Source organism: Rhinatrema bivittatum, chromosome 19, assembly GCF_901001135.1.
Source record: "Rhinatrema bivittatum chromosome 19, aRhiBiv1.1, whole genome shotgun sequence".
NCBI lineage: Eukaryota > Metazoa > Chordata > Amphibia > Gymnophiona > Rhinatrematidae > Rhinatrema > Rhinatrema bivittatum.
This window is the reverse complement of record NC_042633.1, coordinates 20,084,808-20,149,665: the sequence shown is the minus strand read 5'-3', so window position 1 is coordinate 20,149,665 and position 64,858 is coordinate 20,084,808. Positions and strand designations below refer to the sequence as shown.

General features: G+C 51.1%; 2 protein-coding genes across 2 annotated transcripts in view; both read left to right on the top strand.

The window, feature by feature from the left end:
• ISOC2 (isochorismatase domain containing 2) overlaps positions 1-3,692 on the top strand; it is a 7,250-nt gene extending 3,558 nt beyond the window's left edge. The window contains exons 2-5 of the mRNA XM_029585471.1: positions 1,740-1,952; positions 2,343-2,413; positions 2,629-2,746; positions 2,894-3,692. Of these exons, the coding sequence (XP_029441331.1) occupies positions 1,740-1,952; positions 2,343-2,413; positions 2,629-2,746; positions 2,894-2,974 (483 nt within the window). The 3' untranslated portion in view covers positions 2,975-3,692. The remainder of the gene's footprint in view (positions 1-1,739; positions 1,953-2,342; positions 2,414-2,628; positions 2,747-2,893) is intronic.
• An 18,719-nt stretch (positions 3,693-22,411) lies between these two features.
• SHISA7 (shisa family member 7) lies at positions 22,412-50,308 on the top strand. Its single transcript, XM_029585422.1, has 5 exons — positions 22,412-23,250; positions 40,908-41,062; positions 48,031-48,093; positions 48,750-48,908; positions 49,550-50,308. Exons 1-5 carry the CDS (start codon positions 22,688-22,690, stop codon positions 50,170-50,172), a joined length of 1,563 nt encoding a protein of 520 aa, XP_029441282.1. The 5' UTR covers positions 22,412-22,687; the 3' UTR covers positions 50,173-50,308.
• Positions 50,309-64,858: the final 14,550 nt, after the last annotated feature.

Genomic DNA, 64,858 nt, shown 5'->3' with positions numbered 1-64,858 from the left:
ATCAGGGGATGGGTGCAGGGATACAGATCCTGTCACCTCTAGGACTGGAGGGATCAGGGGATGGGTGCAGGGATACAGAGCCTGTCACCTCTAGGACTGGAGGGATCAGGGGATGGGTGCAGGGATACAGAGCCTGTCACCTCTAGGACTGGAGGGATCAGGGGATGGGAGCAGGGATACAGAGCCTGTCACCTCTAGGACTGGAGGGCTCAGGGGACGGGTGCAGGGATACAGAGCCTGTCACCTCTAGGACTGGAGGGCTCAGGGGATGGGAGCAGGGATACAGACCCTGTCACCTCTAGGACTGGAGGGATCAGGGGATGGGAGCAGGGATACAGAGCCTCTCACCTCTAGGACTGGAGGGATCAGGGGATGGGAGCAGGGATACAGAGCCTCTCACCTCTAGGACTGGAGGGCTCAGGGGATGGGGGCAGGGATACAGAGCCTGTCACCTCTAGGACTGGAGGGATCAGGGGATGGGGGCAGGGATACAGAGCCTGTCACCTCTAGGACTGGAGGGATCAGGGGATGGGTGCAGGGATACAGAGCCTGTCACCTCTAGGACTGGAGGGATCAGGGGACGGGGGCAGGGATACAGAGCCTGTCACCTCTAGGACTGGAGGGATCAGGGGATGGGTGCAGGGATACAGAGCCTGTCACCTCTAGGACTGGAGGGATCAGGGGACGGGTGCAGGGATACAGAGCCTGTCACCTCTAGGACTGGAGGGATCAGGGGACGGGTGCAAGGATACAGAGCCTGTCACCTCTACGACTGGAGGGATCAGGGGACGGGTGCAGGGATACAGAGCCTGTCACCTCTAGGACTGGAGGGCTCAGGGGACGGGTGCAGGGATACAGAGCCTGTCACCTCTAGGACTGGAGGGATCAGGGGATGGGGGCAGGGATACAGAGCCTGTCACCTCTAGGACTGGAGGGATCAGGGGATGGGGGCAGGGATACAGAGCCTGTCACCTCTAGGACTGGAGGGATCAGGGATGGGTGCAGGGATACAGAGCCTGTCACCTCTGGGACTGGAGGGATCAGGAGATGGGGGCAGGGATACAGAGCCTGTCGCCTCTGGGACTGGAGGGATCAGGGGAGGGAGCAGGGATACAGAGCCTGTCGCCTCTGGGACTGGAGGGCTCAGGGGATGGGTGCAGGGATACAGAGCCTGTCACCTCTGGGACTGGAGGGCTCAGGAGATGGGAGCAGGGATACAGAGCCTGTCACCTCTAGGACTGGAGGGATCAGGGGATGGGTGCAGGGATACAGAGCCTGTCACCTCTAGGACTGGAGGGCTCAGGGGATGGGGGCAGGGATACAGAGCTGTCACCTCTAGGACTGGAGGGCTCAGGGGACGGGTGCAGGGATACAGAGCCTGTCACCTCTAGGACTGGAGGGCTCAGGGGACGGGAGCAGGGATACAGAGCCTGTCACCTCTAGGACTGGAGGGCTCAGGGGACCGGCGCAGGGATACAGAGCCTGTCACCTCTAGGACTGGAGGGATCAGGGGACGGGTGCAGGGATACAGAGCCTGTCACCTCTAGGACTGGAGGGCTCAGGGGACGGGTGCAGGGATACAGAGCCTGTCACCTCTAGGACTGGGAGGCACAAATTGTTAATGTACCATGTTCCCACCTTTGTGCAAGGATAGCCAACGTGGCTGTGTGTGAGCCCCTTGCAGTGTTTCCTGTGGGATAAGATGCCTTCTGTCTGTCTTTGCGGGGTTCCCTTCACAGGCAGCCCGGGTGCTGGAGATCCCGGTGATTGTGACGGAGCAGTACCCCAAGGGGCTGGGCCCCACCGTGCCGGAGCTGGGGGCCCAGGATCTGAGGAAGTACTCCAAGACCTGCTTCAGCATGCTGACGCCCGAAGTAGAGGAGGCCCTGCGGCTCGTCCCGGATCTGCGCTCTGTGCTGCTGTGTGGCATCGAGACGCAAGCCTGCATCATGGTAGGGACCCTGGTGGAAGGGGGAGCACTGCTGGCTCCTGCTCAGCTTCCTCAGCCTGGCGGGGACTGGATTTGCACTGGGATCCTCCTGCTGGTGATTGGGATCCTTCTAGAACAGTGATGTGCAGTTTGTGCGCTCAGCCTAGTCAGGGGTGAGTGGGGAAAGGCCATGGCAGTATTCATTCTGCATTAAGACCGGGCCTTTAGAATAAGAGAGAACCTGCAGAAGCCCTTGCATGATAGTTCCCTGATAAGAGCCACTGCTGGGGGTGGGGGGGGAGTCCCTTTCTCTCCCTGTGCCTCAGCCCTCATCCCTGGTTGCCTCCCCTTCCCCCAGCCTGCCCAGCAGGGTTTGCTGACCTCGCTTCCTCTGGTGTATTTCCTCCTGCAGAGCACCAGCCTGGATCTGCTGGAAAAGGACCTGGATGTCCACATTGTGGCCGACGCCTGCTCCTCTCGCAGGTAAAAGTGACTAAGAGCCCATCCCCCATCTCCCCAGAGGAAGGTCCCTGGTATCCCGGCTCGGGGCCGGCACCATAAATTGTTTGGGGTTTTTTATTCCCTGGATTGCAGGGCGACGCACAGCCTAGGGTCCTGCTCTCCCCCCCCCCCCCCTCTCTCTCTCTGGCAAGGTCCCTAACAGCTCCCCCTTCTGCTTTCCCTCCCGTCTCCTGCAGTCAGGTGGACAGGCTTGTGGCCCTGGCCCGGATGAAGCAGAGCGGGGCCTATCTCACCACGAGCGAAGGGGTCATCCTCCAGCTGGCCAGGGACGCTGCTCACCCCAAGTTTAAAGAGGTAACTGCTCCCTCAGCCCCCTCCTCCATTTCCAGTTTTCCTCTCTCTCGTATGCTTGGCCACCTCTGTGTTTACACGATGTGAATACCTCCAAGCCTTACCCCCCTCCTCTCACCTGGATTCACCCCCCACCCCCTCCTTTTTAAGCTGCAGAAAATCATCAAGGATCCTGCACCGGACAGTGGCCTGCTGTCGTTCTTCCAGGGCCAGAGCCCCCTTCTCAGCTGACTCCGTGGCGGCCGGGGTCCAAAGGAGCAAGTTGGAGCTGCCAAGGCGGTGCTGGGGGGAGGGGAGGGGAGGGCCAGACCAACCCCCTCCCCCCTGTTGCTGGTTGGAAAATCGCCGGAAGAGAGCCCTGCCCCTGGTAACCCAGCGGCTGGGTTACTTTGCTTGCCTGGAATTTGCCTTTTTCTCTCCGCTTTCCATTTGGGGGGGGGGGGTTAAAGATGGCTGCCACCAGGCCTCTGGCCGAGTGCCCGTTTGTCAAACAGCAGGGGGCTCTGCTGAAGATCCGCTCTGCGTGCTTTGTGTGTGTCAGTGTGGCGCCTGCATGGCGCTGTGATGACGATCAGCACAGCAGCGCCACCCCCCCCCCCCCCTTTCAGGAAGGTGAGAGCGGCCAGGTTGGGGATAGGGGCGGGAGCTTGCAGCAGCCCCTTCTCCACCTCTATCTGCACTGAATAGCAACGAGCTGAAAGGATGGATGCAAACCCGCTGCTCCTGCCAGCGTCACTGCTTTAATCGCCCTCCTTCGTGCTGTGTGATCCAGGGAGGTCTGGCCATCCTCTGAGCTGTCTGCCTGCCTTTTCTCAGAAAGGCCTGATTTGCATAACAATTTGCATAGATTACCCAGAAGGGTTCTGCATCTTGAATTTCTCTTTGAATAAGCCTATATATCTAATCTTGTTTTTAAAGAAATAAAGGCTGTAATCTCTGCAGAAAGGAACTGTGGCTAATCTTTCGGGTTTGAGGCTTTTGTTTTCAAAAATGAATTGCAGTTTTGGTTTTTTTTGGGGGGGGGGGGGCCCTGAGTTCGGGGGATGGGGAGGTTGTTTTCCTGTCTGTGCTTTGTACCCTGCTCCCAGTAAATCCTGGCTGAAACTTCAGTCCGTTTTTCCCAACTGGTGGATTTTAAGGTCCTAAAAATATGAAGAACAATTCCAGAGAGTGCAGGGGCTGGAAATAAGAGAGGGAGACTCCAGCAAAATGCAGAGAGCGCAGGGGCTGAAAATACCAGAGGGAGACTCCAGCAAAATGCAGAGAGCGCAGGGGCTGAAAATACCAGAGGGAGACTCCAGCAAAATGCAGAGAGCGCAGGGGCTGGAAATACCAGAGGAGACTCCAGCAAAATGCAGAGAGCGCAGGGGCTGAAATACCAGAGGGAGACTCCAGCAAAATGCAGAGAGCGCAGGGGCTGGAAATACCAGAGGAGACTCCAGCAAAATGCAGAGAGCGCAGGGGCTGGAAATACCAGAGGAGACTCCAGAAAAATACAGAGCGCGCAGGGGCTGGAAATACCAAAGGGAGACTCCAGCAAAATACAGAGCGCGCAGGGGCTGGAAATACCAGAGGAGACTCCAGCAAAATGCAGAGAGCGCAGGGGCTGGAAATACCAGAGGGAGACTCCAGCAAAATGCAGAGAGCGCAGGGGCTGGAAATACCAGAGGGAGACTCCAGCAAAATGCAGAGAGCGCAGGGGCTGAAAATACCAGAGGAAACTCCAGCAAAATGCAGAGAGCGCAGGGGCTGGAGATACCAGAGGAGACTCCAGCAAAATGCAGAGAGCGCAGGGGCTGGAGATACCAGAGGAGACTCCAGCAAAATGCAGAGAGCGCAGGGGCTGGAGATACCAGAGGAGACTCCAGAAAAATACAGAGAGCGCAGGGGCTGAAAATACCAGAGGGAGACTCCAGCAAAATACAGAGCGCGCAGGGGCTGGAAATACCAGAGGAAACTCCAGCAAAATGCAGAGAGTGCAGGGGCTGGAAATACCAGAGGAAACTCCAGCAAAATGCAGAGAGCGCAGGGGCTGAAAATACCAGAGGAAACTCCAGCAAAATGCAGAGAGTGCAGGGGCTGGAAATACCAGGAATCTTGGTTCCGGTTTGCTAAAGGAATTACTGACATTTTGTGCCTGTCGGGCTCGTGAGTAGGCTGAAGGGGGCCGCTCTGTAGTCGTGCACCAGAACCCCACCACTATCGCCATCCCTCCCTCCTCCCTGCAGCACTCGGCTTTCACTGTTTTGCTGTCCCCCTGACCCCCCTCAAACTCCATCCCATGCCCTCTTATATCCATTACAATGGTCAGAGGAGGTACCTCGTCTTCTTTCCGCTGCTGCCCATCTACCTTGGGTACCATGAGATCACTGGCAAGCTCGCCACCACCACGTCGCCTCTATTACACTTAATAGCTGGGTCTCTGCCAAGGAGCGATGGGCTCCTGCCAACTTCCTCAGAGGGTAAATAAAAATCTGCGAATGTGATGGGTCCAGATGACCTCCTCATTCCCACCCTTACGATAGTGATGTGAAGACCTGGGGGGGGGGCGGCTACCGAAATCTATTAACTCCCTGTGCCTTAGCTCTAATCCCCGGCTCTGTCACGGACTTTGGGGCTGATACAATAAGATGCATTGAGCACCGGTCTTCCTACCGCGAGTGCAGCCGCATTCCCTCTGTGCCCGATGCGGTATCTAAAGGAGGGGCTGTGTCCGTGTTTTCTCCCACTTCTTCAGCCTGATTTTTCTGTTAGCTTGCTGAAGTGTCTTTATATTAAGCACCCCTTGCTATGGGTGTCTAAATTGTGCCGCTACACAAAATGTTTTTTTGTTTATTGAATCAAGCCAATATCCACTTTATTGTTCTCCACCGCGCGCAGTAAATTGAAGTGTCACAAGGATAGTAAGAAGGACCGGATTCTTTTTATTTCTCACGAGCCCTTAAGAACATCACATGCCATACTGGGTCAGACCAAGGATCCATCGAGCCCAGCATCCTGTTTCCAACAGTGGCCAATCCAGGCCATAAGAACCTGGCAAGTACCCAAACACTAAGTCTATCCCATGTTACTGTTGCTAGTAATAGCAGTGGCTATTTTCTAAGTCAATTAATAGCAGGTAATGGACTTCTCCAAGAACTTATCCAATCCTTTTTTAAACCCAGCTGCACTAACTGCACTAACCACATCCTCTGGCAACAAATTCCAGAGCTTAATTGTGCTTTGAGTGAAAAATAATTTTCTCCGATTAGTCTTAAATGTGCTACTTGCTAACTTCATGGAATTCCCCCTAGTCCTTCTATTATTCGAAAGTGAAAATAACCGAGTCACATCTACTCGTTCAAGACCTCTCATGATCTTAAAAACCTCTATCATATCCCACCTCAGCCGTCTCTTCTCCAAGCTGAAAAGTCCTAACCTCCTCAGCCTTTCCTCATAGGGGAGCTGTTCCATTCCCCTTATCATTTTGGTTGCCCTTCTCCATCGCAACTATATCTTTTTTGAGATGCGGCGACCAGAATTGTACACAGTATTCAAGATGCGGTCTCACCATGGAGCGATATAGAGGCATTATGACATTTTCCGTTCTATTATAGTTATAGTTTATTAGATTTTTTTATACCGCCGTATTGGCGTTAGCCTTCACAGCGGTTTACAATATACACATTGGAAATACAGTAAAACAGTTCAATAAAAGATGACAGCTAAAATTAGTTAAAAGCACATAAAAGTATTTTAGCTGTACAAGTAAAGATAAAATTATAGATGGATTAACCATTCCCTTCCTAATAATTCCTAACATTGTTTGCTTTTTTGACTGCTGCAGCACACTGAACCAACAATTTTAAAGTATTATCCACTATGATGCCTAGATCTTTTTCCTGGGTGGTAACTCCTAATATGGAACTTAACCTCGTGTAACTACAGCAAGGGTTATTTTTCCCTATGCGGCAAGGGTTATTTTTCCCTATATGCAACACCTTGCACTTGTCCACATTAAATTTCATCTGCCATTTGGATGCCCAATCTTCCAGTCTTGCAAAGTCCTCCTGTAATGTAACACAGTCTGCTTGTGATTTAACTACTCTGAATAATTTTGTATCATCCGCAAATTCGTCGTATTCCTTTCCAGATCATTTATAAATATATTGAAAAGCACCGGTCCAAGTACAGATCCCTGAGGCACTCCACTGTTTACCCTTTTCTACTGAGAAAATTGTCCATTTAATCCTACTCTCTGTTTCCTGTCTTTTAGCCAGTTTGCAATCCATGAAAGGACATCGCCACCTATCCCATGACTTTTTACTTTTCCTAGAAACCTCTCATGAGGAACTTTGTCAAACGCCTTCTGAAAATCCAAGTATACTACATCTACCGGTTCACCTTTATCCACATGTTTATTAACTCCTTCAAAAAAGTGAAGCAGATTTGTGAGGCAAGACTTGCCCTGGGTAAAGCCATGCTGACTTTGTTCCATTAAACCATGTCTTTCTATATGTTCTGTGATTTCCATGTTTAGAACACTTTCCACTATTTTTCCTGGCACTGAAGTCAGGCTAACCGGTCTGTAGTTTCCCGGATCGCCCCTGGAGCCCTTTTTAAATATTGGGGTTACATTTGCTATCCTCCAGTCTTCAGGTACAATGGATGATTTTAATGATAGGTTACAAATTTTTACTAATAGGTCTGAAATTTCATTTTTTAGTTCCTTCAGAACTCTGGGGTGTATACCATCCGGTCCAGGTGATTTACTACTCTTCAGTTTGTCATTCAGGCCTACCACATCTTCTAGGTTCACCGTGATTTGATTCAGTCCATCTGAATCATTACCAATGAAAACCTTCTCTGGAATGGGTATCTCCCCAACATCCTCTTCAGTAAACACCAGCAACAAAGAGCACAGTGTGGATTGACTTAACGCCACCTCCGGGGCTGGAGTTATATTTGCCGCGTTAAAAAGCGTGCATTGGGCGCCCAGCGATTTTCTGCAGCGGGGGATAATAGTTAATAGCCTCAGCTACATGGAATTTACATGTGATGCGTGCCATCGGCTGCGTTTTTGGGCGCACTGATCTGCTTGCTGCATCAGGTGCTAGTCTAGCTTGTCCGAAACGCGCGTCCAACCGCGTGTAAATCTATGTGCTAGGCTGGGCGCGCTTGATTGCATCGGCCCCTCTGAGTGTTATCCTGGGAGGGTCACTTTATTTCTCTGTGGCCTGGCCATCTCCACTTCTCGAGAGCCATGAAGCAAATCGACCTCGTGCATATTTATGGGGGATATCCTGAAAAGCAGAGCTACTTGTGGCTCCTGAGGGGCGGAGCTGGGCCACCTCCAGAGCAGGGATTGGATACGTCATCCATAAGATTACCAGACAGGTCAACTTCGAGAGTGGAAGCAAGGGCTCGCAGGCCTTGCTCCTCCGTGAAGGGTGCATTTTCTTCCAAACGGCGATTCATCACCGTTTCACTTTTACAAGGTGTTCAAGCGAGGCCCCTGCAGGGTGGCAATGGTGGAGGAAGCTCAAGCTGTGCTCTTTGTTGCCATCAAAGCATTCCTACAGCACTTCAACCCTGTTTGGGTGATTGATCTCCCCCTCTCCTAACTGCCCAATGCCCCAGTCTCTGGGGGACCTCCCCCCCCCCCCCCCGAGGCAAGTCATGGATGGACCAAATAAAGGACAGAGGAAGTGTTCCCCCTGCTGAAGAGGCACAGTGGGAGGGTGAAGGCGGACCTTCTCGTACTCCAGTGCTGGTTGCCTTGGTGCCTGAACGAGGGGGGGGGCATGCGTTAGCCATGTGCTTGTGTGTCCTCCCAACCTGCCTCGAGTGTCTGCTGTAGATAAACACCCACTCCCCCCCCCCCCCCTTCTCCCAGGGAATACCTGGTGGGAAGGAGTCCCTGGAGCCACCACCAGCTTCAAGCAGGCCTCAGGAATTTGGGGGACGGGAGGGTTTGAGGTGGCAAGGAAGCACGAGGCTTCAGGTCATGCTTGCCAGCCACCTCTTGGTGATAATGCAATCAATTTATAGCTGGGGAGACTCAAGCACAGAGGAATAAAGTGACTCCCCAGAGTCAGAGATTAGCCTTGAGGTACAGGGAGATAGAGATTTACCCATGGGATAGAGAGCCTGTCACCTCTAGGACTGGAGGGATCAGGGGATGGGGGCAGGGATACAGAGCCTGTCACCTCTAGGACTGGAGGGCTCAGGGGACGGGTGCAGGGATACAGAGCCTGTCATCTCTAGGACTGGAGGGCTCAGGGGATGGGGGCAGGGATACAGAGCCTGTCACCTCTAGGACTGGAGGGCTCAGGGGATGGTGCAGGGATACAGAGCCTGTCACCTCTAGGACTGGAGGGATCAGGGGATGGGGGCAGGGATACAGAGCCTGTCACCTCTAGGACTGGAGGGATCAGGGGATGGTGCAGGGATACAGAGCCTGTCACCTCTAGGACTGGAGGGATCAGGGGATGGGGGCAGGGATACAGAGCCTGTCACCTCTAGGACTGGAGGGATCAGGGGACAGGGGCAGGGATACAGAGCCTGTCACCTCTAGGACTGGAGGGATCAGGGGATGGGTGCAGGGATACAGAGCCTGTCACCTCTAGGACTGGAGGGATCAGGGGACGGGGGCAGGGATACAGAGCCTGTCACCTCTAGGACTGGAGGGCTCAGGGGACGGGGGCAGGGATACAGAGCCTGTCACCTCTAGGACTGGAGGGATCAGGGGACGGGGGCAGGGATACAGAGCCTGTCACCTCTAGGACTGGAGGGATCAGGGGACGGGGGCAGGGATACAGAGCCTGTCACCTCTAGGACTGGAGGGATCAGGGGATGGGACAGGGATACAGAGCCTGTCACCTCTAGGACTGGGGGGCTCAGGGGATGGGTGCAGGGATACAGAGCCTGTCACCTCTAGGACTGGAGGGGGACGGGGGCAGGGATACAGAGCCTGTCACCTCTAGGACTGGAGGGATCAGGGGATGAGTGCAGGGATACAGAGCCTGTCACCTCTAGGACTGGAGGGCTCGGGGGATGGGCGCAGGGATACAGAGCCTGTCACCTCTAGGACTGGAGGGGACAGGGGCAGGGATACAGAGCCTGTCACCTCTAGGACTGGAGGGGACAGGGGCAGGGATACAGAGCCTGTCACATCTAGGACAGGAGGGATCAGGGGACGGGTGCAGGGATACAGAGCCTTTCCCCTATAGGACTGGAGGGCTCAGGTTTTTTGTTTTTTTATGGGTGGGGGAATCATGTACATTAAAACATAGCCTTCTTCTCTTGGTTGTATCTGCTGTCTACACAATTCTGAAGGTACCCAGAGGTTGAGTGCAACTGGTTGTGGACATAGAGACACGCATTCCAAAACGCAGGCTCCTCTGGATGCAGAAGTCACGGGGTGGGGGGGGGGGGGGGTCGGGAGGTCGCGTTGCCCCAGAGAAGCTGATCGCGTCCTGGCTTTGTCTCGGTGTGTGGCGGGAGAGGGAGCCTCGCGGTGGGAGAGGACTCAGAACTCCAACTTGCGAGGGGATGAAAAGCACGGGCTCGGCATCGGCAGGGTGGCTTGTCCTGGAGGAGGCAGCCACAGATGTGTATGAGCCCTGGCTCGTCTGTCTAGGGACCTGCAGAGCAGCAGCCCCCACACGTGCAAAGCTGCATCCATATATATAGAGAGAGAGAGAGAGAGGTGACAGGCTCTGTATCCCTGCCCCCATGCCCTGAGCCCTCCAGTCCTAGAGGTGACAGGCTCTGTATCCCTGCACCCATCCCCTGATCCCTCCAGTCCTAGAGATGACAGGCTCTGTATCCCTGCACCCGTCCCCTGATCCCTCCAGTCCTAGAGGTGACAGGCTCTGTATCCCTGCACCCATGCCCTGAGCCCTCCAGTCCCAGAGGTGACAGGCTCTGTATCCCTGCACCATCCCCTGCTGCCTCCAGTCCTAGAGGTGATAGGCTCTGTATCCCTGCACCCATGCCCTGAGCCCTCCAGTCCTAGAGGTGACAGGCTCTGTATCCCTGCACCCATCCCCTGATCCCTCCAGTCCTAGAGGTGACAGGCTCTGTATCCCTGCCCCCATCCCCTGATCCCTCCAGTCCTAGAGGTGACAGGCTCTGTATCCCTGCCCCCATCCCCTGATCCCTCCAGTCCTAGAGGTGACAGGCTCTGTATCCCTGCTCCCATCCCCTGAGCCCTCCAGTCCTAGAGGTGACAGGCTCTGTATCCCTGCACCCATCCCCTGAGCCCTCCAGTCCTAGAGGTGACAGGCTCTGTATCCCTGCCCCCATCCCCTGATCCCTCCAGTCCTAGAGGTGACAGGCTCTGTATCCCTGCTCCCATCTCCTGAGCCCTCCAGTCCTAGAGGTGACAGGCTCTGTATCCCTGCTCCCATCCCCTGAGCCCTCCAGTGTATGTATGTATGTATGTGTATATATATATATATATATATATATATATACATATATACATACACACATTTCTTATATACAGCTTTCTAATCCATAGACACTAAGGGACAGGGGGAGACCAGTCCTCCCCTCCACCGCATACCCCTAACCCAGGCCATTCATTAGGGGGGAAATCGTTCCCGCCCCCTTCCCACCAGCTTTTAATGAAAGCTTCCCCAGCGGGGAGGGAAGGAAGGGCCAAGCCCATTGGGTGCCCTACAGCCAATGGGAAGGCCCCGCTGCCGTCCAATGGCAGCCCCCCAGTATAATGTCGACCACAGGCACATCCTCGCCTGGGCTTATATTTTGGTACCAGAAAAAGAGGGCATTTCAGTTTTTAATGTTGCTTTTTTTTTCATTTTTTTTCAATGCAAGCCCTTCATCTTTTTTTTTTTTTTCTGAGGGGGCGTGGAGGGTGGGCTTTTGTAAATGAAAAATTAGACCTATAAAAAGGGGGATTTTAGCTTGTCCTGGCTTTTATTTTTAGTGGGGATTGGGGGGGGGGAAGAAAGAAAAAAAACTGAAGAATAAGTAAACACCCGGTCAGAAACCCCCGAAGGACTGATAGAGAGAGAAACCCAGACCAGGCGAGGGAAGGGAGGAAGTATCCCCCCCCCCCCCCTCCCCAGAGAAATAGCAACAGCCTTCCTCTCCGGGTTTTTACTGTACAGGAACAGGGTTAACAAAGATCGCTTTTTTTGCATGGATGGCAAGTCCCCTTTGATTTTCTACCGCTCGGATGCTGACTTGAGGTAAGAGAGAAGGGAGGTTTCCATCCATTATAGAGTCGTCTCCCTCCTGCCCCTGGATTGAATGCTGTTTGCCTGATGGGAGAAGGGGGGGTTGTCCTGTTATCTGTTGCTCCTCTATGAATGCATTCTTGTAGTCTCCCAGGTACCTAAGGGCTCTGTGTGTGGTGCTGGGGGGAAGAGGCGGGTGTGCTTGCAATTCCTAATGCAGCCCTCCCTGGGGGTAGGAGAGACCCTCTGGCCCCTTGGGTGGGGGCGGGGTGCATGCTTTTGGGAGCCTGTCTTACACTCTTCTTCGGTGCTTGTGGTAGATGGAGGTGACAGGCAGTTAATGCTGTTTTCTCTTGTTGCAATGACTGCTTTGATTGTGTGTGGTGGGGGGAGGTGTGTGATGGATTTGACACTTTGGCTGCCTTTTATGAGTCTGTGTGAGTGCATCTGTGAGTGAATATGTGTATGCATGGGAGTTTGTGCATATAGTACTGCATGTCTGTTTTTATACACGTGTGGATTGTGTATGTCCCTGCATATTGTGTATCTGAGTGTGTGTGCATTGTGCATATCTCTCTCCATGTTGTACATCTGAATGTGTCTCTCTGCATATTGTGTATCTGAGTGTTTCTGCGTATTATGTGTCTCTGCATAGTGCATCTTATTTTGTGTATATGTGTGCATTATGCATGTCTGTGTATTGTATATGTGACTGTGTGTGTGCATGTCTCTGCGTATTGGGTATCTGTGTGTGTGTGCGTCTGTGCATGCCTCTGCGTATTGTGTATCTGTGTGTGTGTGCAGTGTGCATGTCTCTCTGCGTATTGTGTATCTGTGTGAGTGTGCAGATCTCTTATACTGGTGTTGCATACAGAGAGAGGACCAGAGAAAACAAAGGTGGTGGAGGGGGAGATATGGTATTAGCCCTGGATGGGGGAAAGGAAAACCAGGAGGGAAGTGGTGGGGGGGGGGGGGGGGAGAGAGAGACAGCAGGGTCGGGGAGGGGAGCTTTTGCACTTTGTGGTTGCCGTGGAAACAGAAGAGGCTGCCTGGTTGGGTTTGCTATGGGCGCATTGTGAAAAGGAGGGGGAGAGGAGAGAGACAGAGAGGGAGGGGTAAAAGGAGGAGAGGCAAAAGAACAGAAAGGGAAGGAGAAATGGGGTAGACAGGGATGGATAGAGGATGAGGAGACGGATAGAGGGATGGAAAAGGAAATGAGAGGAGGAGAGAAAAGGGACTGCCAAAGGAATGGAGGGTGGATAGGGAGAAAAGATGCAGAGAAGGGGTGACAGCCATGGCAAGAGGGAGGAGAGAGGAATGGATAAAAAGAGGGCGAGAGGGCTGGAGAAAGGTGATCGGGGGACTAAAACTAAAGCTGAGGAGGGACTTTGTGATCCCTCACCCAGAAATCTCTGAGAAAATCTAAGTCCAACAGATCCTCTGTGTCTCTCCCACCTCCCGCCGCCGTCTTCCCCCACCACCACTTCCATCATGTCCCTCCCCTTCTACTTCCTGTTTTCCTCCCTCCCTCACGTGTTGCTCCCCCTTCCTCCTCTTCCTACATCTTTGTCCCAATCTCTCCTCATTCTTCTGTGCGTCTCTCCCCCTCTTAGTTCTTTGGACTTCACCTTTGTACCGTTTTTGGGGGTTTTTTAATAAATGATTCCATATTCAGTTGCTATTGATGTAATTTTTAATATATATTTTTTTAATAATTAATTTTGCATTTTTATTTTCCGGAAGAATTTCTTAATGATCTCCCTTCTTGGGTTATTCCCTTCGCCGGCACTGCCCCCTTGCCCTGTGACTCTCCCAAACATGGCAGCTTTGGACCAGTAATAACTCAGAAATGACTTCATGGAGGGGGTTTAATGAGAGCTGCTGGCTGGGAGGACTTTCTCCATTCTTTTGGGTGCCCTCTAGATGTGGCCGAAGAGGGCCCTTCTAACGTCCTCCCCACCTGCTTCCCGTCTCCCTCTGGAGCTATCCTATTAGCACTGGAAGAAAGTGGGCTGTACCTGCCCCTACAGGAGGCTGCAGCTAAAACTCATCTCTTTTGTTGCCCACAACCTAGAGGAAACACAGTATCCTGGAGATCAGTGTATCTTCAGGGTAATGTGGATGAGAGGATAGGGCTAGTCAGGGCCTGGGATGCTGTGTCTAGGATCATAAGCCTGGGAGGGATGAACTGGTCGGGGGACTGGGTTACTGTGCCTGTAGGGTAATGTGTCTGGGAGAGACAGACTGGTCAGGACCTGGATCGCTGGAACTGTAGGGTAATAGGCCTGGGAGGGACAGACTGGTCGGGGACTGGGTTACTGTGCCTGTAGGGTAATGTGTCTGGGAGAGACAGACTGGTCAGGACCTGGATCGCTGGAACTGTAGGGTAATATGCCTGGGAGGGACAGACTGGTCGGGGACTGGGTTACTGTGCCTGTAGGGTAATGTGTCTGGGAGAGACAGACTGGTCAGGACCTGGATCGCTGGAACTGTAGGGTAATATGCCTGGGAGGGACAGACTGGTCAGGGCCCGGGCCACGTATGTTTAGGGGGGGGGGGGGTGGGCTGGTTAAGGTCTTGGTCACTGTATTTGCAGACGTTAAATGAACACTCAACCCTTCTTCATAGCCCTGGCTGTCTTTCGGCAGGCTGCGTTACAGGGACCCTCAGTCCTTCTGCACAGCCCCTGCTGTCTCATGGCAGATACATCTGTTTTCTCACATGCCTAATATTAATGTTCTCACTCTGGATTCCCACACCCTACCCTTATGGCTGGGGAAAAGAGCTATGGGCTGGGCCAGTGCCCCATACCTTGCTCATTCTTGATACATTAGATCAAATTGTCAAACTAAAGAGTAACAAATTACCAGGACCAGATGGCATCCACTGCAGAGTCCTAAAAGAACTCAATAATGAAATTGCAAGCCCGCTGCTAGCAATCCCTAACCTATCATTTAAAACAGCCACAATACCTGAAGACTGGAAGGTGGCCAATGTAATGCCAGCTTTTAAAAAAAAAAGGACTCCAGGGGTGATCTGTGAAACTATAAAAAAAAAAATATACCAGTGAGCCCGAAGTCAGTGCAAGGCAACATGGTAGAAACTATTTTTAAACAAATTACTGGCCTCATAGACAGACCAGGCTTAAGGAGAAGGAGTCAACCTGGTTTTAGCAAGGGGCAGCCTTGCCTTACCAATCTTTTGAAGGTGTAGATAACCGTAGAGAAAGGTGAGCCAGTTGATAATGGTGCAGTTGGATTTTCAGAAGGCATTTGATTAAGTCCCCCCTGAGAGACTCCTCAGGAAATGACAAAGTCATGGGATTGGAGGCAGCGTCCTGGTGTGCACTGGTAGCTGCGAAAAGACAGGAATCAGGGTAGGACTAAGTGGTCAGCTCTCCAAATGGGAGAAAGGTCGTTAGTGGAGGACCACAGGGGAGCGATCCTGGGACCTGTGCTGTTTGACAGATTCACAAACGATCTGGAAAAGGGAGCAAGGAGTGAAGTGATGACACCAAATGATTCCAAGTTGTTACAGCAGCAGTGGCTTGTGAGGTACTGCGGAAGGTCCCTGGGAGACGGGGCAGCTGAACGGCAGATGCAATTTAATGTGGAGAAGTGCAAAGCGATGCACGCGGGGAAAAAGAATCCCAGCTACAGGTGCACGGCGCTGGGTTCTGCACTGGGAGTCACCGCCCAGGAAAAGGACCTCGGAGTCCTTGTGGACAATATGTTGAGCTCCTCGGCTCAGTGCGCAGCAGAGGCCAAAAAAAAAGCAAATAGGAGTGAGCTGGAAAAGGAATGGAGAACACAACTGAAAACACCACGGGGGCTCTGTGGTGCGACCGCACCTCGAGCACTGTGTGCAGGTCTGGCCGCCCCCCCCATCTCAAGGAAGAGAGAGCGGACCTAGAAAAGGTGCAGAGGAGGGAGCCCAGAATGAGAGAGGGGACGGACGGAACAGTTCCCTTATGGGGAGAGGCTCCGCAGGCGATTGTACCAGACCGGGGTTTCCCATCCAGCTGTGCCACAGGAAAGACACCACTGCCTGATGCTCGGAGGCAGGCCAGCAGCCCGAAACAGCAGCAGAGGCTCTGAAAGCAGGCCTGCCCCTTCCTAGCTGCGGCAGGAGCCCCCAAAGGCCACATGCTTTGTGCAAAGCACACACTGCACCTAGCAGCTCCTTTGCGTCCTATCCCCAGGCGGAGCGAGGCGCACTGAGCCCTGGACTTTACTCCTGGCGCTGGGAGTAGCCAAGGTTAACTAACTGAGCCGGCTGCCCGCACGCTAACCTCTCCCTTATCCCTGCAGGAGCGCTGGGCCATGGTGACGGGTTCATGTGTCTGCACCCGCTCTTTCTGTCTGTTTTAACATTTGGCAGAGGAACTGGTGGGGCTTTTGGCGGTTTGTCTTAACTAATTCTTCTTTTGGCGTAGGAGGCCTCCCCATGTACTGCCTGCTCCGCTGAGGCCGGTGGGCAACGGCGGTACCTTGGGTTCGCAAGGCTTGGGAAGCGCTAAAGTTTTATAAAATCACGAGCAGGGGTGGAAATAAAGGACCGTCACTTACCCTTTCAAATAATACCCCAAACTGGGCTGCTGCACGAAACTAAAGCAGACCCTAGAAAGGGCTTTTCCCCTCCCCTGCACTGTCAAGCTGTGCAATCTGTCGCCGGGGAGGGGGGGGGGGGTGACCCGCGTGGCGGCGTTTTAAAAGAGGTTTCTGGACACGTCCATAAACGCCGCGGGGCCGACGGCGCTAAGACGCCCGCTGCAAACGGACGCCAGTAGCGAGCGCCTGTTTCCCTGGCGGGCAGGCAGCCACATCCCCCTGGGCGCCCGATACAGTATTTAACTGAGGGGCAGGGTAAAAAGGGGCGCACTAACGGAGACTTGAGCGTCAAGCAGCGCTGAATGGTTTTCTTGCAGCGGGCACGTAATACGACCGTCCGTTTTCATCTCCCTTCTGTTTTTGGTATAATTCGCTTCAGGCGCCCCTTGCTATGGATTGTGTGTTCTTATGAAAAGTGGGTTGTTTTTTTTTATGAAGTGAAAATATACAATAATTTTTCTCCTCCAAAAGCAGTAAATTGAAGTGTCACTCAATACTAAGGAGGAGATCAAACATATTGCAGCACAAAGAACCTTTTTTTTTAATTTTTTATATGAGCCCTTGACCGTGAGTTGTCTTTTACTCCCCCTCCGGGGTTGGAGTTAAATTTGCCACATTAAAATGTATGCGTTGGGCGCCCTGCACTTTACTGCATGGGCGGGGGGTAACAGCTACTGCCCTCATCTACATGCAATTGACATCTGATGGGCGCTATCGGGTTCGTGTTTGTTAGGACGTGCGTTTTGGATGCTCTAAGCTCCTTACTGCAGCCGGCGCTGGCGTAGCGCGTCCAACTGCGTGTAAACCCATGCACTAGGCTGAGCACTTTATTGCATTGGCCCCTGTATCAGCCAGGTGGACTGGGAAATCCACTGAGTATTCTCTGCTTATGAGCAAGAAGGAGTGGCTCTATTCTTCGGGATCCTGCCCGGGTTTTTGTGACCTGGATTGGCCACCGTCAGAGACAGGATGCTGGGCTTGGTCTGACCCAGCCTGGCACTTCTTATATTCATCCCAGGCTCTCAAGGACATGCAGGAGAATATTCCCCTGCATGATGGGTAGGATCCGATCTATGGGACCCTACCCCTATAGACTCCACGATCTTCAGTGGTAGAGAATGTTCATACGACCATAGAAAATCCAGCATGTTCCGCCAAGCTTTCTATTAATACTAGCATTCAGTCCAGCTATGGTATGGTGTTAATACTTCTCAGGCAGTTACTGCAGGGATCAGGCCATAGGGTCCAGCTGTTACATCAGGCTGAGCCCTGCCAGGCAGTCTCTGGAAATATACATAAAAGCTGAAAGTGCTAGAGGAAGGCTCCAGGCAGTGTGTGAGGTTTAGGAGTGTCCCAGGGAGTGTTCAATGCATTGTGTGAGGGATGGCAAGGTCTCATTGTGGGGGGTGTCACAGGGAGCGGCTGGAGGCTGCGTGTGAGGGATGGCGAGGTCTCGTGGGGGTGTCACGGAGCAGCTGGAGGCTGCGTGTGAGGGATGGTGAGGTCTCATTGTGGGGGGTGTCACAGGGAGCGGCTGGAGGCTGCATGTGAGGGATGGCGAGGTCTCAGTGTGGGGTGTCACGGGAGCAGGCTAGGAGGCTGCGTGTGAGGGATGGTGAGGTCTCATTGTGGGGGTGTCACAGGGAGCGGCTGGAGGCTGCATGTGAGGGATGGCGAGGTCTCATTGTGGGGGTGTCACAGGGAGCGGCTGGAGGCTGCGTGTGAGGGGTGGGGAGGTCTCATTGTGGGGGTGTCACAGGGAGCGGCTGGAGGCTGTGTGTGAGGGGTGGCGAGGTCTCATTGTGGGGGTGTCACAGGGAGCGGCTGGAGGCTGCGTGTGAGGGTGGTGAGGTCTCATTGTGGGGGTGTCACAGGGAGCGGCTGGAGGCTGCGTGTGAGGGATGGTGAGGTCTCATTGTGGGGGTGTCACAGGGAGCGGCTGGAGGCTGCGTGTGAGGGGTGGGGAGGTCTCATTGTGGGGGTGTCACAGGGAGCGGCTGGAGGCTGCGTGTGAGGGGATGGCGAGGTCTCATTGTGGGGGTGTCACAGGGAGCGGCTGGAGGCTGTGTGTGAGGGGATGGCGAGGTCTCATTGTGGGGGTGTCACAGGGAGCGGCTGGAGGCTGCGTGTGAGGGGTGGGGAGGTCTCATTGTGGGGGTGTCACAGGGAGCGGCTGGAGGCTGCGTGTGAGGGATGGCGAGGTCTCATTGTGGGGGTGTCACAGGGAGCGGCTGGAGGCTGCGTGTGAGGGGATGACGAGGTCTCATTGTGGGGGTGTCACAGGGAGCGGCTGGAGGCTGCGTGTGAGGGGTGGGGAGGTCTCATTGTGGGGGTGTCACAGGGAGCGGCTGGAGGCCGTGTGTGAGATGTCGAAAGGTCTCATTGTGGGGGTGTCACAGGGAGCGGCTGGAGGCTGTGTGTGAGGGATGGTGAGGTCTCATTGTGGGGGTGTCACAGGGAGCGGCTGCAGGCTGCGTGTGAGGGATCACGAGGTCTCATTGTGGGGGTGTCACAGGGAGCGGCTGGAGGCTGCGTGTGAGGGGTGGGGAGGTCTCATTGTGGGGGTGTCACAGGGAGCGGCTGGAGGCTGTGTGTGAGGGATGGTGAGGTCTCATTGTGGGGGTGTCACAGGGAGCGGCTGGAGGCTGCGTGTGAGGGGTGGGGAGGTCTCATTGTGGGGGTGTCACAGGGAGCGGCTGGAGGCTGCGTGTGAGGGGTGGGGAGGTCTCATTGTGGGGGTGTCACAGGGAGCGGCTGGAGGCCGTGTGTGAGGGATGGTGAGGTCTCATTGTGGGGGTGTCACAGGGAGCGGCTGGAGGCTGCGTGTGAGGGGTGGGGAGGTCTCATTGTGGGGGTGTCACAGGGAGCGGCTGCAGGCTGCGTGTGAGGGGTCACGAGGTCTCATTGTGGGGGTGTCACAGGGAGCGGCTGGCAGGCTGCGTGTGAGGGATTGGTGAGGTCTCATTGTGGGGGTGTCACAGGGAGCGGCTGCAGGCTGCGTGTGAGGGATCACGAGGTCTCATTGTGTCGGTGTCACAGGGAGCGGCTGGAGGCCGTGTGTGAGATGTCGAAAGATCTCATTGTGGGGGTGTCACAGGGAGCGGCTGGAGGCTGCGTGTGAGGGGTGGGGAGGTCTCATTGTGGGGGTGTCACAGGGAGCGGCTGGAGGCTGTGTGTGAGGGATGGTGAGGTCTCATTGTGGGGGTGTCACAGGGAGCGGCTGCAGGCTGCGTGTGAGGGATCACGAGGTCTCATTGTGGGGGTGTCACAGGGAGCGGCTGGAGGCTGCGTGTGAGGGGTGGGGAGGTCTCATTGTGGGGGTGTCACAGGGAGCGGCTGGAGGCCGTGTGTGAGGGATGGTGAGGTCTCATTGTGGGGGTGTCACAGGGAGCGGCTGGAGGCCGTGTGTGAGGGATGGTGAGGTCTCATTGTGGGGGTGTCACAGGGAGCGGCTGGAGCCCATGTGTGAGAGGTGGGGAGGTCTCATTGTGGGGGTGTCACAGGGAGCGGCTGGAGGCTGTGTGTGAGGGATGGTGAGGTCTCATTGTGGGGGTGTCACAGGGAGCGGCTGGAGGCTGTGCTGAGGGATGGTGATGTCTCATTGTGGGGGTGTCACAGGGAGCGGCTGGAGGCCGTGTGTGAGAGGTGGGGAGGTCTCATTGTGGGGGTGTCACAGGGAGCGGCTGGAGGCTGTGTGTGAGGGATGGCGAGGTCTCATTGTGGGGGGTGTCACAGGGAGCGGCTGGAGGCTGTGCTGAGGGATGGTGAGGTCTCATTGTGGGGGTGTCACAGGGAGCGGCTGGAGGCTGTGCTGAGGGATGGTGAGGTCTCATTGTGGGGGTGTCACAGGGAGCGGCTGGAGGCTGTGTGTGAGGGATGGTGAGGTCTCACTGTGGGGGTGTCACAGGGAGCGGCTGGAGACTGCGTGTGAGGGATGGCAAGGTCTCATTGTGGGGGTGTTACAGGGAGTGGCTGGAGGCTGCGTGTGAGGGGTGGGGAGGTCTCATTGTGGGGGTGTCACAGGGAGTGGCTGGCGGCTGTGTGTGATGATGAGGTCTCATTGTGGGGGTGTCACAGGGAGTGGCTGGAGGCTGCGTGTGAGGGGTGGGGATGTCTCATTGTGGGGGTGTCACAGGGAGTGGCTGGCGGCTGTGTGTGATGATGAGGTCTCATTGTGGGGGTGTCACAGGGAGTGGCTGGCGGCTGTGTGTGATGATGAGGTCTCATTGTGGGGGTGTCACAGGGAGTGGCTGGCAGCTGTGTGTGATGATGAAGTCTCATTGTGGGGGTGTCACAGGGAGTGGCTGGAGGCTGTGTGTGTGTGATGATGAGGTCTCATTGTGGGGGTGTCACAGGGAGTGGCTGGCGGCTGTGTGTGATGATGAGGTCTCATTGTGGGGATGTCACAGGGAGTGGCTGGCGGCTGTGTGTGAGGGATCACGAGGTCTCATTGTGGGGGTGTCACAGGGAGTGGCTGGCGGCTGTGTGTGATGATGAAGTCTCATTGTGGGGGTGTCACAGGGAGTGGCTGGAGGCTGTGTGTGTGTGATGATGAAGTCTCATTGTGGGGGTGTCACAGGGAGTGGCTGGCGGCTGTGTGTGATGATGAGGTCTCATTGTGGGGATGTCACAGGGAGTGGCTGGCGGCTGTGTGTGAGGGATCACGAGGTCTCATTGTGGGGGTGGTCACAGGGAGTGGCTGGCGGCTGTGTGTGATGATGAAGTCTCATTGTGGGGGTGTCACAGGGAGTGGCTGGAGGCTGTGTGTGTGTGATGATGAAGTCTCATTGTGGGGGTGTCACAGGGAGTGGCTGGAGGCTGCGTGTGAGGGGTGGGGAGGTCTCATTGTGGGGGTGTCACAGGGAGTGGCTGGCGGCTGTGTGTGATGATGAGGTCTCATTGTGGGGATGTCACAGGGAGTGGCTGGCGGCTGTGTGTGAGGGATCACGAGGTCTCATTGTGGGGGTGTCACAGGGAGTGGCTGGCGGCTGTGTGTGATGATGAGGTCTCATTGTGGGGGTGTCACAGGGAGTGGCTGGCGGCTGTGTGTGATGATGAGGTCTCACTGTGGGGGTGTCACAGGGAGTGGCTGGCGGCTGTGTGTGATGATGAGGTCTCACTGTGGGGGTGTCACAGGGAGCGGCTGGAGGCTGTGTGTGTGTGATGATGAGGTCTCACTGTGGGGGTGTCACAGGGAGCGGCTGGAGGCTGTGTGTGATGATGAGGTCTCATTGTGGGGGTGTCACAGGGAGTGGCTGGAGGCTGCGTGTGAGGGGTGGGGAGGTCTCATTGTGGGGGTGTCACAGGGAGTGGCTGGCGGCTGTGTGTGATGATGAGGTCTCACTGTGGGGGTGTCACAGGGAGTGGCTGGCGGCTGTGTGTGATGATGAGGTCTCACTGTGGGGGTGTCACAGGGAGTGGCTGGCGGCTGTGTGTGATGATGAGGTCTCACTGTGGGGGTGTCACAGGGAGTGGCTGGCGGCTGTGTGTGATGATGAGGTCTCACTGTGGGGGTGTCACAGGGAGCGGCTGGAGGCTGCGTGTGAGGGGTGGGGAGGTCTCACTGTGGGGGTGTCACAGGGAGCGGCTGGAGGCTGTGTGTGTGTGATGATGAGGTCTCATTGTGGGGGTGTCACAGGGAGTGGCTGGCGGCTGTCTGTGATGATGAGGTCTCATTGTGGGGGTGTCACAGGGAGTGGCTGGAGGCTGCGTGTGAGGTTTAGGAGGGTCTCATGGGGGGGGGGGGGGGGTGAGAGCTGGAGCCTGTGTGTGTTATTTTTGGGGAATGTCACCACAGTATCAATGAATTTTGCTCATCAAAATGTCAAGGTATCTTTCTTACCATTTCTCCTCTGTTTCTCTCTAGGTTTTGTTTGATGAAAGGCATTTTGTTTCGGGTTTTTAATAGCAACACAACCTGTACTTAACGGATTTTCCCCGAAGAAAAATGTTTTAAGGGTTTTTTAAAAATATAATTTGCCAAGACAAGTGAGGACAGTCACCACTGTGACGGATACAATAGAAAGATTTTCTTTTTTCCTGTATTTTCATTACTAGTTGCTATAATGGAAGAATAAACATATTTGTTACTTTTTTGTCCCTTTGGCTCAAAAGTTAAGAAGAGTGCCAGGGGGCATTTGATACAGATGTGTGCTGGCATCTTGGCGCTGGTACCTGCCACCATGTGCCAGATGGCGACACTGCTCTTCTGCACCCTTCTGGACATCCTGGCTGCCAATAAGATGCCGAGCGGTGCCCGGCCAACCAACCAGAGTTGGCCGATGCCCACGCTGCTGGCGCATGTGAAGAGGCTGTCGGCGCCGCGCAACGCCACGGCGGCAGATGTGTGCTACGGCTACTTCGACGTGATGGGCCACTATGACACCACGTTCAACTGCTCCACGGGCACCTACCGCTTCTGCTGCGGCACCTGCTTCTACCGCTTTTGCTGCGAGGATCGGCACGAGCGGCTGGACCAGAAGAGCTGCACGAACTATGAAACGCCTGTCTGGGTGGACCAGCCCCAGACCAGCACCACTGTAGCCAATGGAAAGGTCAAGGAGTACAACCCATTGAAGGACCAGACCAACAGCACCGTCTACGTGATCTGCGGGGTCATCAGCTTCACCCTAGCTGTGGGCATTGGGGCCAAGATTGCCTTCAACCGAGCATCTAACCAGCCCGAGGCGCGGGAGATCAATGTGCCCAGGTGAGACATCTGCCATCCTCCTGAGGGGCTATCGCTATGGCCACCTCCGGAGATTTCAGTGGTGTCACTCTCTCTCTCTTAAATCCCGTAACTGCCCTCACTGTAGCTCTTCCAAGGCTGAAGAAGTTGTTTCCCCGCTCTCCAGAGTTTTGTTGTACTCTGCTTTCTGCTGAGGTCTCTGGTAGTTTTGGCTCCTGAGAAGTCAGCTGCTGTAACCTGAGTTTCCAGCAAAACCAGCAGATCTCCAGCAAAAAAAAAAAAAAAAACTAGAAAAGTGTAGAAGATATCGGCACGTACCTTGGCCCACCCTGTCCGTCCCATCGGTGGCTGCCCACTGTATTGTCACAGGTCTTAGGTCATCTGTGCTCTTCTCCCTGCCCCAAGGTCCCCTGTTCTATTCATCCCATGCAGGTTTGAGATCTTTCACGGTTTTGGTTCCCATAACCTTAGCTGGACATCTGGTCCAGGTGTCCGCACCCTCTCTCAGTGAAAAAGTATTCGCTCATGTTGCCTCTGCTTCATATGACATCTGGTTGTTGTCTTTGAGCTTCTATGGAAAATGGTTCCTTATTGTACCCTACTAGATATCTGAATGTTTGGATCACAGCTCCCCTTGTAGAGAGGCCTATCGTTATCTTCCTCAGTATGGCTTGGGGGGGTAATGTCTACAAACGGGTTAGTTTTGCAATACCATGGCAGGAATTGAACCTCTCTCGTAAAGGCTGGATATATTGGGTACAATCTCAATCTCTCAGATTTACTGCTAGTTCCCTTCTTGCATTGGGCCATGGGAAGTTCCTTTTAATAAGGCTTATGGTGCTCAATTCGACTGCAATATTTCTGGATCTTTCTGCCACTCTTTTTCTGAACTCTGATTGCATCTCTGAGTTCCCTCTCCCCATACGTTGTACAGAATAGTCACTTGAGACTGGCTCTTCTATGGGCAATGCCGTTCGTGCATTTTTCCCCTTGTATCACTGTTGTCCACTTCTCTCTCTCTCTCTCTCTCTCTCTCTCTCTCTGTGCGACCAACAGTGCAGGGTCCTGCGCTATTCTGGTTAGCCCTGCTTTGAATTGTCTTCCCCTTATCAATGGTCTCCCGAATTCCCCCTAGGTGAAGTCTCAGCAGAGCCCTGTAGAGAAGGCAATATCACTTCCCTCTTTCTTCTATTAACACCTCTCTCTATGCCCCCCAACTGCTCTGTCATGCTGTCTGGCTACGGTGAGGTTATCTGAGATGATGACCCCCAGGTCTCTCAGGGGTCATCTTGACAGGCATGAGCCTCATTTGGAAGCCAGGGTAGGCTGGGAATGATCTCAGTCTCTTGCATTTACTGCTTATGCCCTTCTTGGTACTTGCATTGCACCAAAGACAGCCCTCCTTCTGGACGTCATAGAGTTTAGTCCGTATAGGCATCATATCAACGGGAGCTTGGAAATTCTTTTTCATCAGGCCGTTGGGACATAATATGACTGGGACCGCTTCAGTCTCTTTCTGCCACATTTTCTTAGTCTCCGAATGCCTCTCTTGATACTTAAAGATCTTTGCTTTCTCTCCAAGATCCACAGAACATTCGCTCTGTACTGACACTTCAATCAGCAATGCAGTTTTTGTGGTTTTTCTCCTTTACAACAATGTCCAGTTTTCTAGAACCGAGCTGCCTCGTGGTTGGCATGGGATTCCCAGGTGATCCCAGCTTCTTTGTTCTCCTCTATTCCGTTAGGGTTTGGTTCACTGATGTGACTAAGCCATGCCACCTTATAGTCAAGTTGCTTACCTGAAACAGGTGTTCTCCATAAACAGCAGGACAAACAGCCAAACAAGATGGGTGACATCGTCTGACGGTGCCAATTTGAGTCCTCTTTCTCTCATGGCTCAGAAACATCAACTTCTGCTTTTCAGCCTGGGCGGTCCTTCGCACGCTAGCGTGCCCGCGCGCCAGTCTCCTCCGTCTTTTTTTCCAAGTTACGGAAACTTCCCAGGCAGCAGGGAGGGCTTGTGTGGCTGTTTGTTTTTGCTGACCATGGAGGACACCTGTTACAGGTGAGCAACTTCACTTTCTCCATGGGCAAGCCCAATAAAACAGCCCCACAAGATGGGACTCCCTAGCCGAGGGTTGCTTTGACTTTCGTTACGTTTCCTGCAACCTGTCTGTTGTTTTGCAAGAAGTTTTGTTTTGGCCAATTAAAAATGTTTTCAAGGTTCTGCTTGTCCAAATACAGTCTTTGTGTGGATCCTGATCCAAACAACAATGCTTTGTACAAGTATGCATTGTTGACCATGTGGCTGCCTTACAAATATCCTGGATTGTTGCCATCGATGCAGCCATTGCTCACCCCTGATATGCTTTTGTTGATTGTGGTATGTCCAAACCAGTAGCTGCATAGCAATGTGAAATGAACTGGGTCAGCCATCTCGATAACATTTGTTTTCTGACAGCTATGCCTTTTTTTTTTTTTTAGCTGTGTCATAGGATATGAAAATAGTTGAGTTGATTTTCCGAGTGGTTGTGTTCTGTCCAAATAGAACAAAAGGATGCTCCTGCAATCTAGGGCATGCCAGGCCTGCTCAGCCGGTGTTGCATGTGGCTTTGGAGTACTATGTCTTGCTTTGGGTGGGATTCTGATACCTTTGGCAAGAACTGGGGGTGATTCTGGGTAGTATTCTGTTCTTGAATATCTGTGTATGGTATTTAGGTCACCAGTGTTATTACTATTAAGAATAATGTTTTCCATGTCAGAAATTTCATTTCTGTTCTACCTCTGGCTCATATGGGGACGTCATTAGCTCTGTTTAAAATGATATTGAAGTCCCATTGTGGTGGTGATTCTTTTTGTGAGGGATTCAGGTTGTATAGACCTTTTTATGAAGCTGGCTTCTATTGGTTGCTGTGACATTGGGTTGCGATAAGCTGCTGTTGCACCTAAACGTACTCTGATGGAATTCGACTCCAGTCCACGAGTTGGTACCGGAGTATTTTCTCAATTGGACATGTAAACAGTTACTCTTCATGATGTTTACACCAGTTATTACGTCTCTTCCACCTAAAGTTGTATGATTTTCTTGTGGCGTCTTCTCTGGATACTAATAGAATTTCATTCACTCTTGTTGGCAATTGTAACTGATGGAGTGATTTATGTTGCTCTCAATATCCATGCTGTTAACGCTAGAGACTGAATGTTGGGGTGAAGAACTGCTCCCTCGAATTGTGTTAACAGGCCCAGAACTGCTGGTAATCTCATTGATGTATCCACTGCTAGCCTGTGGAGCCAAGAGAACCAACTTTGCCCAGACCAGTGTGGGACTCTTAGGATCATTGTTCCCGGGCCCTTTCAGAATTGTGGTATTGGCGGAAATGCATAGAAAATGCCACCTTTCCATGGAATCAGGAAAGAATCCTTTGCCATTGTTTCTTGTGATGGTCTTGTGGAACAATACCGTGGTAGTTTGCAATTGAATGGCGATGTCTGTTACTGGGGTTCCCCCAAGTCTTGAAAAGGTTCTGCAATATATGATTGTCAAGAGACCGCTTGTGTGGTTGTAGCTGATGGCGTAATCTGTCGGCTATTATGTTGTTTTCCCCCTGGTAGGTAAATTGCTAAAATCTGCATTTTCCTTTTGTTGCCCAATTCAATATATGTAGTTATCGACTCCCTGCAAAGTTGGTAGGATCCTGCTTGTTTATATAGAACATGGCTACCTGATTGTCTGTGTCTTTAAAGCATTTAATCTCTCTGAGTTCTAGCAGATTGATAGGAACTGTGACTTCTTCTTGCAACCATTGTCCCTGTGTACACGTTTGGTTGAGAAGTGCTCCCCAGCCACGATGGGATGCATCCCTTGCTGTTATAGTCTCTATTGCCGGTGGGGGAAAACTCTGACAATGGAGAAGGTTGGTCTTCTTTGTCCACCATGCGAGTGAATCTTTTACTTCCTTGTTCAGCTGCATTTTGCAACATTGTGGTGGAATAATCTGATTCCACCAGCTTTCTAGGTGCCATTGTTCTTGATGCATTTTCAGTCATGCTGTTGGTGTCACGCTCTTCTTATTGGGAAGTTTGCCTTTGCCTTGAGCATACCTAGTCTTGTTCCTGTGAATTCAAGCTGTTGTTTTGGGTTCAATGTTGATTTTTCTAAAAAGATTATGAATCCTAGATAATGCATTGTTCTTATTAGCAAACTGAATCTTCCTAGGATAAGTATGGAACCGCTAGTATATTCTGCGTTCTGAGGCGACCCTACTATGGCTGCTAGACATTTCGTAAATACTCTGAGTGCTGCAGGAAGTGCTAAAGTACTTGAATGTAATTTGCTTTCCAAAAAGTGGACTATAAATCAAATAAAAAAAAATAAAAGGTAACACTTGGTATTGGTAATGCTGGTCCTGGAGGGTGAATTGTAGGTATTTGTGGTGAGTTTTGTCAATTGGGATATGTGTCTAGGTAGGAGTGGTAGTATTGTACGTACTGAGTTCATCTTGAACTTTTTTCTTTTTTTAGAAAGATGTGTAAATCTCTAAGCTCTAGTATTGGGCGAAGGTTGCCTGTCGTCTTCGGAATAAAGAAATATCTTTGAGTAGAATTCTGTTCCTCTTTGTGCTTGAGGAACAGGTGGTATTGCTTCCATTCGTAGTAGCAATTGCAACTCCTTCTGTAGTATAGTGAGTTGTTTTATTGAGTGTTGTTGGTAAACTGGGGGGGTGTTCTGGTAGCCAATTTTCAAAGTTTGGGAAGTATCATCTTCAAAACCCATTTGTCTGTTATTTATTTGACTCCAGTGATTATTGAAACCCAGAAGTCTTCCCCCTACTTCTGGCTCTGGGAATGGGTTTTGGTATCCGTGGAGGTTGTTGATTCTGCCTCCGAGTTCTGCTCCAATTTTGTTGCCTAGCCTGTGGTTGTTGCTCTTGGGTACTGCAACTGGCATTGCTGCTGTACGATGATTAGGCATTATCTGTAAGAATAGTAGGAATTACATCTTTGTGCTTGAGTCCTGGGTCAAAGGCTGTATTTCGGTTCTTTATTGCCTCTACTGGCTCTCTCACCTTTATCTCCAAATAAATTCTCACCAGTACATGGAATAGCTGCTATTTTTTCATGGACATCATCTCTAAAGCCGGAAGCTCTTGGCCAAGCTTACCTTCTTGCTGCTGTAGCTGTGGTGCATACCCTTGTGGCGGTATCAAAGACGTTGTAAATGGATCGTGTCATATGTTTTGCCCAGTCCTTAGTGTCCCTCCATGATTTCATTGAAGGATTGTTCTTCATCTGACAACTTATTTGAACGCTCTTGTATTTCTTCAAGATTATTGTATAGATATTATATCATTTGTATTTGGCGTGCCTCAGTTCTTGCTTGAGAGTAGCTCCCTGGTATACTTTCTTCCCCACTGTATTGATGAGCTTTGGGTCTTTTCCAGGAGAAGACTTTCAATAGGTTTTTGGCTTTTTTTTCATTGCAGACTCTACAATTAAGGAGTCGTGAAGGATTTGTTCTCTCTCATGCCCTGGGCATTTCTGAATCCTATATTTAATATCAATGTGTTTTGCTAAGGTGGTCCAGTAAAGGGGGTCTTTCAGATTTTTCTTTGAACTTTCATCAATGTGTCATGCATCGGAAGTGCTCTATACTGTTTTGGTGGTTGGATGAATTGTAGGACTCCTTGTAAGTCACTGGTTTCTTCAGCATCCTCTTCTAGGCTCAATGTTAGTGATTCAAACATTTTGGTAGGAAATTGGGATGTGTTGTGTCTTCTGGTGGGGTTAAGCCCCTGGATTGCTCAGATATATAATCCAATGGTAGATCTGGTGATGCAGCATTTTGTTTCTATTAAGTGAGACATCTGGACTCTGTGACTCATCTGATATGGTCTCTATGAACGCAATTGTGTCCGACTTTAGTTTCTTCTATGCATGCTCTTTTTTTCAAAGAATGAAGGTGGAAGCCTTGCTTGGAGATACTCTGTCAACCTTTCTAGTACTGGTTTTGTGAAAGACTTCTCTGTTTTAGGCATGTGTTTACCAGTGATCATCAAACAGTATGGTTTGATATTGCAAATAGATTACGGAGAAGTCACACAAAGACCCGAGTTTTGAACTTCAAAAATATGAACTTTGTTGAAATGGGGAAGTACCTGGAGGTGGAATTAGAAGACTGGGAGAATATGAGAGAGGTGGAACAACAGTGGGCCAAACTAAAAGGAGCAATTACAAAGGCAACTAATCTGTATGTTAGAAAAGTAAACAAAAGCAAGAAAAATAAGAAACTTATCTGGTTCTCAAAGGTGGCTGAAAAAATAAAAACAAAAAGAACAGTGTTCAAGAAATATAAAGGATCCCAAAAAGAGGAACACAAGGAAGAATATCTGGTGAAACTGAGGGAGATGAAGAAAGTAATCAAGAAAGCAAAGAGTCAAGCAGAAGAAAGGATTGTCAAAGAGGTAAAGAGAAGAGACAAAACATTTTTCAGATATATCAGAGAAAGGTCCGAAGTGGTATAGTAAATTGAAAGGTGGAAAGGATCAATGTGTGGAGAGAGGCGAAGAAATGGCAGAAATATTAAACAAATACTTCAGTTCAGTGTTCACTAAAGAAGACCCTGGAGAAGGACTGACGCTAGTTAACAAGAAACTGGAGGGGAGTGGAGTAGATGTAACTCCATTTACAGTAGAAAATGTATGGGAAGAGCTGGGGAAACTGAAAGTGGACAAGGCCATGGGGCCTGAGGAGGTTCATCCCAGGATACTGAGGGAGCTCAGAGATGTGCTGGTGGGTCCACTGTGTGACCTGTTCAATAGATCCCTGGAAATGGGCCGAGTCATTGGAGAAGAGCGGTGGAGGTCCCGCTTCACAAGAGTGGGAGCAGAGAGGAGGCTGGAAACTACAGGCCAGTTAGCCATCTAGAGTCAGGAGGATTCCTGGACCTGAGGCAGCATGGATTCATCAGGGGAAGGTCCTATCTGACAAATCTGATTGATTTTTTTTTGATTGGGTGACTAAAGAATTACTTGGATTTCAACAAAGCTTTTGATACGGTCCCGCACAGGAGGCTTATGAATAAAATGAGAAGCTTGGGAATGAGCGCCAAAGTGGCGGCGTGGTTTACAAACTGGTTGACGGATAGGAGACAGCGTGTGATGGTGAATGGAACCTACTCTGAAGAGAGAGCGGTGTTAAGTGGAGTGCCACAGGGATCAGTGTTGGGACCGGTTCTGTTCAACATCTTCGTGAGTGGCATTATAGAAGGTAAAGTTTGTCTTTTTGCGGATGATACTAAGATCTGCAACAGAGTGGACACACCGGAAGGAGTAGAGAGAATGAGACGGGATTTAAGGAAGCTGGAAGAGTGGTCGAAGATATGGCAGCTGGGATTTAGTGTCAAGAAGTGCAGAGTCCTGCATCTGGGGTGTGGTAATCCGAAAAAGCTGTACGTAATGGGGGCGGGGGGGGGGGGGGGGTGAAGGGCTGTTGTGCACAGAGCAAGAGAGGGACTTCGAGATGATAGTGTCTAGCGGTCTGAAGTCGGCGAAGCAATGTGACAAGGCGATCGCTAAAGCCAAAAGAATGCTGGGCTGCATAGGGAGAGGAATAACCACTAAGAAAAAGGAGGTGATAATGCCCTTGTACAGGTCCTTGGTGAGACCTCACCTGCAGTACTGTGTTCAGTTCTGGAGACCGTATCTCAAAAGGGACAGAGATAGGATGGAGGCGGTCCAGAGAAGGGTGACAAAAATAGTGGGGGGCTCCATCAAATGACTTGTGAGGAGAAGTTGAAGGACCTGAATATGTAGACCCTGGAGGAGAGGAGGTGCAGGGGAGATAGGATACAGACCTTTAGATACTTAAAAGGTTTTCATGATGCACATTTGACAAACCTTCTCCACTGGAAATAAATCAGTAGAACTAGGGGTCACGAAATGAAACTCCAGGGAGGATGACTCAGAACTAACGTCAGGAAATGTTTCTTCACGGAGAGGGTGGTGGATGCCTGGAATGCTCTTCCAGAGATGGTGGTGAAGACAAAAACTGTGAAAGATTTCAAAGGGGCATGGGATAAACACTGTGGATTCCTAAAAGCTAGAGGATGAAAAAGAGCACATGGGGGGTAACATGGTTACTACCCTTGATCAACAAGCCTTCATACTGCTGATGCAACTCACTATTGCTCTCTGCTTTAATGGCAGGGGGATAAAGGAAAACGGGAATTTAATTTCGGACAGCAACCAACAAGGACACAAATTCTATGGTTTGAGAAAACAAATAAGCATGGTGGTAACTTGTTGATGCAGCTGTTACTATCCTTAACCAATAAGCCTTATACTTGTGATGTAACTCAACATTGCTCTCTGCTTCAAACGGCAAGAGTTAACGGGAAATTGGACTCAGACAGAAACCAACAAGGGCCATGACTTTAACGGTTTGAGAAACCAAGTATGGGGGTAACTTGTATTATGGGAGAGACCTGTGTGGCACAGCTGGTGCTACCATAAACTTGCTGAGCAGACTGGATGGACCATTTAGTCTTTTTCTGCCGTCATTTCTATGTTTTTTGGCTCTATATGACTATAAGACGGTAGCCCATATCTTTTGCACGAAGGCATGACATTCCTGAATAGGTTGTTGCAATAGGTTTGGAAATTTGATGACTCTATTTGAGGTTTAAACAGTGGAGATGGAGCCATATCACTTGTTGATTCCGTATGTTTCCTTTTCCCTTGTATGTCTTCTTCCTTTGCAATGACATCTGAAGCTGAACTGGGCGCTGAGGAGCTTAATGCACAGCATGTCAGAAAGTCTGTGTTGAGCTAGCGATGAGTCTCTGCGCTGATGCTTCAGCGATGAACATTTGTCTTGCTATTTTTTCTGCATTGGTAATTCTCCGCGCTGATGCTTCGGTGCCAACTGTTCACCGCTGTGTCTTCTCAGCACTGATTCCAATAAAATCAATTTTTTTTTGTTTTTTCTTTGACTTACTCTGATCAGATGAGCTTGGTTGTTCATATTTCAGGCAGCGTTCTGCATATAACAATGCCCTTGGGCATATCCTTCCATAGGGACCATAGTACGGTACATCGTGGTCCTGTCCTATGTATTTAAGATAGAGTGAATGAATGCAAAACCAAAATAGACATCTCATGTCCAAATGTTTACATTTTTTTGAATGGACTTTCCCCCTTTCATTCCGAAGAGGTTTTACTGGTCAGGTATGACATGATGCCTCTGAGAGAGAGGTTGTTCTGACCGTTCACTGCATGGATGAAATTAAACTGAGGAGACTCCCACATGGGAACGCTATTTATTTATTTATTTATTTTTAATTTTTATATACTGAGGTTCTTGTAGGGACTACAAATCACTCCGGTTTACATAAAACGAAGAACTGCTCAACAGAGAGCGGAGCTTTACATGGAACTTAGTGTGAGAACGCTAGTGTGAGAAGTCCCACACATGCTCAGAAGCAAACACTGAGGTTTCTGAGCTATGAGAGAAAAATGGCCCAACTCAGCGCCATCGGATAATGTCACCAATCTTGTGTGGCTGGTCCATGGAGAATGTATCTTTCTAGCCTTCTGACATTTGCACATTATGTCCAGCTATGAGATAGGTAACTTTTTCCAGTTCTGTTGTACAGAATCTACATTGGTTCCTTTTACCATTTTTTTTCCATGCTGGCGGTGAGCCATCATGTTTATAATCCACTATTCTGTGCTGCAATTATCCATCTCTCATCTCTAGGTTTAAGTTCACCTCTCCTTAGCCTTGGCTGTGTCAAATTTCCATCTATGTAGGGTGTTGAAGTAACTCTTTGTCCTTCCCCACTATATTTATGCTTCTGCCAGGTATCTCTCCTTGTTTGCTGGTCCAATTCTTTAAAGATTTTTTTCTCTTGTCACAAGGGTGACATCATCAGATGGAGCCCCAACACAGAAAACTTATGTCAAAGTTTCTAGAACTTTGACTTGGCACACGGAGCATGCCCAGCATGCCTTATACCATGCGTCCATGCGAAGTCCCTCTTCAGTCTTATAACATAGAATTATGTATCAATCAAGAAACAGGAGAAACCCAACTCCGCGGGGTGGCAGGAGGGTTTCGTGAGCAAAAACATCCTGCTGTCCTAGGAGAACACCTGTTCTTGTCCTCGGTAAGCAACTCTGCTTTCTCCGAGGACAAGCAGGATGGTAGTCCTCACACATGGGTGAATGCCTAGCTACAGACTGCTCCCCAACAAAAGAGGAGCAGCCTGAACCCAAACAGTGGGCCCTAGGTGGGAGAGAGTTGGTTCTACACCTCAAACAGATTCAGAAGGACAGATTGCCCAAGCCTACTGTTGCATCGGCCATCCCTATCCAAGCAATAGTGAGATGTGAATGTATGGTCAGAACTCCACGTCGCAGCCTTGCAGATCTCCTCCACGGGAACTGCTTGCAAGTGGCCACTAACGCTGCCATGGCCCTGACAGAATAAGCCTTGACATGACCCCCAAGATGCAGACCCGCCTGGGCATAACAGAAGGAGGTGCAATCTGCTAGCCAATTCATTAGTCTCTGTTTGCCCAACCTATTCCTATCAAAAGAAACAAAAAGTTGGGTGGACTGTCTAAGGGCTTCTGTCCACCCCAGATAGATGGCTAAAGCTCACTTGCAGTCCAAACTGTGCAGGGCTCGTTTGCCTTGATGCACATGGGGCCTGGGAAAGAAAGTTGGCAGGACGATGGACTGGTTATGATGGAAACCCATCACCACCTTAGACAGGAACTTAGGGTGCATACACAAGACCACCCTGTCACGATAAAACCCAGTGTGAGGTGGATAAGTCACTAAGGTCTGGAGCTCGCTGACCCTTCACGCTGAGGTGATCACCAGCAAAAATATGACCTTCCAGGTCAGGTAATTCAGGTCACAGGAGCTCAGCGGCTCAAAAGGAGCTTTCAACAGCTGAGCTAGCACCACGGTGAGGTCCCAAGACACAGCAGGAGGCCTTGTGCCCTTGGGCAAGTCACTTTACCCTCCATTGCCTCAGGTACAAAAAAACTCAGATTGTAAGCCCTCTGGGGATAGAGAAATACCTACAGTACCTGAATGTAAACCAGTGTGATATCTCAATTGAGATCAAATGTCGGTATATAAAATAATCTTAGGGGAGGCTTCAATTGAAGAAGGCCCAGCATGAAATGTACAATTACAGGCTGTACAGAGATGGGAGTACCATCTACACCGTGTACACCGTGGTGCTACGCGCCAATTGCACTGAGATGAACTCTAACGGAGTTGGTTTTTAAGCCTGCCTCTGATAAGGTAATCAAGCAGTTTTTATGCGGGGCAGAAGAACAGGTCTAGGGTCTTCTGCTCACACCACACGGAAAACCTCCTCCACTTCATATATGACTTTCTAGTTGAGGCTTTCTAGAAGCCATTAGGATCTGAGACACATTCTCTGAGAGACTGAGTGGTTGAAGAATTAACCTCTCAACATCCAGGCTGTGAGCAACAGGGCCTGGAGATTAGGATATCGCAACCTGTCTCAATCTTGCATGATGAGATCTGGGGACATCCCCAGACCGATTGGTCTCTGGATGGGCAACTCCCGTAGGAGTAGAAACTAAACCTATCTCGGCCAAAAAGGGGCTATAAGGATCACAGACCCCTTGTCCTCATGAAACTTCAAGAGAGTTTTTTTGCCACTAAGAGAATCAAAGGATATGTGTACAAAAGACTCTTGCCCCAATGTTGGGCCAGGGCGTCCGCAGCTGGCTTGCCATCTTTCCTGTATCGAGGAACCTTTCTGTTGCAGGGGGATGTGAAGAGATCCACATCCGGGCTCCCCCAGAGGTGGAATATCTGATTGACCACCCCCTGGTGCAGGGACCACTCATGGAGTCTGAAGGCATGACTCAGTCTGTCCGCTAACAAGTTCTCTATCCCGGCCAGGTATATGGCCCTGAACAGGGCCCATGACCATATCTGAACCGCTTCCTGACACAGAAGGTACGAACTTATACTTCCCTGCTTGTTGACATACCACATAGCCACTTGGTTGTCTGTTTGGATCTTGACTACTTTGTTGAACAGCCGACCTCTGAAATTCCATAGCGCATACCTGATCGCCCGGAGCTCCAGGAAGTTGATTTGACAACTGCTTTCCTGGGCAGACTAGAGACCCTGGGTGCTGAGCCCATCTACATGAGCTCCCCATCACAGGGTGGACGCATCCTTAGTTAGAACAATTTGGTTAGGAGGACTTCGGAATGAGATATCCCGTTCCAGATTTGAAAGTACCTCCCATCAGGACAAAGAGTCCCGGAGGGGCAAGGTGATTTGGATGTGATCCTGGAAGTTCTGTGTGGCCTGGTGCCACTATGACCTCAAGGTCCATTGGGACCTGCTCATGTGTAATCGTGCCAAGGAAGTGAATGAACAGTTGTGGTCATATGGCCTAACAACCTCAACATGTGCCTGGCTGACACCTGCTGAATCTCTGCCGCAGTGGACGAAGCAGGAAGGCCTTGACCTGAGCCGTGTCTAGCAGGGCTCCAATGAAGTCCAACTGAAGTAATGGGCTGAGATGGGATTTCGGGTAGTTGATGACGAACCCTAGTGACTCCAACACCCAGATGGTCAAGTGCATGGACCTGACAGCCCCTGCCTATTCCTACTGCAAAGACCCTCAATGCAGTTTTGAAAACATCGTAGGTAGCACGGACCTCGTGTTTCCCGCACTCCAGATCCTTGTGCACCAGTGACAAGAGGGTGTCTTGCTGCTGCTGAGGCAACTGCTCGGCCACCTCCTGCACCTGCTTCCAGATGTCCCACGAGTACTGGCTCTTGTAGAGCTGTTAGGAAGCTATGTGGGCAATGAGCATGGCCCCATGAAAAACCTTCTTCCCAAGAGCATCCATCACTCTGTGATCCTTCCCCAGGGAGCTGAGGAATGGGTCCGAGACCACTTGGCTCTCTGGAGAGTGGATTTGGCTACCACCAATTGGTGGGGAAGCTCTTGCTTATTGAATCTGGGAACCTTCTGGATGAGGTAAACCCTGTTTTCCTTCTTGTTTAAGGGAGGCACTGTGAGGAACTGTTCTCACATCCTCAGCAGTAACTCCTTAAGCATAGCGTGCACAGGGACCACCACAATCTCCTTAGGAGGCTCCACGAAATGGAGGATTTCAAGCATCTTGTGCCTGGCAGCAACTGAAACGGGATGGCTTCCACCATCGTCCGCACAAAACCTACAAAGATCAAGTCCTCAGGCGGAGACTTCCCTCGCTCCTCTGGAGGAGAAGGGTATGAGGAGAGACCCTCAGAGCCATTAGTAGAGGACTCCATGGTGTCATCCCCCCAGGGGTCATAGAGGCTTTCATACTTACTGAATGCAACAGGGGATAGGGCCCTGGATGCTCGGCCTTCGTCCAGAGGCACCGGTGGAGATGGACCGGGGGTGGGGGCTGCAGGCCTTGGTGTCTGTCAGCCTTGGTGGAGCTTCCTCGGAGGAGGAACCGGCCATGACCACCATGTTGGCAGGGGGAGGCTGCAGTACCCCAATAGGCACCAACGCCAGCCTGGGAACCCACACCAGTTGGGTTGATAACACACCAATGAATGCATGGAGCTTCTCCAACAGCGGCTCCAGAACGGATGGTGCCGGCTCTGGTGCTGTCGGTGCTGTGGGACTGATGCCCCGCCACAACCATTTGACCGCCAGTTGGATCCAGCGCTCAAGCCCCTTCCTCAGACACTGCCAATGCCGACACCAACTGGGACGAAGGAGGAGTGGCCACGTTCTCTTCAGAACCAAAGAGGATCAGTGACTTACACCAGAACCAGTGGAGAACATTGCAGACCCCTGGCACTGATGGACGATTGGCACTCCTTGCCATGGGCTCACTTTGGGGGCATCACAGCATGAGCTGGTGCATCCCCATGCCTGGCATCGTACATCAGTGGAGACCGATGCCTATGCTTCTTCGGCTTCCCTTGATGCTCGGCATAGTCTTTCCTTAGTGCTGAGCCAAAGACGAGAAACCCGATGTCCTCGGCCTGGAGGAGCCTGATGATAGCCGATCTCCAGCACTCCTAACCACCGACAGAATCGACGGTCCTGCTGATGTTGATGGCTTGGTGTCCATCGGTGCAGCTCCATGGTCTTTCGGTGCCAATGCCACCAATGCCAATGGCTCAGTCTTCTTCGACCCATAGAGACACTCCATCTAGTCGAGATGAAGACAATATCCTTTGGGGGACATCAAGGCATATTTGCAGCAATCCTGGACATCATGAGATGCCCCCAAGCAGAGGACACATTCATGGAGGTCCATGATGGACATGGTCCTCGGGCACCAAGGGCATCACTTAAACCTGGACCTGACCTTGACGAGCCGAAATAAAAGGGAAGAAATATCAAACTCTATGGCGATGGGCCTCGATGGCCAGCAGGCACTGAAGCACCACCACCACGGGGAATCGACTGCAAAAGGAAACTTACCAGGAAGCACGAAGAAAAACGCGAGAAAATTGAAACGTTTTCCAAAAAAAGCTTAAAAAGCCAAAGGGAGCTCGCTCACACTGCGATGCTGTAGCTCCATGGAAAAAGAGACTGGAGAAGGACCCCACATGGACGCATGGTACAGGGCATCCTGGGCATGCTCAGTGTGCCAAGTCAAAGTTCTAGAAACTTTGCCATTAGTTTTCCATATCGGGGCTCCATCTGATGTCTCCCATGTGTGAGGACTACCCATCCTGCTTGTCCTCGGAGAATCTTGCTTTTGCATCCAATTTTTTTAAGATCTTTATCGGGCCAGTCTACCATTCCAAAGCAGACTGAGAGTGCAGGGAGTGCAAGCTGATTAATAGCGTCTATCTTATTCCGTGCTGATAAAAGCACTTTTCAGTATCAGCTTCGGTCTCCTGTAGTACTCTGTACTGATCTTTCCTCTCAGTACTTTATGCTTACTTTTTCTACCTTTTGTATACAACCTTCCTGCTCCAGTTCCTTTCTTTCTTGTTTGGTAACTGTTATGGCTTTTGGTCCTTGGATTTCTGCTCCTTTCCTCACCATCCACTAAACAATTCTGTATTATTTTGCATCAGTTCCCAAATCCTGGATTATGTTTTCATAGTAACAAAACAGATGACAGCAGGAAAGAAGCCCATCCAGTCCGCCTTGTCGTTCTAGTTCACACTCGCTGAGGATATGTCCCAGTTGCTAGCCACAGAAGTCTGACCGCTTGTGGGACTGCGTTTACCTTTTTTAAGGTCCTCTTTCATCTTATCTTCCTCCTCATCCACCCATCGGCCCATTTTCCTCTCTGGCCCTTCCTCGGTGTTGATTACGTTGGAGAGGACAGGGCCTAGCACTGGCCACTCTCCTTTCACTAGAGGAGATTGAAGCCCCACTGACTCCCGCTCTCTGAGTCCTCTCGCTCAACCAACGTGTCACCTAGTTATTTTTTTTTCTTCTATCCCCCCAGACTTGCTCGCTTCTCACCCAGTCTTCTCTGTGGCACACTGTCAAAGGCTCTGCTGAAATCCAGATGGGCCACATCTACTGCACCCCCCCGTGATGTACTGCTCTGGTCTTGTCATCCGATTTGCTTGGCAAGCTCTTCCCCCCCCTTGTGAAACCAGGCTGCCTGTGATCCCATAACCCCCTGGCTTCGAGGTGCTGCACGTATCTGTCCTTCTGTAGTCTTTTCACCACCTTGCCCACCACCGATGTTAAACTTATGGGCCTGTAGTTTTCTTCCTGCTTCTAGCTCCCTTCTGCTTGTCTCCTGGCGCCGCTCCTGTTTCCAGCTGACATGGCAAACGTAGCTATGAGGAAAGACAGTCCTGGGATATACTCCATCAAGTCCCAGATCGAACTTACTTTATTTTATTTATCCCCCGTAGGTTGATTATGCCTTCCCTGGTAAAATGGCATCCCCAGCCCCTTACGGTCTTGCCTTTAGTTTATCACCCAGCAAAAGCGTTTTGCTTTCTTCTAATCCTCCCCTTTGGGTCTTCCTCTTGTTATTTTCATACCTAAATAAAGTTTTATCCCCTGCCTTTGCTGATGGGGCAATCAGGGCTGGCGCATCCCAATTGGGAAAACTAGGCAATCGCCTAGGGCACCGGTCATTAGGGGGCAACAAAAAAGTAGCCATATGGGGCCGCAAGGCGAGCCCATCCCACTCGCGGCCGGGGAGGAGCGGAGACTCCGCGAGCCGAGCCCATCCCGCTCGCGGCCGGGGAGGAGCGGAGACTCCGCGAGGCGAGCCCATCCCGCTCGCGGCCGGGGAGGAGCGGAGACTCCGCGAGCCGAGCCCATCCCGCTCGCGGCCGGGAGGAGCGGAGACTCCGCGAGCCGAGCCCATCCCGCTCGCGGCCGGGGAGGAGCGGAGACTCCGCGAGGCGAGCCCATCCCACTCGCGGCCGGGGAGGAGCGGAGACTCCGCGAGCCGAGCCCATCCCACTCGCGGCCGGGGAGGAGCGGAGACTCCGCGAGCCGAGCCCATCCCACTCGCGGCCGGGGAGGAGCGGAGACTCCGCGAGGCGAGGCGAGCCCATCCCACGCGCGGCCGGGGAGGAGCGGAGACTCCGCGAGCCGAGCCCATCCCACGCGCGGCCGGGGAGGAGCGGAGACTCCGCGAGCCGAGCCCATCCCACGCGCGGCCGGGGAGGAGCGGAGACTCCGCGAGCCGAGCCCATCCCACGCGCGGCCGGGGAGGAGCGGAGACTCGGCAGGCCGCGAGCGGGCGCCTCTGTTTGTGAGTGTGTGTACGAGAGAGCAATGGTGTTAGTGAGAGAGAGAGGGCGGGAGCCTGTGTGAATGGGACAAGGAACCTAAGTGTGTGTGAGAGAGGGGGGCTTGACTGAGTGAATGAGGTCGGGGCCATAGCCGGGGCCTGGACCGCGGGGGGGCACAAGGCAGAAGGTTTGCCTAGGGCGCCTAATACGCTTGCACCAGCCCTGGGGGCAATATACTCCTTGGTTTGAGCCTTTGCTGGTCTAACCGCCCTTCCTGTCTCCCTTTCTTTCTCCTGGCAATCGTGTATTTTCTGAATGCTGGTTTTCTTTGCTTTTATCTTGTGTTTTCCTCTTTCTTTGCTAGGGCTGGGCGAGATGAGTTGTAGAGCTGATATGTAAAGCGTTTTGCCCCTTGTTTTCTTTTTTTTTTTTTTAATTATTGTTTCCTTTGTGCCTGGGCTCTTCTCCTAATTACAGCCCAGTCCCTATAGAGCGGGGAGACCCCAGTCTGTTTCCGTGTCTTAATGCTCCCACCTCCGCCACTTACTGCAGAGCAGCCATAGGAGAGGAAGCTCAGCCTGTGTTCCGGGTAATAGTTAAAGATTTCCTCCGGGTGATGCTGGGTGATATGTGCTTTTGTGTCTGCTCTGCAACTCCCGGTTACAAATCCCCTTTCACACACACAGACTTCCTATAAAATGCAAATGTTTCCAAGTTTCGTGTTGTATTGTAGATGTACGTTATATGACGTTACTTCACTGGAGGCAGCAGATTATAAATGTCTTAAATACATAAATCCAAAGCTTTGTTAGGGGGACCAGAATAATAGTCCAACAACAGCCGAAGCGTTGCCTGCCATTGCCGCCCTGCAGTACCCAAGTAATCTTTAGCGTTGCTGCAGGAGAGACTAATTATGGTCCTTATTGCCAGCAGAGCTCTGGTGGATATTCTCCGACACCAGACCGTCACGGTGAACCGTTCAGAACGTAACAACAGCACCTCCATCAGTGCCGGTCCTCCGGACAACGGGTCAGCCCGGCCACCTAAGAACCTCTACAACCCGATCAAGCCCTTAAAGAGCAACCATGGTGAGTGTCCGCCTGGAGCCCATGTGTTATAAAGAAAGCTGGGGGCAGGTCTTCTGCAGGGGGAACTGCGCACTTACCCTAAGATTAAGCACAAGGGGTAGGGAGGGTTAAGTGACTTGTTAAAGGTTATATGATGAGCAGAGGATGGGGAGGGCTGGAACTGGAGATGCCCTGAGGGAAAGGGCAGGTCAGCTGTATGCTCTGCCTTTGTGGTTTGTAGGTATGCATGTAGGTTTCTTTCCGCCTCTGTGGTTGTGGGTATGTATCTTTCGGTGCTGGCCTGGGGGAGACCCACACATCTGTAATCTGCCGGGGGGGAGGGGGGGGGGTGCTGAGGAGCTCCACAGCTGGCAGGATTGGAAGGCAGAAAGTAAACCCGGGCTAGGCCTCGCGCCAGCCCCAGGGAGCGCACAGCACTGCTTTTCGCCGAGAGAGGCCCTAGCCCAGACGTCCCTGCCCCCACGGTTACCAGAAAAAGAAACCGAGCTGCTTTCAGAGAGGGCCTGGGAATCGAGTTTCTGGGAAAGGGGGAAGTGTGGCAAGGCTAGATCAGGGATGGGGGCGCATCCCTGTTTTACCGTGGCAGCAGCCTTGTAATTTCGGAGATGATGATTATGCTGTGCAGACTCACATAAGACACAGTCCCTGCTCCCTGGAGCTTACAAAAGACCAGAAAAACTGAGAAGAGACACAGACAAAAAAAAAAAAGCAAGCGAGGCTTGTAAGGTGAAACGCATGACTTAGATGGGCGTTAGACTGAATTGAGGAAGGGCTGGGTTGTCCTTGGTCCGTCAGCCCTTACCAGCGATGCTATTAATTCCTGAGCACTTCACCCTCCGCTGACAGCTGCAGTCTGTTCAGGGGTCCGTCCCCCCCCCCCCCCCAAGTCTCCAGAAGATCAGTGGGGTGGGGGGTGCTCAGAGGGTCCCTTCAGGCGCACAGGGCTGAGAGATCAGTTCTGGAAGACCCCCCTTCAGCCTGGCGAGAGAAGCGGAGGGTAAAGAGCGGGTTCCAATCAAACAGACAAGTTTGTGGCCTGAGAGAGATCCCAGTCCCTGGGAATCTTTTTTCCCACTGAACCACATTAGAAGGGAGAAGGATTTGGGAGAAATTGTCAGGGCATCAGCAGCAGCAGAGTGACAAGGGAATGCATGGCAGTGCCATTTAATGAGAGAGCGACTTTAAAGAGCAAGACAAATCCAGGGCCGGCGCAACCCACTGTGCAAGCCGTGCACTTGCACAGGGCGGCGGCCTGGAAGGGGGGGGGGGGGCAGTGGCCTTAGGGCCAGGACTGAGTCGAGCCAGCTGCTGGTGCCGCAAGGAAGCGCGGGAGCTGCAGGTCGCAGGGCGGCGACGAGGAGGGAGTTGCAGGGCCCCCGCCGCGCAGCGAAGAGTTTGCAGAGCTGCAAGGTTAAGATGAGGAGCTGCAGCACCATACGTTAGGCGGCCAGAAGGGAAAAAAAACAAGCCACCGGGCAGCTCCCAACCTGCCCCCGCGGAAGAAGTGGAGGGCCAGGGCCGCTGGGAGAGGCCTTGGTGCATGGATGAGCAGGAGGAAACCTCTGTGTGTGTCTGAGCACGTATTGTGTGTGTGTGTGTGTGTGGAGGGGGGGGGTCTGAGCATGTGCGTGTGAGAGGAGACATGTGTGAGGGAAGGAGACGTGTGTGCGTGTGAGAGGAGACGTGTGCGCGTGTGAGAGGAGACGTGTGCGCGTGAGAGGGGGCACTGAAACAGATGCAAGCTCTAGGGATGATGGAAGAAGAGGTCTAAATAGTAGTAAGTTCTTTTTGGAGCAGTAAATTCTTCAGTTTATATCAGGAAAGGTTGAGGTATTGAAGCATGGGGTGTTCTCTTCGTGTGTGGGTTTGTGAGTGAAAAAGAGCGGGACCTTGTATGTGTATGTAAGAGGGAACGTGTGCGTGTGTGAGGGAGAGAGCGTATGTATGTGTACGTATAGATATATATTTATGAGGGAGGAGAAAATATTTCTGCATCTCTCTCTTACTAATCCACGACAATCTCAGAGTGACTAGAAATCAAAGGTTCCCAGGAATGGAGAGTGGGAATTATTTTACCCTTATTAGTTTTCATTTTTGGATGCTGTTTGTGTCTGCTGTTTTTGAAATATTTTACTGGTGTTTGAGAAATTTAAAACAAATTGTTTAGGAGTTTTGATTAGTGGCTGTTTTGAAATATTCCTTTTATTAGTATGTCTGTACTATTATGATTAATGTATTTATTATATTTCTTTGTTTCAATGTTTAATGTCTGAGGATTGGGGGGTTTCTGTTTTTCCATTGTTGCACTGAACAGAGTCTGGCTTGTTGCGGCTTCCTATTCAGTTTTTGCCTGCATGTTTCTATTTCTATTTTATGGCTTCTTTTTCCTGTATTTGGTGAGGGTCTGCCTGTGTTCTGCATGGGTGACCGAGGAGGGGAGATTCTGCTAGTGTGTAGGAATCTATAGCAGCTTGGTTTCTTCTATTTTCCTAATAGGAGGTGTATTGGTGTTTTAGGGCCTGGTGTAGGGTTGGTACTTTTTTAAGTGCTGGCAGTTAGTGCTGTTTTGGTGCGGGAGGTTATATTATATTATATTGTAATAGTAAATTTACTCATTGCTTTCTGAGGGTCAAACCCATACCTAATTACAGTAGCCCTAATGCCATACGGCTACAAATGACTTTTTTTGTAGGATTTTCTGGTTGGCGTGCATGCACTTATGATATTTTTTTTTTTTTTTACCTCAGAAGACTGCCCTTTGAATATTCTTTTTCATGCAAAATCTATTATAAATGCATAATGTTTAACCGTGTGCGTGGAGAGAGCTGGAGCCTGGGGGGCAAGGGTATAAGATTTGCCTAGGGCACCTACTACTCTTGTACCAGCAATGGGTTCTGGGGGAGGGGGTGAAGACCCGGAGGGTAGAAGGGTGACCGTTTTTAAAGGTTAGGTTGCTGGAAGGAGCTGGGCTTTTTTTGGCAGGTCCGAGTCAAAGAATGCATGAAGTGCGGTGGGGGGATGGGGAGGCAGCACAAGAATTGTTCCCGCAGGGCAACAAAAAAGCTAGCACCGGCCTTGGACAAAAGCACAACTACCTCCAGAAAACTGACTCTTTTTAATTATGAGAGGTGAAATTTGAACCTGCAGCCCCCAGCTAGGAGCCTCTCTCTAGATGATGATCTCTTTTTTCCTCGCAGGCTTTTGAGCCCAGAAAAAGTGAAATATTACGTTCCGAACAGTCCTTGCTGTGAAAGCCTCATGGCCCAAGGGTTGGGAACTGGGCGAGTAACACCGAAGCTGTGGGTTCAAATCCCCCCCCCCCCCAGCCACCAATGGCCTGCATTCCACCCTCGTAGCACTGCCTTAAGAGAAGGTAGCTTTAGTGACATTTTGGCCATTTTTCATAGTAAAAAGTAGTGAGACCCCCAGCTGGTGGTGTCCCTACCTACAGTTGTTAAGATTTCACCAAATATACTCAGCATGCAGGTCTCTCTAACCTCCAACCAAACCAATTAGCTGTGCAGGCCCCCCCAGACAGGGAGCTCACTGTAAAGAGAGGCTAGGAAGCCGCAGTCCTCCTCGTACAGACTAAGGTCACCTCTCACCGAGCCACCTCTGAAGGATCTGAGCCCAGGGCACGCTCGCATCCCACTGTGCCACCACTCGCTTTCCACACCCCCGTTTCCTGGACAGGATTTGAACCCAGAACCTCCTATATTATATTTTATTACATTTAAGCCCGCTAGCCACCCCCCCCTTTTTACCTTTTTCTCTGCTGTAAAGCAAGCAGGGACCTTGGTAGGGAAGCTGCAGCCCCAGGACAGAGCAGGCCTGGGTTTCGCTGCAGCACGGCTCTCCCTTTGTATTCTCACAGAACATGCTAAGCTCACTGCCTATCCCCCTTCTCAAAACCGGGACATCGGCTTTGACTTTTGATGGCCAGGCAGCTACAGGCACTGCATTGGGAGGGAGGAGGATTAAAGGGTCTCTTTATTTGAAGAAGGCATTCACCCAAGGTGGGATACAACCTATTAGCGTGCAACACATGGTTAAAGAGCCAGAGGTGGATCAATACTTTTCTGAAGGATAAGGTGAACAGGAAGGAGCAAATGTGAAGCAGGTAACAGCGGCAGCTTCAGCCTGCTTTCCAGGGTGGAGAGGTAGCAGCATTCAGCTGTTATGAGACCATGCCGGCTCTGTGCCCAGCACTCTCTCAGGCGCCTGTACGCCTTGGGCACTGCGGTATAGATCTGCACATTCAATCAGAGACTGGGGAAACGCAGCCTGCAGGAGTAGCGACTGCTGAAGAGTGGAAAATAGCTCCGGGGGTTGTGTCAGTCTGGCATGGCCAGATTATAACCGCAAGAGGCCATGGCAGGCGAGGAAGCACATGCCAGGCCCCTACAACACTCAACAAATTTGGCCCTGCGTACTGCAAGAAGCATCAGTGTTATTGCTGCAGTGTGTGCTCCTTTTGTAAATCGGTCCTTAACACTAACATGAACTGATGACTCCCCCCCCCCGAGTGCACTTTGCACTAATCCTGCAAATTAATTTTTTCTACCTTGCACCCTGCACTAACACTGACTGATGACTCCCCCCTCACGATGCACCCTGCACCAACGCTGGCTGATGACGCCCTCCACGATGCACCCCTACAGTGCAGTCTGCACTAACGCTGGCCGCTGACTCCCCCCACAGGGCACTCTCCACTAATGCTGACTGCTGATTCCCCCTGCGGCGCACCCTGCACTAACGCTGACTGATGACTCCCCCCTCACGATGCACCCTGCACCAACGCTGGCTGATGACGCCCTCCACGATGCACCCCTACAGTGCAGTCTGCACTAACGCTGGCCGCTGACTCCCCCCACAGAGCACTCTGCACTAATGCTGACTGCTGATTCCCCCTGCGGCGCACCCTGCACTAACGCTGACTGACGGCCCCCCCGCCCCCACGATGCACCCCTATGGTGCACTCTGCACTAACACTGGCTGCTGACTCCCCCCACGGGCACCCTGCACTAACACTGACTGACGGCTCCCCCCCATGGTGCACCCTGCACTAACGCTGGCTGATGACTCTCCCCACGGGGCACCCTGCACTAACGCTGGCTGCTGACTCCCCTCACGATGCACCCTGCACTAACGCTGGCTGATGACTCCCCTCACGGGGCACCCTGCACTAACGCTGGCTGATGACTCCCCTCACGATGCACCCTGCACTAACGCTGACTGACGGCTCCCCCCCCACGATGCACCCCCATGGTGCACTCTGCACTAACGCTGACTGATGACTCCCCCCCACGATGCACCCTGCACTAACACTGACTGACGGCTCCCCCCCATGGTGCACCCTGCACTAACGCTGGCTGATGACTCTCCCCACGGGGCACCCTGCACTAACGCTGGCTGACGCCCCCCCCCCCCCCCCCAATGCACCCCTATGGTGCACTCTGCACTTAACGCTGGCTGCTGACTCCCCCCACGGGGCACCCTGCACTAACGCTGGCTGCTGACTCCCCTCACGATGCACCCTGCACTAACGCTGACTGACGGCTCCCCCCCCCACGATGCACCCCCATGGTGCACTCTGCACTAACGCTGACTGATGACTCCCCCCCACGATGCACCCTGCACTAACGCTGACTGACAGCTCCCCCCCACGATGCACCCCCATGGTGCACCCTGCACTAATGCTGGCTGCTGACTCCCTCCTGCGGCGCACCCTGCATGGATACATGTATTATTCCTAGCCCTAGTCATAGAGCCGTATAATGTAGTTGCCATGACAATCGGGCCTGCCTCCTCATCTTGTGCTACAAAGATGCCTTTTCACAGGCAGCTCTTGGGTAAATGGGTTTTTTTTTTTTTTTAGGATGTAGCAGCATTCAAACCTAAACTGATTTATCCAGGGGGAAAGATTGCAACTGCTCCCCCCCCCCCCCCGAAAGAACTATTTAAACGAATAGGAGCTGGGCAGTCTGCTTTTTCCTAAGCAAGGGGAGATGAAGAAGCCCCATCAAAAGATTCCCAGTGGGGGGGAGAGAGGGGCCAAAATGAAATAAGGAACTTGGGGCTCATTTACCCTGCAATCTGCCCAAGAAGCCAGTTACCACCAAAAGCCATCCAGCACTTCCCTTCTGCCTGGGAAAATGTTCAGCGCCAGGAAAGCAAGGGATGCAACTGGGGGACGAGATTAAGGGGGGGTGGCGGGCTTGCCAGCGAGAGGAAAACTTAAGTTAGCAAAAGCATGGCCTGAAAAGCTCTGTGGTAAATGCAGCATGAGATTTTGCTAACCCCTTCTTATTTGTACAGGTTTTTTACCCAGCAATGTAGATCATTTCTAAGGCATGAGTTCTAGACTGACAGGGCCCCCATTGTGTCTTCAGTCTCGCTTGGGCCTGGCAGCGCTCTCGGGTTGCTAAATCACATGGGAACCTGGGTTCTAGACTGCCTGCAGCATCGGTTTCAGACTGGTAATGGAGAACCCGGGTTCTAGACTGCCTGCAGCATCGGTTTCAACTGTTAATGGAGAACCTGGGTTCTAGACTGCCTGCGGCATCGGTTTCAGACTGGTAATGGAGAACCCGGGAACCTGGGTTCTAGACTGCCTGCGGCATCGGTTTCAGACTGGTAATGGAGAACCCGGGAACCTGGGTTCTAGACTGCCTGCGGCATCGGTTTCAGACTGGTAATGGAGAACCCAGGAACCTGGGTTCTAGACTGCCTGCGGCATCGGTTTCAGACTGGTAATGGAGAACCCGGGAACCTGGGTTCTGGCCCAGCAGTGGTCTCCTATATAGCAGGAGACCGCTTCCTGACGGACAGGCTCTCCTGTTTCTGGGAGAACAGGATCAGTTTGCATACTGCCTCGAAGATCGCATTCATTGGTTTTTATTCAAGGAAAGCAGGGCTAATGTTTAGGTAACCCAAGTTAAATCCTTCCTTGTGTCCTTCTCTTTCAGATAACATGCACCACAATTTCATCCATCTGACTGTCAACAGCCCAAAACACTCAGCCACTTTAGGTAAGTTGCAGAAGGGGGGGGTCATCAAAAGGGGCAAACCTTAGCCCCTGCACCCAGCCTCTACTGCCCTTCTGAGTGCCAAAAAGCCCGACAGCATTTCAAACCTGCCGAGAGGGGCAAGGATGGAGGCCGTACCCCGTCCTCCCGCCGCCAGGGCCTGACCCGCATTTCAAGGGAAGTGGGGAATTCTTCCCGCCCCCATCCCATTCCTGCTTTCCCTTGCTTTAATGCAGGGCTGGGCCAACTCCAGTCCTGGAGGGCTGCAAGCAGGCCAGGTTTTCCGGAGCTGCACCATGAGCACCCATGAGCGAGATTCGCATCCAGTGGAGGCAGCGCATGCAGATCTTTCTCAGGCGTGCTCGTCGTGGAGCTCTGGAAAACCTGGCCTGCTTGCGGCCTGGAGTCGGGCCCAGCCCTGATCTAATGCATCCTCAGAAGTGAATGGAACCAGGGGGGGGAGGAAAAGAGAGAGGGAGTTGTGGAAGAGAAAAAAAATCATTCAAAAAAGGGGGCAGGGTGGCCCAAACTGCAATGCTCATGTATTTTCTCTTGTCTTCGCTCCTGTTCTTTTTCTCTCTTCCCTTCCCTCCCCTATTCCATACCTCTCCATTCCCGGATTCTGTGTGCTCTTCTCCCCTCTCGCCGCCTCCCTCCAGACTGCCGCATGAACAACCAAGCCCACTTTCCCAGCTCTTCCATGAAGTACAACACGCTGTCCTTCTCGCGCTCCTTCCACAACCTCTCCCACCTGCCTCCGTCCTACGAGTCCACCATGAAGTCAGACATCAGCAAATACTGCTCGCTCAAGAGACTCGGTAAGCTCTGCGAATGGTCGGGGCTGGTGCTCTCTGGGGCTCCTCGACCAAACATCCTGGGCCTGGGTTCTAGTACTGCTGGCCTTCAAAGTACTTACTCACTCACACACACATCCTCTACAGTTAGCCCTCCTCCTCCTCTCTCACATTATGCAGTAGCACTGAGGTGCACACAGCATCGATGAGCTTCATCCTGTCCCTCTTCTCACATTGTGCAGCATTGCTAAGGCGCACACAGTATTAATGATCCTCAGCCTCTCACAATACACCCTCCCCCTCCTGCTCACACCATCAGGGTTCCTCCCCCTCCAACTCCACCCTCTCTACGAACTGGAGGGAGGCCTTCATACAACGCTTAGTTAGCTTATGGGAAGCATTGCTGCAGACACTGTGGAGGCAAAACAGGTTCAGAAAAGACTTTAAACAGATTGATGGAGGGGACATCACTCACAGGCTAGGAAGCATCCTGAGTCAGGGACATTCGCTGTACCCCTAGCACTGTGACTGCTGTAAACGAGGGGGTGCAGCAGGAGACAGATACCACTACACCTGACCTGAGCAGAGACTGGGTGACCTGCGCTTGATCTGCCATGGCATTTCCTGTATGTGCTTACCCTTTTTCTCTCCTCCCCCCAAAGCAGAAAAGGACATGGATGATTTCTACGTGAAGCGGAAGCACCTGGCAGAGCTCACCCGGGGGACCCTGCCCCTTCACGTCATGAAGATGACCTATGACCGAGAGGGCTACCTGGAGCAGTCGCAGACCCCTCGCCGGGTGATGTCCCAGGAGCACATCCTCTCAGATAATTACTATCACCACCACAACAACCAACCCCCCGTCCGCTATGACTATACCATCCTGAGGGAACAGCGGCCAATGTCCCATGAGCGACTGCTGTCCCGTGAAGTTCTCCACTCCCAGGAGCACCTGCTCTCGCCGGAGAGGCTGCAGCACCAGAGCCCTACCCCGTTCCACGACACCCGTCTTGGCCACCAGAAGGCCCTTTCCCACAGCAACGTCTGCTCCGGCAGCACCACCATGCTGGACTGCCAGCACACGCTGAAGATGAACTCCCACACCACCGCTGCCAGCTCGCCCAAGGCCACCTGGGACGTGGGCAGCAGCGGCACGACCAGCCGGCGGCAGGCCTTTGCGACCAAACGGCAAAACACCATAGAGCAGCTGCAATTCATCCCCGGTCACCACCCCAGCCACAACCAGCAGCATCTTCGCACGGGGAGCAAGAACGAAGTAACCGTCTGAGCCCGGCGCGTTCCCCTCTCAGTTGGTTCTTTGTTTACATCATTTCTGGTAACAGGAGAGGCCGTTCCTCCCACTTTCCCTATACCCTTTTATCCTGTTCCCTGAGAAACAAAATAATCATATGGGTTAATTCGTGTTCATATATATATTTTTTTTTTTTAGTTCAAATATTCATTTTAGCGGTCCAACTTCCTTCCTCGGCTGGCCATTTTGGGCCGGTGCTTCCCAGTGCTGAGTGATAATGTCCTAAGATGATGCATGGGTGGCAGGTAGTATAGAAAGATACAATTTGTAAAAAGGTAGAACAAGGGAAGATTCAAAGAGGAGAAAGGGAAGGGACTTCCTGAAGAGCTGGTGTGACCAAAAGGCCATGGATAACAAATGTAGTGTTACCATAGTAACAGTACTGATACCCATGGTAAAGGCAGACTTAACCACATTATTTCTCGCTCGCTGTATATATACATATGTATGCATACAAATACCATTTTTAATTAATTTTTTTTTTTTAAATAACATCTCAGTTCCAGTTAGGGGAACCGAGATGTCACCGATTTTGTTGAATTTTCCTAGACAGGGATTAGGTAGAGAACAGGGTGGTATTTTGGGGTGGAGGGAAAGGTGTTTAAAGTTTTGTTTGTCTTTCTGGCCGACACACAAAATACCCAGAGCCATGAAATAAGTGCACCCATGCGATCAAAACAATGAAAGATGGAATGAGTTTAAAGAAGCAGGAAGTGAGGTCAGCACAGCTTCTCCTTAAGCCCCACCCTTTCCTGAGGGCAAGCAAAATGGCAGGCAAAGGCCTGTGCTGAGCCTTCCTGGGTGGTAGGATAGCATTTCTAGTAGTTATAGTTTTATGCCTACTGGCTTCCTTTTTTACACACATCTCATGATCTTTGTATATAGATTTTTTAAAAATATGTATTTGCACCTACATCCCAGAATACTTGTCTGTGATGCAGAGGGGAGATCTTTTTTTTTTTTTGGGGGGGGGGGGGGAAGGAATCATTTATTCCAGTTTGAAGCCCCCTCATGATCATGGCAGCATTTGAAGGAGAAGAGTGAGGTTCCTAAGCAATAAACTAAGGGCCATTAGCAATGGACCTCATGCCCGGGGACCAGAGTTGAAACTTTCCTTGACATCCGTTATACGCTATTAGCACGATGGCAGAGAACTCTTATGGCCACAGTGCTGTGCATGGACCATTCATGGAAATACAAGGCACTAGGCCACCAAGGAAGAGCTTGAGATGTTCAACGATTGTGCATTAAATCACAACACACACACACAAGTTAAGATGACTATGCTTAAACATGGATCAACCACCTGGCAGCACTGGGGCGGGGGAAATGGGGAGTGGAAGGAAAAGAACGTTCAATAGAGTGGCCTCAAGGCAGAATACCTGCTCGAAATCGAGGTGTCAAACTTCATCAGGCCAAGGATGGCACCGAGGAACTTGTTCACAAGGGAGGTCTCAGGTTGTAAGGGGAAAAATAGTGTGCCTGTGACTCAGGGAGAGAGGGGTGAGTGTTTGGGAGGTTCTCTGAGAGTTTTTAGGTTGCAAGGGAAGACTAGGGTATGCTCCCCTCCATCAAGCTGGCTTTTCTTGGGGCTAATAGGGGAGGGGGAGAAGAGTTGTAGTAATGAAACCATTCCTCTCCTCCAATCTAAAAAACAAAAAACCATGCGCTGTATATTTTTTTGGCTTATGTTCTACCATGATGAATGGCATTGTGGCTTGCTTAACTGAATGTCAGTGGACAGTGGTGGTGGGGCAGGAGGATAGGCCAGGTCAAACTTTTATTGTTCTGGTGGGATGAGGCTTAGAGGTCATGTTGTATTGAGCTGCCCACAAGTGGTCCTAGATGTGACCTAAGGAATGGATAATAGAACGTTCTACTGCTTTCCTTGGTTGGGGGTCATCAGACCAGATTTTCTTACCACATCATTTGGTTGGTCTCTTCTGCTTTCCCATAACTAAATGAGCTAACACATTGCTTTCACCTTTTTACCAGTTTGAGGACGGCTATTCTAGGCCGTTCCCATCCCACTGCATTCAGGGATTTGCACGCCTTACATTGTACAACTGAGCATTAACCAACTCTCCCCTTGAGGAGGCGTGATCAATATTTGATCAAACCTGTTTCCATTTCCAAAATCCCACAATTCCAGGGCAGTATCGGTCCATTTGCTCTTAGTAAGGGCTTGCGGTGGTCACATATTATAATGGAGCTCCACAAGGGCATTCATCTTATTCTTTTGACATCACCACATTTAAGAGTTTAACATCAAAAGGCAGGACTGGAACGAGGGGCAGAAGGGCCTGGTATTTTGTACCGTGAGCAGTTGCCAATTGTGCCTGTTCTTAAATCTGGCCCTCCCCCTTTCTGATAAGGAGACCACATTCCACACTGTTTCTTTGACTGATAAGAGGTTCCCAGGGAGCTTCATTTGGATACTGCTGATCAGAGATGGTAACGTTTGACTCAAACTTCAGCAGGTTTCCAATGCCTGCCTGGTCAGGTGCAACACCAGTGATTTGTGGGAGGGAGGAGACATCATTATAGAAATAAGAGGGCCTGCAGCATGCAAAGCAGTGACGGCAGCTGCTTGGACACTAGGAAAAAAAAATAGACAAGAAACCCCCAAAATGCACAAGATAAAATCAAAGCAAGGACTCCTCAAAGTCTCACATGAAAAACTGAACCACAAGGGAAAAAAAAAAACATTTTGTTTTCCTTTTAACTCAAATGAGTATAGAGTGGACTTATCATAGGTAAGAAAAAGAGGGGGTCTCAGTGCATGTGGCAGTAATGAGTGCCTCTTGTTTGCTAGCCTGGAACTCAAGGGCTTAGCATTTCTTAGCAGACAGACAGGTGGATCCAATACCAGTGGGTTATGCACCTGTACCAGCAGATGGAGACTGAGCAAAGCTGACATCACAGTAAATATACCCCTGCCCTGACATCAGCCCACCCATATTCTCCGTCTCCAGCAGGTGGTGGAGGATGATTTCCCTACTGAGGATTGCTTAAAAAAATGTTCTCCTGTGATGACACATTATGGTCCCTCCCTCAGTTGAGAATTGCTGAGGTGATATCTTCAGATGAGTGCCTTGATCCGGGAGCTGGATTTATAGCCGATGTGGACTTAGCTGTAAAAAAAACCAGCTGAAAGGCAAGCAGGTGCAGGAAGCTGAACATGGCAGTGAAGATCTTGACCTCTTCCCCCCCCCCAGCCGGAGAATGACCTTGTACTCAGCCAGGACAGGCTAAGCTCAGGTAAGAGAGTAATTAAAAAAAAAAAAAGCGAGAAGGGGAATTCAGTAGGGATTCCTCTTCCCCCCTGCTCGGTGTGCCGATCTGACGTTTGGTCCCACCTCTAGAGGAGCTTAGAAGATGTGGGCAGCTTGGCAGGCTGAGCAGCCCGTTGGCTAGGCCCCGCTCTCAGGCCTGTCTTGTTTGCCGCAATCTAGGCCGTGGTGGCGTCTTCTCCTTTGCATAAGGCTTCCTTCGTTAGTTGGGTTGGTTCGTGCGCAGACGTACGCACGCATGCCCTTATTTACGCGCATTATCTGAAATGTCCTGGTGGGAGCTCACTCAGGCACAGTGTTAATTGCCTAACTTTTGGATACCTAAATGTTAGACACGGCTCGGCACGCTCTTATCAGACCCCTGTTAGGGTATATTGACAGACAAATGGCACCCATAGCAAAGAAGCCTAAGTACCTCCCCTTGTATGATTGCTTGGTCATATTCGGGCAGCCCAGCCTGGCGTTCCCTCTAACCTGTGTCAGTGCTGGATGGAGGCGCAGGCAGATTTGGCCTCTGTCGGATTTTACTAAGCCCGGTTCTTCCCAGCCTGATGCGGGAATGGAAAAAGGAGCTGCCAGAAGGGTCGGAGCTCCCCTAACTGGTTCATCAGCGGGGGAAGGTCCGATGCCCCCTCGTTTGGGTGTGGATCCCTCTGCCTTTTCGTGGGTAGAATTTTTTTTCAAGGACTGCAGTCTTTTTTTTTTCTTCAGGCGCAGTCCTCTCCCCAGCCCGTCTTATCAGGTCAGGATTGCAGGCTGCGGATTCACATAGGCCTGGAGCTGTGGGTAAGCGTCGGCGTATGGACCCAGATAATGAAGCCAATCCTTGCTCCCCGGAGGATGGGGAAACTCCTCTGGGATTGGAGCAGTTTAGAGCCACGTTGCGGTTCTTTCATAGAGATGAGTTATCGGCTCTGATTTCCCAGACACTGAAGATGCTGGGAGTACCAGGGGCTGAAGCCATGTCTGAGCCAAAGAAAGCTCCCATTTTGGTTTCTTTGCATAAATCCTCGTGTTTCTTCCCAACTATGGAGGCCATTCAAGAACTGAGCTTGAATGGAGTGCCCCAGAAGCTAATTTTGAAGGGGGATGAGCCTTAGTAGGACTGTACCATCTGGATCCAGCTGCGAGAGAACAATTATGCCTTCCAAAAGTGGATGCGCTTGTGTGTGCCATCACCAAGAGGACAACTATTCACACAGAGGGAAGAGCGGCCGCGAGGGATGCACAGGATAGGCGAATTGAGGCCATCCTTAAGCAGGCATTTGAAGCAGTGGCGATGACCTTGCAGCTCGCTGCTTGTTGTTCCCTGGTGGCTCGCTCTCATTTGCTTCTCTCTCAGGAGGTCGATGAATCTGGAGTGAATCCCAGGGCAGTGATGGATGCGGGCCACACCTCAGCCAGAGGGGTGGCTTCAGTAATAGCAACCAGGCGTCAATTATGGCTGAGAAAGCGGTCAGCCAATCCAGCCTCGCAGTCTAACCTTACAAACTTGCCCTTTAAAGGCTCGCTCTTGTTTGGAAAGGAGCTGGAGAAAATGACTAATAAGTGGGGTGAGTCCCAGGATCCTCAGTTACCAGAGGATAAGAAACAGATGCCACGCCCTTTCAGCACGAGAGGTCGTACTAGGGGCTTCAAATGTTTTCGACCCTACAGAAGAGTGGCCTTTCAGATTTGGGTAGGTCTCGCTCCTTTCATACCAGGCAGCCCAGACGGGGCACAAGCTCGGGTAAGTGGGGCACCCCGAGCCTCTCAATGAAGGTGTGCCGACCCACCCCCTCCCTCCCTGCGGCTCCAGTGCCCACATTTCAGGAAAATATGGGCCAATATTCCATTTATTTTGTTGTGCCCAAGGAGGGGGGGCTCTTTTCACCCCGTCCTAGATCTCAAAGGGGTCCACCGTCATTTGCGAGTAACTTGTTTCCGCATGGAAACCTTGCGCTCAGTGATAATGGCAGTACAGTTGGGGGAGGTTTCTGATGGCTCTGGACGTGTCCGAGGCGGACCCTGCAGCTTTCCCATCTGGCTAGAGCATCAGTGATTTCTGCAATTCATGGTTTGGGAGCATCATTATCAGTTTCGAGCACTGCCTTTTGCCCACCGCACCCAGAGCTTTTTCCAACGTTATGGTCCATGGTGGCAACAGAGCTGAGAGAGGATGGGATTCTGGTGCACTCGTACTTAGACAACTGGCTGATTTGGGCCAAGAGTCTGGCAGAGAACCTTCAGGGTCTCACCCAAGGTCAGCGCCTTGTTGCAGGAGCTAAGTTGGGTGGTGAACCTGGCCAAGAGCAATCTTCAGTCATCACAGTCACTGGAGATTCTCGGTGTTCGGTTCAACATGAAGCAGAGGAGGGTGTGCCTGCGGAAGGGCCGTATTCAGAAGCTGATGGCGCAGGTGCGTCTACTGACAAACCGAATACATCCACAAGTGTGGTCTTAGCTACAGGATATTTTATTTATTTATATTCCGCTTTTCGGCACTTCAAAGCGGATTACATGCAGGGTCTGTAGGTATTTCCCTAGCGCCAGAGGGCTTACAATATAATTTTGTATATAAGGCAATGGAGGGTAAAGTGATTTGCCCAAGGTTTCCCTGGTTTGTAGCCCATTGCTCTAACCACTAGGTTACTCCTCCACTCGGATTGATGGCAGTGACACTGGAGGCGGTGCCATGGGCAAGAGCGCACGTGTGCTCTTCGGCGCACTCTGTTGTCTCGGAGCCAACAGTCTCAGGACTATTCAGTTCGGCTCCAATTTCTGATGGAGATACGCATCCACCTGCAATGGTGGCTGCATGCAAACCAGCTAAGAAAGGGGGGTTTCCCTAAGATCACCGGTCTGGCTCGTACTCATGCCAGATGCAAGCCTCCAGGGTTAGGGAGCTCACTGGCAGGAGCTAACAGCGCAAGGGCACCGGAGTAGCAATTGGCTGGAAGCCTGTGCCATGCGGTTGGCATGCTTGCAATCCAGTGACCAATTGCAGGGTCGAGCGGTCCAGATAATGTCAGACAATGCGACAGTGGCGTACATCAATCGACAGGGAGGAACCAAGAGCCAGCAAGTGTCGCAGGAAATAGCCCAACTTACGGAATGGGTGGAAGTGCATCTTCAGGAGATCTCAGCCTCATACATTGCAGGAAAAGACAATATAAGAGCAGACTCTCTCAGCAGACGAGTCTGGATCCAGGAGAATGGGAATGGTCAAACGAGGCATTCCAGCTTGTAGTGGATCACTGGGTCCTTCCATTTCTGGACCTGATGGTGACTTCTCGCTTCTTCAGTCTCAGGAGAGATCAAAAGTCCTTGGGCATCGCTGCCCTCGTGCAGGAGTGATCGGAGGGCAAGCTACTGTATTGCCTTTCCCCTGTGGCCCATGATTTAGAGGCTTGAGAGTCACACAGGGCTGGTGCTTCTGATGGCACCAAATTGATCCAGAATACCATGGTCTGCAGATTTGCGAAGGCTCCTGGTGGACTCTCCCCTCCGGTTTCCGTCTCACAGGGATCTGCTACGACAGGGGCCTGTTCTTCACGAAGATCTGACTCGATTTTGGCTTATGGTATGGCCCTTGAGAAGGCTCGCTTGCTGAAGTGTGGATATTCTACTGCATGATTGCCACCTTGCTATGAGCCTATTTCCTTAGCCTACGTGTGGGTTTGGCGAGTGAGCCTTGGTGTAAAGATCAAGGGGGTTCTTCCTGCTCATTTTGGAATTTTTGCAGGATGGATTGAGTAAAGGGTTGGCCCTTAATTCATTAAAGCTACATGTGGCAGCTCTTTCCTGTTTCTGAGGTCAGGTGAATGGTGGGCCCTTGTTGGCTCATCCAGATCTGGCCCATTTCTTAAAAGGAGCGAAGCATCGTTGTCCTCCCTAGTGCCTTTGTGGAATTTTAATCTAGTTTTGGATTTTTGGCGGGGCCCCACTTTTCAGCCGATGCGTAGCCTTTCCTCGAGGTTATTGACCTTGAAAACTGTGTTTCTTGTAGCCACTTCTTCTGCGTGTAGAGTATCAGAACTGCAAGCCTTGTCTTACAAGGAGCCGTTTCTGTGGGTGACTCTGGGTGGGGGCGATACAGCTGTGGACTATTCCTTTTTTGCCAAAAGTGGTCTCAGATTTTCACTTGAATCAGTCAATTTCCCTGCTGCCTCTGGATACTAGGCCGCTGGATTAAGGAGGTAGTCACAGCTACATATGTGGATGTTGTCTTCCATTGCCTTTTGCCAAGCTGCTCCTCCTTACACACCTTTTCCAGGCATTACTGCCTGAATGTGCAGGCCCGGGAGGACACAACCATTGCACGTGTGCTGTTGATCAGACCATGGACAGCCTCCTGCCCTGTTCGGGAGTAGCATTGGTACATCCCACTGGTTTGGGATCCACCTGTTTGTATGCTAAGAAAAGGAGAAATTACTACTCACCTAATAATTTCCTTTTCTTTAATAAGAACAGGTGCATCCACCTTTCCTACCCTTGGCTGCTGGATGGTTGTACTATTGTCCTCCCGTGTGGCCATGTATTCCAGGGATTACTGATAATTGTCACTCCAGGCCCTAGACTAGTGTTATTACACTCTGTCTGAGCTCCGTGTTTTCTTGTTGGCTGAGTGCTGGAATGATTATCTGTTATTAATCAAGTTTTGTTAGTTTGACATCAGTTGGCTTTTGCAGAGAATACAGTGCAGGGGTATATATATACAATTGTTAGCTTTGCTCTATCGCCATCTGCTGGTAGATGTGCATAACCCACTGGTTTTGGATCCACCTGTCCTATTAAAGGAAAGGAAATTACCGGGTAAGCAGTAACTTCTTCTTGTATTCTAAGTGGTTGCCATATGCCCATGTGCAGTGGGATGGGAACTAAAGAGTGACTTTCTTCAGTGGATAACATGAACTGGGGCAAACTGCTAGCCAGGGAGCTATATGGCACTTATAATGCAGCTTCAGAAGACAACTATCAAGTTAGTTTCCCTGTAATTATGGCAGCTTGTAAGCAGGGTCGCAGACCCAGCTATCTTCTAAATTCTTCGATAGGCCCAGCACTGAGCTGCTGGTGGAGCAAATGATTCGCTAGTAGGCTCTAGGCTGCATCGCCTAAGACCTCAGATGGTTTCTATTGGTGGGGTCCAAGCACCTCTCTTTAGGAAAGGCGGAGGGCCAGAACTGGCCCCAGCCTAGCCCCAAGGACCTGCTGCCATCAACCAACGTGCTCCCAGCTCTCATGGGGCTTCAACTGATAAACATACTCCATGCAACAGAGTCAGCACCTGGCCCAAGGCCAACAAGCCTCTGGATCCTGTAGTTCCAACTCCCTCTATGCAAGGGAGCAGAATAAGGATTCACTCAGTTTGTCCAAATAATCTTGAGCACACTGGTGGCTTCAGTGGGAAGGTGGGGGCCAAGAGAAGAACCAAAGTTGGATCAGCCCTGCATTCTTAAGTGCCCATGCATGCAGTAGGATTAAACCAGAAGTGGATCAGTTGGCAACCCCTAGTGTCCATCCTACTGACCAAAAGTGTATTTCAATTCCCTAAATGCTTTTCTGTAAGACCAAGGGCAGCGTCCCGAGGAGTCCCTTTGCGACAGCACAGAACATTCCGGAAGTGATGATGATTAGTGAATCACCATTTTGTTGTAATGGCCCCCGTTTTTTTGGTCCTAACTAAGGACTTGGGTCAGCCTGAGCACAGTTGACTTCTTCAAAACGCAAAGAAGGCTTTGGTGAGGGATGTGTTTTGGTTTGTTTTTTTGAGCCGGGTAGAATGGCAGGAAGCTGAGGCATACTAAGCTAACTCAGCTTTTAGCTGTATGGGGACATCCTTCCTCACATGGTCACTGTCTCTGGCCAGAAGTGAGAGAAGTTTTGCCCAGTCTCAGCCTTAAACACAAAAAAAAAAAAGCCAAACCAAACACTGAGCTTGCTGCGCTGGCCATACTGCTCTGAAGCACGAGAGTCACCTCATCTCTTCAGTCGAGCCCAGGCAGTCTCTGCTTTTTCAGAGGGGATAGGGTGTTCTTTTTAATAGGCCACATGGATCCTGTTTTTCTTTTCTAGGTCACACATTTTGCTGCTTTTCTTTTCAAATTCGTTAGGTCTTCCATGCTGCTCAGAACTCAGCAGCTTCTGGCATCGGTCAAAACATAAGAGTTTTTCCCCCAGTCCCTGCCCCCCCTCTCCCCCAAATTATATTCAACATATCAAATTTACCACTCCCAGAGCTCCTGCAATGTGGGGTAGGGAGCAAGGTGGAAACAGTTTAATTGAACGCTGGTGTGGTTTGTGCCTCCCGGGACTCTGCCAACACAAGGCGCACCCCGTATAAGAAGCAAAAGCCATTTCCCCCCCCCCCCCTTCTTCTTAGCCACTTCTCGCCTTTACAAGCTAAACTCTCCACCCGGAGCCTTATCTGCTGCGATTTTGTGCCATGCATGAAAAATGAGGAGAAAAGCCCGTTCCCCCTCCAAGTACGGTGGGAAGGGGCTCAACATTGCACCCAGGTCAAACCAAAAGGGGGCCAAAGCAGGCCTGGTTTTGTCCCGTGGTGTGCACAGAGGTGTCGTTCTAATTTCCCCTCAACTAAAACCCCCCCAGTCACTACATCTTCCCGCATGCAACGGGAAGGTGGGGGGGACCATGAGAAACCAGGAATGGATTGGCCTCCGCTGGCAACCCTAACCCTCAAAGGTTCCCGGGTCCCTTGGGCAATTCTAGCCTGTTCTGGTGGCCATAACCAAATTTTAAATAAATAAAAAGAATCCTCAGGGTTTGATCCAGTTGGGGCAGCGGACGGCTCCAAGTCCTCAAGAAGCGGCTGAGCAGGTCCTGGTGTTAATCTCCAGTCTCCGCTTGGGCCTCTAAGTCCTGGAGCGACAACGGGCAGAGGATCAGCCTGGTCCCTCACAGCCCAGAGCCATGTTGGTCTCCCCCCCTTCCCCTAACCCCTCTATAAACGATGGCTTCTCCTCCCCCCCCCCCCCAAAACCTAGCCAGTAGTGCACCCTGCCATCCCGTGCAGAGCAAAAAAAACCTTGCACCAGCCATCAAACAGCATTGCAGCACACAGAGAGCCTACTTCTGGGACATTTGAGGGAGGGGGGGGAGATAAAGGAGTGCTGTTTTTTGTGTGTGTAAATAAAGCTTGCTTTCATTTAAAAATAAAGTAAAAAAAAAAAATTTCTAAATGTAATTTCAGGGGACCCAGGCTGCAGAGGGGCCAGGGTCCCGATTAACTTTAAGGGCTAATCGATACTTATTATTGTGGTGGCGGGGATGGGGATGCAGTGAATGGGTGGGAGTCTGTTTTGAAGTGGGGTGGGGCTTTCCATGCAAGAATTTTTAGAGCTTGCTTTATTTTATTTATGGGGTTGTTTGGTTGGTTTTTGTTTTGTTTTTTTTTGGGGGGGGGGGGGAGGGGTGGAGCTGTTTTTGTGATATTTTTGCAGGCTTTGAAAATACTTTGAATATGTGATTTGAAAACATTTAAGGGAAAAACATGCTTAGGGGTAGATATATAGATAGATAAGTTTATTTTGGGGAGGGGGTGTTTCATTTTCAGGGGTGGTTTGTTGGTTTTTTGGTTTTTTTTTTAATAAAAGCATTGATGTGGGATAGGGAGTTACTTTTCAAAAGAATACAGTTACAAACATTAAGACAAAAAAAAAAACAAAACTCAGACTGCCCAGCTGTTAAATAAATCCTCCCTTCAGCCCTCGCCCAGTTCCACCTCTTACCACCCCTGTCTCCTTCCCCACCCTCCAACCTCCCACCGCAGGCGCCGACGAGCAACCGAGCGTGTTTTCCCCCACCCTTCCTCCAGCAAAGGCCGTGGAAGCCAAGCGCCACACCACTGGAGCCGAGGCGGTGGGAAATAAGGCACGGAAGACCTGGAGGACTAGCGCCATATGGGGCTGGATTTGTTGCCTGGAGAAAAGAAGGTGGACCGAGAGGAGGAGGGACTTGTGTTCCGGGGGTGGGGAAGGAAGGGTAGAGTCTGTATTGCCTTTGTACACTGTTGGCTTGTTCTTAACTATGCAGCTGTTATGTGAAGGGGGTAGGGCTGGATGGGGACTTGGGTCCGTTGCATGTGACACTGCTGGGCATGGCCCCCCCCTTTCAGAGAGGGGAGAGATGAACCTTCTAGTGGGCCTCACCCTTAAAACAGGTCACGTTTCCTCCTCCCCCAGCATAGCATCGTCCGCTGGGGGCCTACGTGCTTCTTCCCACTGATTTTGGGATGGCGGCCTGCAGCACCGGAAGCAGGGATTAGAACCCAGGTGGCCTCACATTCCTAGTCCCAGACTAACTACCAGGACCAAACTTCCTTTCCTCAACCAAAAAGGCTCAATTCAAAGAAAAGTTGGGGGTTTTCCCCCCTTGGGTATCAAATTGACCCCTCCTCCCCATTTCCTGCCCACTCAACCCTAGTCCATACTTTTCTTCAGAAACTGGACCTACATTTCCCAAAGCTGCAAGGGTGGGAAAAACTGGCTTGGCTTAACTGCTCCCTCATGACATCTGATTGCCTTATTTTCCCCATTAATCTTACCCTCCAAATTTCCCCAAAACACGTCTGACCCATTTCTTCATTAAATCAAAGAGCCAACATGGACCAGTGGGGAGACACCCAAGGTGGGACTGTGTGGGGGGGGCAGGGTAGCTTCGCTGTAAGATCCGAGCTTGGGGGAACAAGGCTGTGGAGACTACTGCTTGCAGAGGAGAACTGTAAAGGAAGGCCACAGAAAGGATAAATCCCACTCCTGCCACCAACTCTAGTGTGCCACCTCAGCAAGCCATTGCGGTTTGACTTTTTCCTCTCCTCCACTTAGAATATAAACTCCATGCAGCAGGGAATGCGTCGCCTTCCATCCCCATGTACGTTAATGGCTCTTAGCAAAGCATGAGAATGTTAAAATCAAGGGGGCATTGGAATGAAAGGGTAGGCTTGTAAGGCAGTTTCATAGCAGAAATGGCTTTATACACAGCCAGACCAGGTTGCAGCAGTACAGATTTGGACGTGGGGGCCAGTTTTCTTGGATGCCTTCCCTGCTGCAGTTCAAGGAAGCCACACCGCACCAGAACATCTATATAAAGTGTATTAAGCCTTGGGTCATGACTCTTGCTCTTATGCAGTACAAGGGCAATCAGATGACTTCATAACAATGAACAGGGCCAACCCCTACTGTAGTTTCCTGTTTTCTTTCTTTTTTTAAATCTCATCTCAAAGAATTGTGGGATTGGAGGGGTTCCTGCACCTTCTGTTTACAGAACACAGTGCGGGAAAGGCCACAAACTCCCAGAAGGCCTTGAGGTGAAACATGAACGGCAGGAGGTGTTAGTGGGAGCCATCGCAGCAGCCCTACCCAGGAAAGCAGCAATTGTAAGACTCTTGTGAACTAATTAAAAGTAAGGTTGATCCTTGGCTACTGCTGAACCCTGCAGGAAAGTCAATATTTGGCTACACCTGCACCAATAGGGGGGGGGGGGCAGTTGAGTAAACATCCAGTCTGTCTTCCCAAAAGCCTGAATGTCTCAATTAAAAACAAAAAAAGCCACACACACAATGCTTCTGAGAATTAAAGCCATTTTCCTGAGAGCAACTTCCAAAAAGAACTCGCGTCTTTTTTTTTGTACCTCATCCTCTTAACTGTACTGAATTGCATAAATCGCCTCTGGATGTACGATCAAATCAGTGTTTCAGCAATATCACATAACTGCTACACACGGAAACAGGATGGCAGGAAAAAAAAGTATAGAGCCTATGTAGTCTGCTCAGCCCTATAATCCCTACCACTCCCTTCCGAGATCCCGTGCTTCTCCCATTTGTGCCTGAAATCAGATACTGTCCTGGGTCCCCACCCCCTTCAGCTACAGATCCTCCTTTCTATTGAAAAAGACTCGCCTCCTGCACAGTCATACCTTGCAGGTAAACATCTCCATTATTTCTCTAGAGTTTCTCCCCATATGCTTTACAATGAAGACCAGGGATCTTTTTAGTAGCCCCCCCAACACCACCCTCTTTGTATTCTTTTAAAGTGCGACCTCCAGACCTGTACGCAGTATTCCGAGTTAGGGACTTGTAGAAGGGCCATATCACCTTTTTTCTGCTGACCATTCCTCTCTCCCTATGCACCCAAGCAGCTTTCTGGCTTTTGCCTTATGCACCTGTTTGGACATCTTAAGACCATCAGATATGATCACCACCCACCGCTCTTGCTTTGTGCATAGAAGAACTTAAGATCCCTAGACTGTACTGCTCTCCTGGGTTTTTTGCAGCCCAAATACAGGTCTCTGCCTTTATTTTTTTTTTAAGCATTAAATCAGAGCTGCCAGACCCCTAGACCAGTGATGGCGAACTCCAGTCCTCGAGGGCCACAAACAAGCCAGGGTTTTCAGGAGATCCACAATGAATATGCATGAGATAGATTGGCATACATTGGAGGCAGTGCATGCAGATCTTTCTCGTGCATATTCATTGTGGATCTCCTGAAATCCTGGCTTGTTTGTGGCCCTCGAGGACTGGAGTTCACCTTCACTGCCCCTAGACCATTTACTTCACTAGATCTCTGCTCCTGTCTTCCATACGCTTTCTGGTTGTCTATGTGGGTTATGCTCATCGACCAGCAGATGGAGACAGAGCAACAGACCTTGATGTCACTCATATGCATATGTGCTCACATGAGCCTGCCAGTATATCTGTAACAAGTTAAACTGCAAACAACTTTAATTTAAACCAACCAATGGTATATTTTACTGTCTATTTTTTTTTTAAACCCTTGGACTTCCAGTAGAATAAGAAAACTAAGGACAGAATGTACGGCGTATACTGAAAGTCACTCATCTGATGTGAGATCTATAAAAGGTTACCATCTCTAATTTCTTGTCTTCTCACTTTTCATATACAGAGAAGAGATGGAAATATGGCAGCATACGGAGAGTTCTGGACTGGTCTTAAAAAAAAAATAAAAAAAATAATTTCCTGGGGTTTTTTTTTTAATCAGGCAAAATGTAATTTCACCTTCCTCTTCATCCTGTCAGACCAGTCCAAACAAGTGGGATGTACCCATGCTACTCCCTAATAGGGAGGGACGCTGCCCCAGCCCATCACAGAACTGCCAAAGTGAAAAAGGCCTCCACTCTGCACCTGACATCCAAGCAATAATGCTTAGAAAAAGTGTGCAAAGACCACTGAGTTGCTGCCTTACAGATCTCCAAAACTAACATACCTCATCCGGACCCATCGGAGAGTCTTATAAAGAATCACTTCATGTTCCACACGCCAAAACCTTTCAACACAAATCCCTCAGAGACCGAGCATTCTCAACAGCAGGACCACCACTATGGAACTCCGTCCCATCTGACCTGCGGCAGGA

Excerpts from the sequence above, each read along its gene's own strand:
- SHISA7 (XM_029585422.1), top strand. The coding sequence starts at position 22,688 with ATGTGTGCTGGCATCTTGGCGCTGGTACCTGCCACCATGTGCCAGATG. Across the intron at positions 23,251-40,907 it reads CGGGAGATCAATGTGCCCAG|AGCTCTGGTGGATATTCTCC; the intron begins GTGAGACATCTG and ends TATTGCCAGCAG. Across the intron at positions 48,094-48,749 it reads AAAACACTCAGCCACTTTAG|ACTGCCGCATGAACAACCAA; the intron begins GTAAGTTGCAGA and ends GCCTCCCTCCAG.